This window comes from Balearica regulorum, chromosome 2, assembly GCF_011004875.1.
Source record: "Balearica regulorum gibbericeps isolate bBalReg1 chromosome 2, bBalReg1.pri, whole genome shotgun sequence".
Classification (NCBI taxonomy): Eukaryota; Metazoa; Chordata; class Aves; order Gruiformes; family Gruidae; genus Balearica; species Balearica regulorum.
The window spans coordinates 50517456-50589544 of NC_046185.1; the positions used below are offsets into that span (position 1 = coordinate 50517456).

General features: G+C 40.2%; 1 protein-coding gene across 3 annotated transcripts; it reads left to right on the top strand.

Moving 5' to 3' along the window:
* The first annotated feature begins 364 nt into the window (after positions 1-364).
* On the top strand, positions 365-46808 carry SS18 (SS18 subunit of BAF chromatin remodeling complex). 3 transcript variants are annotated; one of them, XM_075744210.1, is made up of 11 exons: positions 365-714; positions 3903-3979; positions 5265-5349; positions 19449-19602; positions 26126-26347; positions 36100-36267; positions 36988-37092; positions 39285-39377; positions 40094-40216; positions 42877-43010; positions 45108-46808. In XM_075744210.1, exons 1-11 carry the CDS (start codon positions 646-648, stop codon positions 45132-45134), a joined length of 1257 nt encoding a protein of 418 aa, XP_075600325.1. In that variant the 5' UTR covers positions 365-645; the 3' UTR covers positions 45135-46808. The 3 variants fall into 3 exon arrangements, with proteins under 3 accessions (XP_075600325.1, XP_075600326.1, XP_075600327.1); XM_075744211.1 differs by lacking the exon at positions 39285-39377; XM_075744212.1 differs by lacking the exons at positions 36988-37092; positions 39285-39377.
* Positions 46809-72089: the final 25281 nt, after the last annotated feature.

A 72089-nucleotide genomic window follows, 5' to 3' on the forward strand; every position in this document is an offset into this window, starting at 1 on the left:
CGGCCAGCTCCCCTCGCAGGCCGAAACCGCCGCGACCTGGCTACGGGAGAACAGCACCGGCCACCGCTGCCGCCGCCTCTCGGCGCTTCCCTGAGGTGGCTCCCCCCGCCCGGCGCGGCGCGGCCGCCAGAGCAGGCTGCCCGGGTGCAACCAACTGTCGCGGCGGATAGAGGGGGGAGGAGAGCGCGCCGCTCGGCACAGCCGGAGCGCGTCCCTTGTAACGTGCGCGCCACAGCGCTCCCATCCCCCCCGCCGGCCGTACCACTTCGCTGCCTGTCCGGCGCTGAGGCGCGTTGGGCAGGAACGTACCAACCACCGCGGAGGAAAAGGGGTAGCCAAGAAGGTCGCGTGACAAGGAGAGGTTACGTTCAAACGGCGCAGCGCCGACTCTCGGTCCCATTGTTTTGGCCGAGCGATGCCCGGCGGCCCCGGCCTCATCAGGGCTCCCTCTCGCAGCGGGAAGCGGGGAGGAGCAGCCGATCCTTCTTAACCCTTCCCCGGCGGGACGGGGATGGGCCGTCCCGCTGGGCAGCCGCCCCGCCCCCCGCGTTCTTCCCTGATCTCTGCCGCCTCCCGCCGCTGCTGGGTCCGCGGGGCGCGTGAGCGGGCGGGCGGCGGGGCGGACCCTCCTGGTAGCGGCCCGACATGTCGGTGGCGTTCGCGGCCCCGAGGCAGCGGGGGAAGGGTGAGATCACGCCGGCCGCCATCCAGAAGGTAAGGGCGAGAAGGGGCCGGGCCCGGCCCCGGCCCCGGGGGCTGCAGCTGCTTCCTGCCGCCTGGGCCGAGCAGGGAACGGGGTGGCGGCGCCTCGGAGCGCCAAGGCCCCGGCTGGGAGCGGGGGGGGGGCCGCGGCCGGGCCGCGCTTGCCGTGCTTGGGGTACGGCTCGGCGGGGGTGGTGGCAAGGCGCTGTCTCTCGCTCTTCGGCGCTTGTTCGAGGGTCCCGGGCGCCGAGCGGGCGGGCTGTGGCGGGGCGGGGCGCGGAGGCCGCGCGGGGGTGGGGGAGCGGCCGGAGCGAGTGCGGCTGATGGCCTTGGGGGTCCCCGGCTGCCTCGAGCGCTCCCGGGGCTCCCCCAGGGCCGTGGGCGTGAGCTGATCCGTAAGGACTCGGCCTGGCGCGGTGGGGAAACGGAGGAGTCGAGTAACTCCTTCCTGTGAGGGCTGCCCGTAGGTCGGAGTTCAGCCGGGTTGTTACTAAAGCCTGCCTAACTCTGCGCTCTGCCTCCGCGGGGTAAGCGGTGACTGCCGCTCCCAAACTTGATCCTCCGGGTTGTAAGGCTCCCCCTTGCCCCCCAAACTTTGAGTGTTATTAAGGAAGAACATTATGGTCGGAGCCAATGACAGCGACTCCGGACGACTCCATTTAAGCTTTTGTGGGAGGGAGCAAGTTAACTCGCTAAAGCAATCCGAGAAGCGTAACCAGGATTTGTGATAATCCACGATGCTTTGTATCAGCAGAACCAAAGGAGCGTGTTCAAGTTCAGTGGTAACTTGGTGGTATTTTGAAACTTAAGGCTCGCACTGTTATTGGTGTAAATAACCATGAATCAAGCTGATTTCGGAGTACTACAGGCTCCTTGTGTAGGAGCCTTTTGGGTAGATATAGATACCCTATGATTTAGTGAAGAATGAGAGTGTCAACAAGGTAGGTGTTGCAGGGATTGGGACCTCAAAGAAGACCCCAGACTTATAATGGACACCTCCAAGGTAGTGTAGCAGAAGTCAGTGCTTGAGAAGCGTCAGTGAAAAATACATACCCACTGGGTGGAAAGCTGCCTAAAGGTAGTCAGTAGAGACTTCAAGTCACTGGGGTGCATATAGAGAATGCAGGCAATTAATTTTTTCTTGTGCTGTAGTCAAACCATTAATTTGATGGTGGTGTGCTGGCAAAACTCTAGTATAGTTAAAGCTGAAGGATCTTTCTAATATACATAAGTTGTCAGAAGCCTTAGAGGTATCTTCATCCAGCTGGAAACTAAATTCTCTTTTGATGGTAGGTGTTTATAACTCTTTCAAAGAACTATTTCAATTTTGTATCAGCAACTGCTCAATCAAACTTGTATAAAACAGTGGCTGCAGCCCTGTCTAGGATACAGTTGTATTCCTTCTTGTTTGCGTTCCTTTTGGCCTTAGCATTTCTTTTTTTTTAACCCCCAAAGAGGTCCATCTTACATGGTGACAGTGAAGAATGCAACTAACTGGGAGTCTGAAGGCCTACCTGTCTGCTAAGCTTTAAGTGTCTGCTGCCTTCCTCTGGAAGGTGGGAGGCATTCTGAGGAAAGCCTTGATTCAAGGCTTCCTTTGCAAGTGCTCTCTTTGACTTTGGTATCAAAGTCAATTAGCTCCTTTTTCCGTATTTTTTTTTTTTCTGATGAAAATGGCCACTGTGTTTCTTACAAAACTTGATGTTGGTACATGTGAAATGTGTCTGTATAGCACTGTGTTTGTGATCTTCAGAGTGTGCAACTACAGTTCTGCTTAGTTTCTGAGGCTCAGACAATAACTCAAAATACTGCAGTTCTGTCTGTGTTTAGTGCCTAATGACAGTGTTTCCAGATCCAGCAGTTTCAGGCAAAATAATTGCTCAGGGATTGTTCTAGTCAGTTCTGGTGAATTATTGGTTTGATTTCAGGAGGACTTGGCTGATTGGCTCATTCTTACATGGATAGAAGTCCTGAGTGGACTGCATGAGGTTTCTGACTTCATACCTTTTTTTATATTAGAAATGGATTAGTCAGAAGAAAAAAAAGTCGGTACTTTTTTTTTTCTCCTCTCTATAGAATTTGTTTAGGTTGGATTTCTAGGGAGGTAAAGGTGATGAAATGACAGTGTTTGTGCTTTCCTTGTAGAAGCATGAACCTTTTGGCTAGTCTCAACTGTGTTTGGAAGAAGGCAAGAGGCTTGGAGATGGTTAAGATCCGGTTAGTTCTGTGAAACTCAGCAGCTGGGTACAGTAAAGAGCTCTAAACTAGCCTTCCACTGAGAGGAAGCAAAGGGATGAATCAATGCAAAATTTTCCATTTGGCAGTAAATTTTCCATTTAGTTGAGTTGACTTGGGTAACTTGGCTGGTAGCTCAGATTAGCCGTGGTTCTGCTGACTCTTGTCTGATCAGAGTGTAGGAGGGTGGTTAAAAAAATACGAGTGTGGGGATGTAGAGCTCTAGGAAACCAGGCTTTATTTTTTTTTTTTTTCTGTTTATGTAGCTTGGAACACCTTGAATTTGTGAGCTTTTTGTAAAAAGCCATGAGATCTGTAATTTCCCATAACTTTAGGACTACTTTTTTTTCTTTTTTCCCAGAAAAGTAATTGACATACATTCATATTTCTGGACACTTCTGAAGTATAATAGATCTATTGTGCCTGTTATACAGAAAACTTATAAAGTATGGTTTAGAGATTTTTAATGTAAATACGACCTAGCTTTCCAATGCATTTCCTTGAAACAAACCTGTCTGGTATGCTCAGTTTCTATCAATAACAATTTCAATGCCTTTTATTATTAAATTTTTGAACAGTGCCAGGCTTCAGAAGGAGAAAGGAAATTTGGGGCATAAATTTTTAAGTAAATCTCTTTGTAGAGATCACAATGAAGAAATACGAAACTTTGAAAACTTCATAAGAACTTGGTGTACAACAAGTATAGGTATTTGAATGGGAAGCTTCACAAATGTAGCTATAAAAGTGACTTGAAACCCTTAAACTGAAAGCTGTAAAACTAAATATGGGGGGGAAGATGGAAGCAAGAGAGTATTCTGTAAATAATTGATTTACGTAGAACCTTCTGGAATACTACTTTGTTTGTTTTTAAAAACTCTGAGAAGAGAAGCAAGACTCAAATTTATCTTTTTTTTTTTCCATAAAGAACATGAAACTTACTCCAAGCTTCTTTTTTATCGTTTCAGATGTTGGATGAGAATAACCATCTTATTCAGTGTATAATGGACTATCAGAACAAAGGAAAGACATCTGAATGCTCTCAGTAAGACATTAATACAAATCTACTGTGTACTGGGTGATTTTCCATCTAGATGGCTATTCTTGATTTGCTTAGCTCACCTTGTACGAGAACTGTGCTGTGAAGAATACGAAAGTATTGCTGCAGATACTACACTTAAAATTGATTTTTGTATTTGCTATATGACTATCACTTCTGTCACTGAAATGTTGCAACTTGACTACTATGAGTTGATACCATGATGATGACACTCGTAAAAATGAGGACTGTATAACCAAGATCTATTTCCTCTGCATCATAATTATACTTCGGGAAAGTAGTTTTCTTCTCAAACCTTTCAAAGTCACATAGGAATGGACCTTTCTTCCTGATGACATGTTTAAAAACTACCTGTTTACTGCTTGCCCAAGAACAAGCTTGTCTTAAAAGTTCAGCTTGCCAGAATATCCCATGTGGACTTGCTGTCTAGTGGGGTCTCTGGAGAGTGGTCTGAGAGAACTGTGGAAGGGGTGAATTATTGAGGATATATTTTCCCATTACTCTTTTCTGGCATAGGGTGATCATGGTACCCTTGTCATCAGGCAAATGCTCAGTTATGTGACAGATGGGGCATCACAGTATGGCTCTTGAGAACTGGTAATCTGGGGGGGGCAGGAGCGGGGGTCATAAATGGTAGGTATTTTTGCTTTAAGGGAATGCTTTTATTGTAGCACGGTTACTGTATCAAGCTATATGCAAGCCTGTAGTTATGTATTCATAATCTGTTCCTGCTTTCAAGGTTATTCTTGTGACTGTGGGCTGGTTGTTGAGACCTTGGAATATGATTCTGTAGCAGAAAAATTATTCCATAGCAAATTTCCGAAGCTCAGGGTCCTGATGAAATGGTTGTACTGCTCTTGGTCGTGATTCCCATAAATCTGTGATATCTTGCATCTGGGGACATAATAAAATGTGCTCTCTTTCCTTAGTGTTTGTGATGGAAGTGACCACAGTCATGCACATGTGTCTCCTGGTGACTTAGTTTGGGGCAGGAAGTGAAATAAGTGAGACGAGTGTCACCCAGCTTTAGGTTTTCATAGCAAGACAGAAGTTGTAGAGAAGATGCAGGCACAGATTTGATGGAGACATTGGGAAAGATTGGGTAATAGTTGAGAGAAAAGGCTTATGATTCCTAGTAATGGTACTCTTAGAAGTCTCTTGAATCTGTTTTTACATGGGTAACTTTCTTTACACGTGTAGAATTAAAGTAAATTCTCATGTTACTGCATTAATGACTTCAGGTCTGTTTTGCTTTTGTTTATTTTGATAGATACCAGCAGATGCTGCATACGAACTTGGTTTACCTAGCCACTATAGCTGACTCCAACCAGAACATGCAGTCTCTACTTCCAGCAGTAAGTACAAAATTGTGGAAAAGTAGGGAATAGATTTCATTTGTGTTTCTGGAGGAAAAAAAAACCAACCCAAACAGAAGTGTTTGAGACAGTGTCCAAACATTTAGCCTCTGATTTACTCTACAGTGAATACAAAATGCAGTGTTGCTTCATGCTATATCGGGAGTCTAGTAATCTCACTGCTTAGGTCTTGCTCAAAATTCAACTTGCTTAATTGAAGACTGATAACCTGTGCACTGCATATTTAGTTCAGAATATCTGGCCTGCCTGATAGTCTTAGGGGTTTTTTTCTCAACTAAGAACTCTAGTGGTGTGGCTTTTAGTCAGCTCCTACAACAGTACTCTGGTTTTCCCCTTACGCTAGGGAAAGGTGGGGGAGTGGGGTTTGTGGTTTCCCCCCCCCCACTGTAATATCATCCATTCTTTTGCCTCAGTGGAATGAGGTTGGGTAAATCTCTGTTTTTCTGTACTCTGTGTGAGTCTCTTAAATTCTTTATCTTTCTTGTATATCAGAAAGCAACCTTTTTTTTTTAAGGTGGATAACTATAATATGCAAGAAATAAGATTGCACAGGTTTAATTTGAAACACTGCATTGCTTTACAAATGAAGGATTTCTTGAATAATAAATAGTTACTATATTTTTTTAACCTGGAGTTTTCCCAATCTGTATTCTTGAACTCTTTATTTTATAAGATACCTCCAATTTTCCCCTCTTTCCATTGTTTATGGAGCAGTAAGAAAACATACAACAAACACTATCTGTTTGCTTTTTGTGTTAATCGGAAAGCTTGGGGAGTTCATTGTGAGTAACACAAGGAAGTTTTTTGGTTTTGGGTAATAAGACTTTTCTTGAATTAATATAGTCTTGATTCATTTCTGTAATATGAAGCTAAAAAGAATGTCTATAAAACAGCCATTCCTAGATACTAGTTTTCACCAACTGAAATTGAATTACTTTTTCTTTGGTCTCTGGAGAAGTGTTCTCCAATCATTGCTACTAGCAAAGCATCCTTTCAAGTTGGTACCTAGAGGACTATAGAAACAATGCTTCATTATGTCCAACCTGTTGTGCCTGTAGAGGCTTCTCTTTTTATAAATCCATGCTTGTAGCTGAGGGGGAGGGAAAGAAACATTTAAGAGGGCTGTGTGTATTACTCAACTAATATGTTTTTGGAGACTTAATTCATATCCTGGTTCTGATGACAACTGGAGATGAATTTGACCTTATCCTAGTCCCTGGTGAACAGCCCTGTGTTCTTCCAGTTGAATGTGGTGACATTCTCTTTTTAAAAGAAAATGAAGATAGGGCTGGCAAAGACTTGTGCAGATCAGGGCTGAAGTGCATTTGTGATCTGGAATATAAGGAATATTCCACAGTAGTGAGAAAATAGCATAGTGGGTTTTGTTTGGGGGTGGGGAGGAGTTCCTTTTGGACAACTGAGCAGGGGGAATAGAAAGGTAGCTGCTTAGTTTTTCTTTTAAGCTAAAATACAAGTGTTTGGTCTTACTTAAGTGTAGACGCTCTGACCTACCAAGTCAAATCTTTGAAGATTTGCCTGAAATGTGGTAACATAATTGGATAAAATGTTTTTTTCTTGGTATTTTTAGAAAAATATTCTTTAAATTCTTTCTATCATCTCATCAAATTTTAGCCAGAAGAATTTGGAAATGTGAGCTCTGCTTTTTTAAATGCAAGATAAACTGCTTCAGATTCTCTTCCTTTATTGGCTTTTCATTTAAGAACTGGTGGGGCTCAAGTTGACTTGGAAGTATTATGTTTCTGTTCACCATGCTTCTGTGTCAGCTGTTGAACAGTCTTACTAAGTTCAAGGGTTGTGGGTGGCAACAGTTAAATATGGAGCAAGATACTATGTGTGTAAACATCTATTTTTAATAGTAAAATACATCAACTTTATGATATTACCATTGCAGTAGTTTTCCACATAACTTGGGAGGGCTTGAGACTGAATAGCTTGTGAAGTTGGATTGTATCTGTTCTATTCATATCTGGAAGGCTGTTTCTCCTAGTTTACTATACTTCCTTTTTTGTTTAAATTTTATCTTTTTTTAATCAGATAAATATACTAAAGAAATTTCAGAACTCAACTAGTAGTTTTTATAAAATGTTTTGTGTGATAAAATGAAGTTGGAAAGAAAATACTGCTGTTAAGATGGCATTCCCACTGAACAAAAGAGCTAAATGATCGGGTTCATTGAGGTTTTTAATGTAAGTTAAAATGACTTGGACCTGATCATAACTTGATTGTATCCTCTGACAGTGGTCCTTAGACTTAATGCTTCATATTACTGGGAAAAATGCTTGTAATATGTTCTCCCTCACATTTTCTGTCAGGATGACTCAAGATAGTTACTGCCTCCTTCCTGTGTTTTGTATTGGACATAAATGTTGGATTTCATAGAATCATAGAATGGTTTGGTTTGGGAGGGACCTCAAAGATCATCTAGTTCCAACCCCCCTGCCGCGGGCAGGGACACCCTCCACTAGACCAGGTTGCCCAAAGCCCCATCCAACCTGGCCTTGAACACTTCCAGGGAGGGGCATCCACAACCTCTCTGGGCAACCTGTTCCAGTGCCTCACCACTCTAACAGTAAAGAATTTCTTTATGACATCTAAACTAAATCGACCCTCCTTCAGCTTAAACCCATTACCCCTTGTCCTGTCACTACACTCCCTGATAAGCAGTCCCTCTCCAGCTTTCCTGTAGGCCCCTTCAGGTACTGGAAAGCTGCAATTAGATCTCCCCGGAGCCGCCCCTTCTCCAGGCTGAACAACCCCAACTCTCTCAGCCTGTCCTCATAGGAGAGGTGTTCCATCCCTCCGATCAGCTTCATCTCGCTCCAACAGCTCCATGTCTCTCCTGTACTGGGGCCCCCAGAGCTGGACGCAGTACTCCAGGTGGGGTCTCACAAGAGCAGAGTAGAGGGGCAGAATCACCTCCCTCGACCTGCTGGTCACGCCTCTTGATGCAGCCCAGGATACAGTTGGCTTTCTGGGCTGCAAGCGCACACTGCCGGCTCATGTTGAGCTTCTCGTCAATCAGTACCCCCAAGTCCTTCTCCTCGGGGCTGCTTCAATCCATTCCTCACCCAGCCTGTAGTTGTGCTTGGGGTTGTGCCAACCCAGTATTTCTTAATATTAAAAAAAAGTCAGCTTCTGTGCCCCTGTCCACATCTTGTAGAATGCACTATTCTAATCAAATGACTGTACGTACTTTCTGAAAGTGTAGTGTTGCCTGTAGAGAACAAGGTAAATCTTACATTAAACAAAAGTATAGTGGACCAACTGTGTTGTGCAGACAAGTGCTTCTGTAAAGGGGAAGTGAGGAAAAGGTGAAACAGGTGAAGCAGGCTTTGCAGGGTGTGGGTGAAGGGAACTATAAAGACTTTGAAACTCCAGTGCCATAACAAAGCTCCTGTTGTCTTTGTATGTGTGGTAACTAGACTAAAATTATGACTTCTGGGGTAAGAGGCTTTTCTTCACTTCAGAAGATGAAAGAAGTGCCGGGTTAATCTTGAGTCAGTCAGTCTTTTCTCAGCCACGTGGACAGCAGCATTACTATGGACAGGGCTGTTTTGTCTTCCCAGCTGGATGAGAGTTGTTGCTAAGTCTGCGCATAAAGTTGATGCAGCTTTTTTCTGCCTCTTTCCAAGGTATGGTGGATAATCTCTTTCTTGGACAGCAGTGGAAAGTCTGTTTATCACCACCATATGGGATAGCCGCCTAGCTTCCCAAAAACGGCTTGTGTGGCGAGGAACAAAACACTCTTGCATTCTTTTGATTTCCACTGGTGCTACTTTTGAGGGAGGCAACAGAAAAGTATTAGTCTCCTTGAACTGTAGAGTGTAAAGATGCAATTAAAATTGGTTACTGGAGCTTCCAAGAGAACTCCCAAAAATAGTAATGAAGTATTATGTGTGTTTCTAAACACATTAAATCTCAAACTGCAGAATGGGTCTCTTACCCTCCCTGTATTTCATTTTTTGTTTTCTTGAGAGAGCGTGTCTTGGTGACATTAAAAAGTTATTGCAAACTATTGAATGAAAAGAGAATTTTTAACTTGGGCACTTCCCCCCGCCCTGGTATGTCTTCATTTTGCCAAATGTTTATAAGAAAACAACCCATGACCATCACTGTATTGAGAAAAATAAAGGAGAATTTTTGTCCTGCACTTGAGCCTTTTCGTTTTGGCATTAATTTTATAACAGGCAAATATTGAGGTCTGCAGGAATTATTTGATTGGGAACTTTTTTGGTCTTCTTTTTTTAAATGCAGAAAAAGTGATTATTCCAGAGTTTTTATTACATAATACAACTTGCCTTCTGTGAGCATGCAGAGCACTTGATTTTGGTGTATATTTCAAGAATGTGTTGAAAACAAATGGTCATGACTATTACTCACTTCTATGATGTACCAGTTTTCTTTTATACTAAAGTGCCAGTTTCTTCCAGTAGCAAGCTAAATTCTGTATGTGAAGTGACTGCTAAGAAAACTCACTGTGTCCGAGTTGTAGCAAAATGTGCACATCTCATTAAATTATTTTTCTTAATTTCATAATATTGGAAAGTTTATTAACAAACTTAAGTGTTTTTTTTCTTCTCAAAATAATGCTTTTTGTAGGACTTGTGAAATCCTTTAATTTATGCTGTTCCCGAACTTGTCATGCAGATTAGGATGGAGTCCATGCCGTTTTAGTTATAAAACACTTCTATATAAAATTGCTTTTTATAAACATCCAACATCAGTACACACTGAAATGCTGGTTACTTGGAGAGAAACTACTTCAAGAGGTAGAACCATTAAACATCATTACTATTGCCTGACTAAAACTTTTCTTCAGGTTCCTTATTGGCAAATTGTTTATTTGTGTTTTGGCTTTGGTTTTTTGTGTTGTTTTTTTTTTTTAGCTGCAGAGTTCAGTTGGCTAAATAGGAGTCTTCAATGTAAGAATGGTTTTACTCAATCTGTGGAAAGTCTCGTAAGATCTTAAATACCCTTTAGTACTTTTCAAAGGAGTGATGTTTAATATTTTAATGTACTTGTGATTAGTTTGTAGAAACAATTCAGAGTCTTAGGAACTGAACAGTGCACTCTGCTTTTTTTTTAGTAGCCTTTATTCTGAACATAAAACTTGTCTAAAATATTTATGTTAATTGAATTACCTTGATACTGCTTTTTTGGGAAGAAAAAAAAAAGGGCAAAAAAAAAAAAAGCAAGATGGCATCCAGAAAAAAACATTATGGCTTAGTTTTAATAGCTTAAATAAAACTTGCAAATAAAACTCCTCTTACTGAAGATGAGAGGAATCTTAAATTAATAAAATTCTTGTCCAGTTGTGTAACAAATGCTTGAGAAAGTCTTATATCTGTGGTAGTATAGCAGAATACCTGTTAGTGGTAGCTTCTTTCTTGCCAATCACACCTGGCATTGATCTTTAAACCTCTGGATTAATTCAGTGTATATTGAATGGTAGTATGTTGATTAAATTAGTTTTAAAGCAGATACACCATACTGCTTTGTGTATTATTCTGTATTAGCCTTTCAGAACACAAGTCCATGCCAAATTCAAATTCAACTACTTGTAAACTGAAGAAATAGAGAACAGAGTAAAATAAAGGTTGAATGTTTCCTGACAAGAGGCAAGTGAGCTATTAGTCAGAAAGTGGAGCTTGGATTTTGAAGAATAATTGCTCTGATTAAATGTTTGTTAAACAGTTTTCAAACCCCATAATTTTAAAGACTTTTTAAAAGAGAAATACTAGATAACAGATTTTTTGAGAAAGGGAGGAAAGATATTGCATTCATACCCACCATATTATGCAAGTACAGTCAAAGGAGGATTTCTAGACCATGTCAGTAACAGTGATTGTGTTCTGCAAAACAAGAAGTTTGAATGCTTCTGTTTGTGGAATTTCATGTTAGAGTAACTTAACCAAAAGAGCAGCTTTCCTGCTTTCTCTCCTCATTGAAAGAGAGACAAGTAGGTTTCCACTGTGGTTGGAAAGGGTAAACGAAGTTTGGCTTCACATTCCTGTGTTGTTATTAGAAACTATCAAGCTAGTGCAAATCCATAATTGATAAAAGCTAACCTATTTGTGTATGTATCCTTCCTGAAGAACAAAATTTCTTAAATTATTCCCTCCTCCAATGCTTCATACTATACCTTTTTGTTTGCTATATTGATTTTGCATAGCAAAAAATATTTGCTGTGTTTCATGAGCAGGTGGGGTGACCCTCTTTTGCTAATAGTCTTCAGCTCACAGTTAGGCTTTGTCACTGAAGAATGGGAAATGTAGGATACTTAGGTTCATGTTGTAGTACCGAATTACTCTAAGAATTCAGTGTTACTGCTGTGTTTGAGTGATCTCAGAGACTCAGCACTTAGAACAAAATGGTAAATAAGAGTTTTCCTGAAGTTGTACAGTATTACAGGTCTGTTAGAGATGAGATTTAATTTTTTATTGCTGTCAGTAGCCTAGTTCTAAGGTATGACTGCAATAACCAGTCATAAATGCAGTGCATTATGATCTAGCTGTATAAGTACTTAGAGAGGTCTAGTGTGTCTGTATCACTTAATTGTCTTTGCTCCAAGGCCAGCATGTGATCATCTATCTCTGTTTTCTTTCTTTGAGGCTGTGGATGCTGTTTGACTTGTGACCTCTCAGTGAACACTCTGCCTATGGGTTCGTTTTATGTAAAAATGTGGTTATCGGGTATTAACCAAAAGAGAATTAGTTTTACAAATAGCTACTCAGACTTTTTTTTGGTGGAGCATGAAAGAACACATTCCTTGCTTATACCAGGAAACTGAAAAACTACTCATTATGGGAAGGAAATCTTGGAAAATTATCAGTAGTAAAAGCTTTTTAGAAGACTTAAAGGCAAAACATTTGCTAAGATTTAAGTTTTGTGGGTTGTTTTTCCCCTAGCCTATTTGTTGAATCTCTGTAACACCAGCAGTCCTTGTGTTGATAGTGTTTTTTAATAGTGTCATCCTACTTTAGGAAAAGAGAATTGGGTATGCTGCATTTCTAAAAGAATTTTCAGATTGTGGATCCTCTGTTTATCCATGTATGCCATGGCCTTACAATAAAAATTGCTTTTGCAGGTTGTTCATTTTGCTCCAGAGAGGCTTTTAAATGTTGGAAAGAAGTCTGGCTGATGTTTCGATTTCCATTCGACAGTAATGGTTATGCTGGCATAACCAGAGCCGTACTCTGGTCAGCTGTGTTTCTGCTGTGTGATGTTTTAAAGTTGTTGTATGATGAACCAGTCTGGAGAATCAGTCTAGATTAATTAGGTGGAAAGGGGAATATTTTCATTCTGGATTAGTTCAGATTAACTGCAGGGCTGTGTAAATGGCTGCGTTGGCACAACTGAAAGGGGCTAGTATTGGGAACCAGAGAGCAGCTGGAAGGAGCTTCTTAAGCCAGCAATTCTATTTACCCAAAAAAAAAAAAAAAAAAAAAAGAATAAGGGAATTTTAGTTGTTAGCATGTTAGGAGCAAATTCATAGACCACTAATGTACTTCACTTTAAGAGGATCACTCTAACTTCTGTAAGCTACTCTGCATGTGTTGCTAATCAGGTGTGTCCACATGGGGAGCTAGTGCACTGTACACAAAAAACCTACTTATGTTGCCTACTAACTTCTGTGGCTGATTTAGAAATCAGTAAAAATAGCAGCCAGTTTGAATAGGTGTATGTTCTAGAGTGTAATTCTTTCATACCTGAAGGTGGGATTTGCCTTTCTGTAGTGCAGTATCTACAGAATAAATACTTATTTCAACCCTAGGCAGTTTGCTGAGAGCTGTACCAGGCAAGTCTGGTAACATAGATGCCAAGTCTTTTAGCCTGTATGGTTTTGCTCTTTCCCCAGTGAAATGCTCTGAGGGTTCTGCAGGATTCTTGCTGCTTTAATTGAGTTTACATAAGGTGTTCTAGGTGGAATAGAGGTGGATTTCTCTTAGGCTACCAAATGCAAACAAAATGTAAATATTGGACCAGACATTAAACCATCTTAAAAGCTGAAGAAGCAGGAGGTAAACAGCTGTGGAGCAGAAAGCTCCTGCTTTTGAGGACAGATATGAACTGCATTTTATGGGGGAATTATAGAGTACCTATGAAGTTGTCTAGTTTCTATAGCTCAGTGTTCCCCAAGTTAATGTCCACAGTTAACTTATTCCTAGTCACTTAAAACTGTCTGAATTCATACCAGATTGTTTAACTTTTGATTTAAATGATTTCTAGTTACATCAAGTAAAGAATTTTGAGCGATTATTTTTAAGAAGAGCTATTGCTATGTGGACATTAAGTATTTTAGGGTTAAATTTTCTGGTTGTTAAAATCATGCTAAAGAATATTTGTACAGTGAAATATTTTTATATAGTGAGATAGGCGATTTGAAACAACTAAAGATTCTAATATCCTGTTTAAGTATTACATTATGCACTATTTTAACATTTTGTTCAAATACTAAGATTTTCTCTGATTTTTGAAGATACTGATATAAATCAAGATTTAGAAACTGGTTGTAATTGTGAATTCAGAATTCATTACTGCTAGTGTCACAACTGGTATTCCGACAGTGAGAGTGCAAATTCCATTTGTAATTAACTTTACTACTTAGACATGATTGTAAATGCTTTTCAAGTAGAAATCCTACCTACCCGCAAATACTACACTTGCTGAGAAATTATATAGGTTCTTTATTTTTTTCATTTAAGATATTCTCAGTACCAGAATACCCTGCACCTTGTAGAAGGGTTGTAACCCAATTAAATAAATCTCGCCTCTTTCAGATCTCAAAACCGTATTCCTTTATGATCTTATTTCACAGCCTGACACCTCAGTAAGTACTCTGCAGGTGCCATCACCACCTATCAATGGAGTGCTGCTGTTGGAGACTGGGACAGGTGCTGCGATATTAGCAGGGCAGGGTACCTCCTGGGATGGGGTATTTTGCTTTGCACAAAATGGTATTTGAGAACCGAAAACAAAGATGATTGATTACATCCTGAGTTACAGCTTCCCTTAGATCAGAAGGCTTTTGTGTTTGTGTTCCATGTAGCTTTTAATTGTTATTCTGAGAGAATTTCAAGAAAATTGTATTTTTGATAGTGTACTTCAAAGATCTGTTGACATTTATATTGACTAGCAGTACTGTGTTTTAGCGTGCTTAGCAGTATTTCCTGTCTTTTACATTTTATTGATGACTGAGTTGGTATTCCACCCCAGTTTTTATAACAACAAAAGTTCCATAAACAAATCTTTCAATCTGCTCTTGATGGTAAGAAAAATCTGATGGGGCAGAAAAGAGATGACAGCTGAAAATTTCAGGTGCACAGTTCCATCATGGCAGCTTTTATTGTTTGCTGTCTTGCATTTGATCTAATTTATTATTTAAAAGTAAATCCTCTTAAAAAAAAAAAAGGGCAGTTTGGCTATTGTTTTAAGTGTATGCTTTCAAATAATTTTTGGGTTTAGTAGGATTTTGTTTACTGAGAGTTATCAGTTAAAATCTAACGTTTTTTTTCCCCAGTGTCTTTTTTTGGTTACAACTGCAGGTCACTTTCAGTCTTTCCAGTTCAGATTTCCAAAGTTGGACAAAATAGCTTATAATTTTTTTTCATGTTCATTTTCATTTTAAATGCTCATAGCAGCTATAAATTGTAATCTGTGTGTTTTGGGGAAATGAGCCAAAAATTAGCGTTTAGCAAGTGAAGCTATGTCTAACATCCTCTAATTCTTTAATTTACTTTTTTACTGATAGTAAAATATTTAACATTTCCTACTTCATAACTGGAATAAAATCAACTGTGATTTTAACTTCCATTCCATCACTCGTCCAGCAGAAAAAGGGAAGTAGCCTTTAGTTTTGTTAACCTAGCTACATTTGGATGTCACTTCTCCCTTCATATCTAGACTGAATGGGTCGGGTTCATGTCGGGTAACTTCGCTCTCACAGAGTGTGGGGAGTTTTCTTTTTCTTAGTATTTGGCTTTTGAACACTGTGTGGTCATTTTGTATTTTAAAAGGTCTTTATCATGCATAATGCATATTACTTGGGATAGTAAATTTCCTTAACTTCTGCAAAGAACAAAATGGTTAAATGACCCAGGTTTTGTGGGGGGTTTGTGGTGTGTGGTTTGTTTGGCTTTTTAAAAAAGATAATTTAAAAGAAGTTTATCGCCTGTAAAAGCCTGGATTAACTCTGATAAATAGGGAAATTGCCATTTTAAAACAATCTTTTCTTGTTTTCTTCTGGCTATGGCCAGTAGAAAAATACTCTGGAGAAATTTCACTGGGAATAATTATATCTGCAGAAGACATTTCTTTTTAATTAGTCTCAGGTAGTGATTGGTTTATGACCCTGACATGAAGGCTTATAACACACTTTAAAAATACCCTGTGTAGTATAACTGTTTCAACTGCACATATGTATAATTATCTCTGAATCTTATTTAAACTTTCTTCTAGTGTCTTGTGTTGATAAATTCCTCAGGTTTATGTGATTTATGTGGTGTCTTGTATGGTTAATGTTATTCCTCAATTTATTGACCGTTCTCCTGGGTTTTCTCTGTTGTTAAAGCATAAATTGGATAATCTACTTTTTTGTATGTATCATACATTAAATTGCATTTCTGTTATATCCTCTTATGTTAATTTCCTTTCGATGTTAAAAATAATTAAAACCCTGTCCTTTTTGACTTCTTTTAAGTGAAAGACATTCAGAGCCTTTAATCACTGGTCACTTGTCTTCAAAATCCTTCTACTTTTACGGTATCTCTTTGTGATTGCTTTCCTCAAATTGAACATATATCATGATCACAAATACTGTGGCAGGTTTTTTTTTCCTTGCATATTATACCTCACTTTTGATCTTTAAGGTACTGCAGATAATCAGATAGTGAACACAGGTATTTTGAATAGCTTTTAGGGATTATTTTTTTCCCATCAAACTGTTTGGGTAGTGGTCAATTTTTTTTTTTTTTTTTTTTTCTGGATTAGTTGCAATAGGAGTTTCCTCTTTCTGAAGAGAGAGTGGTTCAAAATTCAGTGTAATTGCTGTATATTTATCCATGTTGAACTTCACTGGGCACCATTCTGCATATTCTTTCTTCTACACCTTTCAGTAACTAATGTCACAACATTGTCAAATGTTGACATTTACTTAGAAATATTTTCATGTTCCTTTATTTCTTGAACTTCATGTAAGGTTATTGCTTATTTCTTCCCTTTGGGCAGTTTCTGATCAGTGAAAGTGTGTATCCCTGGACAACGTATTTTTCAAAATGGCTTTGTCAAAAAACTTGTATTTGGAAGTTTTTGTTAAATACGCAGCTAAGTGGTTTAGCTTACGTATTTGAAAATTTATAGTAGATTAGAAAGATACAACTTCTTTATATTGATACTTTACTAACTCATCTTTGTTTTTATTGTCCTTGGAGTTTTATAATACTCTAATTATTTTCATCAATTTACTTGTAGCTTGAGGAACGAGGCTCACAGATTTGATTCCTAGAATTGGTTCTAGAATTCTTTTTTTTTTTTTCTTTAAATTAAAAAAGAGGTACAGTGTTTGCCTACCTTCTAGTCATCTTATGGGGTAGTTTATTTTAATGAAAGATTGAATTTCTTAGTAGCTTGGACCTTTTTTGTGCATTCTTTTCAAGAATCTGAAATGGGTTCACACAGGTCTTTGGGCTGTTTCCATATCCAGAAGCTCCTCTTGCTAAATTATTTTTTGGTAGTACCTTTTTGTTTGTTTTTTAATTACTTCCTCAGTTCTCTCAATTCCCTGTAGTTTGTGAAGTCTCCTGCAGGTTTTTATATCTAGTGGGACTTTAAAAATCCTTAATACTTTTTCCTGTCCTTGAATGTTTGCACTTTCAATGCTGCTTTTTTAATCACTGCAGTGTTTGTCTTATGGTTAAACAATAGTTGTTTTGAAAACTTTCAGAATAAATTTCAGAGTTGTAATATATAGTTTTGTCTCAAATAACTTCTGGGGGATTTTTGTGCATCTTGCCATGCATAAGGGCATGCCTGTGTTTGTGCAATAACACCTGCAGGATAGCTAAAACCTAGGTATGATCTCATATTTTTTAGTACTTTATAGTAATTTTCATTATCAGCATGTTGTGTGAACACTGGATTTACTAATGATTTATGTGTGGAATCCAGGAAGTTCATTTGAATTCTGAAAACACTTCAGCTTGGATGGTTTTTAGCTTTTCTTTCTTTGCTGATGTGGAGCTCTTCTTAAGCTCTGAGCACTAGCTGCTTGTGTGGAAGTACCAAGGGTGGTGGTTTTGCTGGTATTCCAAATAATACTTCCTATATAAAAATTAAAAAATAGACTCGTTTGTTTGTTTTTTTTGTTTGTTCCTCTGTATATCAGTTTTAGATAACTTCTGTTAGATGCAAAAGCATGATGATAGTGAGCTTTTGAAGGTGAAGGAAAGGAGGACTTAGCTGAAGCAGCCTTGCTTTGGTTGCTTACTAATGGAGGAAGATCAAGCAGAACTCATGCTATTCAGAGAGAAGAGCTGCCTCTGTCTTACATTTCCACCTTCTGATACTTCTGCTATAGGATGAGGAGTAAACTTGCTTATAAAAGATTGTTCTTTTCATCGCAGAGGAATGAAGGGAATTTAGTGAGAGAAGTCATCTACTTGCTTGCATTTTCCTTCATCTCCTTTCTCCTGCTGAAAAAAAGCTTTTTGCTAATTTCTTGAGGATTTTTTTTTAAATATTGCAAGGAAAATAATACATGCTTGAGCTATTTAAAGACATGTCAAGGAAGTAAATTAGTACTGTTCCCCCTCTCCCTGGCAAGTGAACACACGTGTGTCTGCGTTACCCTGATGTTGCCTCTTCCAAGGCCAGAAAGGGGTTTCTACCTTCCACTCATTTGGAAAGAGTGAGTCTTTTTGACTGTATTACATCTTGTCTTTATGAACCTCCTGATGAGTAGGTATAGGTATAAGGGGGACTGCGCTAGGTGGGAATTTTGGGATCACCCCCTTGGTTGTTGCTATGAAGAGAATGTTGAAAAATACACACACAGTTGTCTCACGGGAAGGGTTTTGTGTGAATAGTTACATCCTCAAAAGCCAGAGACCCAGGCATTCTTGGCAGAATCTCTTGCAGAGATGATTTTTATTCCCCTGAAAGCATTTGGCTAAGGTATGTCAGGAGGATTGTACAGTCCCACAGGCATTTTTAATAGGAAAACGAAGCTGGCTACTAGCAGTTTCTGTCTCTCCTTACATTGCCGTGAGTAGAACCTAATAGTAAATTCCCACTTGCATTTACTGTTTTTCTTGCTCTCCCTCTTTGAACTCTCAAGGTTATTCCGTTATTTTCCTCACAATTTCATTAGGAAATTTGCCAAAAACATCCTTTCTAGGCAGCTGTCTCTGGACCTTTGGAGGCCAGCACTAATGTGCTTCCAGTCTGTAGGGGGTATTTGGCACAAAATTATGAACTAGGCCTTCAGCGCTTCGGGGGGGAGAGGGGAAAGGATCGCAAACGTTTTACCACACCCAGGTGCAAATTTGGGCTAGTCTATGAGCGTTCAGAGGGTTTCGTCTCTTGTTGTACCTGTTTTGTCCTCGTGCAAGGTCTGTTCACTGCAGCAAATTGTTGATGCGAGAGAATTGTAATGGAAGTGTGTTGTGGTTTTTTTTTTTTTTTTTTGTTCACCAAATGTTGCTTTGAAGGAGAGCTTTGGGCGGGGGGGGAGGGAGCGACTCCAGCCATCTTAAACTGTTCAGATGTAATTTTTTTAATGAGACATTGATTTGTATTTTTTAAAAATTTTAAAGTGGTGCTTGAAGGTGCTGTGGTGTTGTCTGCGTGTAATACTTCATGTAAAATTGATTGAAATATTAAACATTTTGCCAAAATTAATACTAGGAGGAGTTAAACCTGTCAGAAAGAGCACAGACTGCATTTCAGTGCTTGCTTTCATAGCCAGCTTAACAATATAGGCAACTGCTGTACCATATGTACATATAATATATTTGTCAGACTAACTGCTTCTCGTGTTTGACTAAACTGTCTCCTTTCAGCCACCCACACAGAATATGCCTATGGGTCCGGGAGGGATGAGTCAGAGTGGCCCTCCCCCACCTCCGCGCTCGCACAACATGTCTTCAGATGGTATGGTAGGTGGGGGCCCTCCTGCACCACACATGCAGAACCAGATGAACGGCCAGATGCCTGGTAAGTTTTTCTCCTCTAAGACATTAACACCAGCGTTGCCTGGCAACTGAAACGACATGGGGGCTCAAGGGATACTAGATTGTTGATGACAAAACTGCTTTGAATGCCCCCGAGTACAAGCTCTCTTAGAGTTTGTTAGCTACAGAGCTACGTGACCTGTATTCAGTGTTTATCAGGCTGCCCTTGGGCTTTGATGTAGCTGACACACAGCATTCCTCTGATGAACAGAACTGGCTAAATTTAGTCTGTTTGAAACCGTGCAGTACAGCTGGCTTTAGAAGGCTTATTGGGGAAAGGTATTGGCCTGTGGCTGAGCGAACACAAATCCTTCCATAAAAAGATAACGTGAAATCACTGTAGCTAAAGAATCAGATAAAATAAAATAGGTACATCTTAAGGAAGGCATTTTGAATGTGGGTGAATGTTTAAAAAACCAAAAAAACCCCCAAAAAACCAACAAAAAGCCCCACACTTTTGGACAGAAAGTCATCCAGCTTCCATTAATCCTCTGTGTTCTTCATTACTGAAGATATGTTGAATCGTAAGGGATTTGTAAAGAAATGGCCTCCAGATTATTGTCCTAGGTGTAAATTTAAAGTCAGTTTTTATGCCATCCTGTTTTGTAATAAAAAGAAAAGTGCTTGAAGTCAGAAACAAAGCAGTGAAACAAGATGATAAAATTCCATGTTGTACCTACTAGTACTGGCTTTGGGGTAACTATTCCCTTTAGCAGTCAGATCAGAATGGAGTAGGCCCTGGAAAAGCTTGCTTCTTTATATAGAGGCTGTTTTCTAGAATTTCCACTCATAAAGTCATACTGCCTAGTTCATGTGAATTGGCTTTCAGCTTAAAATTGCATTCCCAGGATTGCTTTTGTTCAGGACCCCTTTGGTTTTTTTGTATGGAGGAACTTTTCATACAGAAGCTCTTCAAGGTATTGATATTTCTAAGAAAGGAAACTGCTGTCGAAGGATATGTGAGCATTCATCTCAATGGTCACAAGGATAAGCTCCAGTAAATAACTGTGCAAAACTTAATATGAAGTAAAAAATACAATTGCTGTAGTCTCTAATTTCTGTGCAAATCTTGATAAAATGAACCTGATAGTGGCAGCATTTCTGAATGGAGTAGCTGAACAGCCTCCAGAGGCTATGTGTAAGAAAAGATCAAGAGAAGTTAGTTTCAGCATACATGTTGGTCATTGCTCTTTCCACTTCCAAATGCAGACAATACATGCTGCTGCTCCCTAAGTAGGGCAGAGGTATTCTGGTTGTGGAGTTCTCTATCATCTAAGATCCATCAGCTCCCATGGAGGATAGCATTGCCTCTCACAAATCAGTCTCTTTGACCCTGTAGTGTAATCATATTATTGTTATTATAATGATCCTTTTCCAAGGAGAAGGATTACTAAGTCACAATGTGAGCATAATGACTTCACTGCAGAGCCGTGGGGGAGAAAAGTCACTCCTTAAACATACATATTTTGTAATTAGATAGAATAAGAAAAGAGCTCTTATGAAAGTATGTGAAAGGTAAATAGGTTTGTTTTGGTATTCACCTAGACAGATACGTAAACACAATTTCCAACTAAGCTTTAATTTAGCCTTTCTTCCAATATACTCCCTTTTTTGAATGTCTGTTCCTTCCTTTCTCTGTTTAAGGTTGTCTCTGAGGATGCAAAAATAAGCAGCTTAGGATGAGGGCATCTTTAATATTGGAAAGACATGCTGAAATCATTTCATAGTTAGGTGTTGGAAAAGGAGAAGCAGAATCATCTTGTTAAGTAGATAGCTGAATGATTATTTTTTTTTAAGTGTTTGCTAGTTTGCCTGTGTGTGAGCCTTTCTGTATTTTGTTGCTATGTATTTGTAATAATTTCTGCAGTGTATGCATTTTCTTTCTGTTTATAGGGCACTTACAAAGTGTCTACATAACTTTAGAGTAGTAGAAGCCATATACAAAACCTTAAATAACCGAAGCGATGGATCTGTCCAAAAGGAATACAGTCACTAATGTGCAAACCAAGAGAATCCAGGGTTGACAACTGAGTTGACCAGCCTGGAAGAAATAGAATGTAGGCTCTTAAAAATACCAGCTAAGAATTTCATCATGCTTGACCAATCTGACAGCCTTCTATGATGGCATGACTGGCTGGGTAGGTAAGGGGAGAGCAATGGATGTTGTCTACCTTAACTTCAGCAAGGCTTTTGACACTGTCTCCTGTAACATCCTCATAGGTAAGCTTAGAAAGTGTGGATTAGATGAGCAGTGAGGTGGATTGAGAACTGGATGAATGGTAGGGCTCAGAGGGGTGTGATCAGCTGCACAGAGTCTAGTTGGAGGCCTGTAGCTAGCAGTGTGCCCCAGGGGTCAGTGCTGGGTCTGGTCTTGTTCAACATATTCATCAATAACCTTATTGAAGGGACAGCGTGTACCCTCAGCAAGTTTGCTCATGATACTAAGCTAGGAGGAGTGGCTGACGCACCAGAAGGCTGCGCTGACGTTCAGCAAGATCTTGACAGGCTAGAGAGCTGGGCAGAGAGGAACCTGATGAAGTTCAACAAAGGCAAGTGTTGGGTCCCGCACCTAGGGAAGAACAACCCCAGGCACCAGTACAGGTTAGGGGTTGACCTGCTGGGAAGCAGCACTGCAGAGAAGGACCTGGGAGTCCTGGTGGACAACAAGCTCTCCATGAGCCAGCAATGTGCCCTTGTGGCCAAGAAGGCCAATGGTGTCCTGGGCTGCATTCAAAAAGAGTGTGGCCAGCAGGTGGAGGGAGGTTACCCTCCCCCTCTACTCTGCCCTGGTGAGGCCACATCTGGAGGACTGTGTCCAGTTCTGGGCTCCCCAGTTCATGAAAGGCAGGGAGCTACTGGAGAGAGTCCAGCAGAGGGCTACGAGGATGATGAGGGGACTGGAGCATCTCTCGTATGAGGAAAGGCTGAGAGAGCTGGGTCTGTTTAGCCTGGAGAAGAGAAGACTGGGAGGGGATCTGATCAATACTTAGAAATATCTAAAGGGTGGATGTCTAGAGGATGGGGCCAGACTCTTCTCAGTGGTGCCCAGCAATAGGACAAGGGGCAACAGGTACAAACTGGAACACAGGAAGTTCCACCTGAATATGAGGAAAAACTTCTTCACTGTGAGGGTGACTGAGCACTGGCACAGGCTGCCCAGGGAGGTGGTGGAGTCTCCTTCTCTGGAGATCTTCAACACCCACCTGGACGTGATCCTGTGCAACCTGCTCTAGGTGATCCTGCTTTAGCAGGGGGGTTGGACTAGATGATCTCCAGAAATCCCTTCCAACCCCTGCCATTCTGTGATTTCTGGAAGGCCTGAGTAGGGGCTTCCATAGGTCTGAGTATGGGTAGAAGGGTTGATGGGAGGAATAAAATAACTGCATATTGATGGTCAGGCCATGAGTTGATTTTAAAGTTCTGCCTTAGACCTGTGCCATTACCTAAAAGGCAAAAGTTGATTTTTCTCATGCTTGTGTTCAGGTTAATAAAGGACCTGAAGTGCTGCCGAGACCCTTAATTGCATCTCCTGGGAAATGAGTGTCTGTGTCCTCTTACCAGGGAAGACAGCCATGATGAACCTTTTTCAGCCTATGATGGACTTGAGTGTTGTCTGTACCTGTGACAAATTATGGCTTTTACCTGAAAAAATGACTGGAGAGTTACATTGGCTGAGAGTTTGTGTGATGCGAAGTAAGGGTGGTCTGGATTTGGAAGGAGATGAACTGGGTTGTGCTGGTGGCAGGTTACCTTCCCTATTTCTTGAGGTTTTTTTATTGTAGGTAGAAAGTTGAAAGGTAAGACTAGCCATAGGGTTCTCTGACCTTTGTCCTGGCACTGGTAGGTGACTTTCCTGAATAACAAGTGCTTGTGTATTACTAAGAAGTTCTCTTAAAGTCGTCTTTCCTTCCTGCAAACGTTGTCTCAAATGCACTTAGGCTGGCTTACAGCTTCTCAGAGCTAAGATACTGTCCATGAGTGGTTAGGATAAAGGACTTGTGTTTATGGTCAAGATAGATACTTATTTCACTAACTTTATTATGCCACAGAATCTAATTAGTATAGCGTTTAAAGCAGTTATTTTAGTGGCAGATACGCACTTCATGTCTCATTCATATTTAATTTATATTCTGTTCTTCCTATTTCATTTGTTTGTTAAAAAAATAATAATCACCTGTTATGTCTCTGTGTGCAGAAGAACCCTGTGAAATATTTTGGCAAACTAAAAAAAAATTATTTAGAAAGTGTTCTTATTTTTCATTTACAAGGTTTTTTGATGCTACGGTCTTAGCTTCTCCTTTGTTCCTGTCTTCTAGCTTCTCACTAACAAACTACCTGATTTTGACCCTAGAACATATGCATGCCTGGCATTTGATGTGCCAGCTTTTTCTTAAGAGTGCTTTCTCCTATTTTGATGCTACCTGAGACATGAAGTATAAATCATTTTAGAGAAGGTGTTTTGTTTTTTTTTAACTTCTCTCGTGATAATTTTTTTGTTTTGCTTTGTACATTACCAGACATTAAAAACTTATTCCACGGTGTGCTTGGCTACCTCTCTGAAATCTATTATTAACAATTTCTTCCTTGAAATAAAAAGGAGCAAAAGCACTCCCAGGCTCTGACTTTCTGGCACTAGCCCTCTGTATTCCTTCCTTTTCTTAGGAAGGAAATGAAGAAAGTAGTCTTCTAGCAGTCCTGCAATAGTTGTTTGGCACTTTTTTTCACCTTAGTTTACTTTAAAACATTGATCTCATGGTTAGAGATTATCTCACTTTTTCAGAATTAAACTGTTCCCATGTTCTCACTATTACAGAGTTAGGTAGTGCTGAAGAGAGGCCAGTATAGACATCTATAGTTCTGTCATGGTCATAATCCTTTTCACTGGAGCTACTTTTTCTGTTACTTGTGGTGGATCCACCTCTGTACAATTCAGCAATCTCTGCTCACCTTGTTTTGCAGGAACAGCGAACTGCATGTATGATACCTTTTTCAGCTTTTTCACTTTCCTTGATAAAATAAGCTTACCTGTTCACTTCAGTAAGGTGTCTTGAAAAGGACAAGAGGATAAACATATTCTTAAACATATTCTCTGTTTCTTCATGTTGGCTTTTGGTAGCTGTGTTCCTTGATCATTGATATCTTTTTCTTCTGCGTCTTTTTGTTTGCAGGTTGCTTGGTATTGCCTCTGTGACCTTGTGTACAACTCTTTGTCCTTATTTTTGCTTTCATTCTGTCCTAGATTAATGCAGTTATTTCTTTAGCCAAGTCAGGACTTGGGAGCGGTTCACATCTGAAGGCAGAACTGGTCTTTTTTGGTTTGTTTTTTTAACAGGGAGATAGGTAACCAAATCACTATGTTCATACAACTCTACTGGCATAGTTTCTTTTAGGTTCTTCTAAGTTTTTTGTATTTCTTAGGGTTTTGTGGCTTAGCAAAAAACCTGTGGCATGTTTGGCAACAACGGCACCTTCTTGGTGAGCTCTGTATATACTGATGTTTGCCTTGTTTACAGTTGACCTACTCTGTCAGTTGCTGTGGTTGTGGATATCTTCATAAACTCTTCATGTGATGCCTGTCATACATGTAATCCTTGCATTTCATTTACTTTTTTTTCACTTGTCATATTTATATCCAGTCACACCTCTGACTAACTTTACTCCTAGTAGCTGCTCACTTATTCCAGTTAAAGTAATGAGTAAACTGATCAGTTGGTATTGTAATGTTTATATTTTTTAAAATACCTATTGAGAGTAGATTTAATTTGGAGAACAATCCAATTCCAACCTGTGTTGTCAGGAAGAGGGGAAATAAAGGGTGAAGAGACATACTTGGCCTCATGGATATATGAACAGGTTGCTCTTTCTTTGCATCTTTGCAGCTGTGAGAGGTGAGCTGATAATTTGGTGGCCGTCCTAGTCATCTTCCACCCTGGTACTCTGTAAATACAGTTGCAGAGTATTGACTATAGATTATACGTTCAAACAATGTTAAATATGCCTTCAGCCATCTTTATTCTACAGGTATTTGTACCATGTCAATGTTAATACTGCCTGACTATTGAAGAAAATAAAAAATAACTCTTACTTTCAGAAAAGTGTCTAATATGGTTTTTTTGAATAAGCAGAAACATTACAACCATTGTAACAATTATATAGCTGCGATAGAGCTACCAAGCTGGCTGTTAAACTGATCTTGTGCAATTCAGATTGAAATTCAGGGTATGTTGTCCAAATACTAAAAAGACTAGTTTTCCGTACAATATGGATTTAAGATGAGCTATATGATAATGTACACCTTTGTTATAGTAGCTTCGGCTGGTAGAGCTGAACTTTGGACAATTTTCTTTTTTTTTTAAATTTTAAGTCGCAAAATCATGATCAAACTCTGGTTTAGGTTTGTTTTAATGTAATTTAATGACTTTTATTTTTTGTGATTCAGTATGACTATATTTGCTTGTTTTATGATACTTAATATAGAACCTTTTCCCCTGTTTTCCTTTCTGAAGGACCTAACCATATGCCTATGCAAGGACCTGGACCTAACCAACTCAATATGACGAACAGTTCCATGAACATGCCTTCAAGTAGCCATGGGTCAATGGGCGGCTATAATCACTCAGTGCCATCCTCACAGAGTATGCCGGTGCAGAATCAGATGACAATGAGCCAGGGACAGCCAATGGGCAGCTATGGTCCCAGACCAAACATGAACATGCAACCAAACCAAGGTAAGTGAAGTGCTTGTTAGCTTCTGTTAAAAAGAAAGATCTCAGGTATAGAGTCTCTTTTAAAAGGTCTTTTCTTGTAGATTTCCTTCTCTAAAAACATTTGTACCCATGTTTGGGGGAATCTACATCTCCTTTCTCCCATGTGTCAGTGACGTCTTACTTATTTGCAGACACTGAACTGTTTTCAGGTATTGTGTGAGAATCTGGGAATGGATCTGCTTTCATCAGTTTAAGTTTGAACTAATGTTTATCTTTCTCAGACTTTGCACTTCTATCTAAGTGGTGTTATTGCTTAAGTTGATAAAATACATCTCTACTCTTCAATCTCTTGAGTAAATTGAAAAAATTAAAGTCAGGTAGCCCTCAGATTTTTGTAACTAATTAATCTTTGTTCTCTGCTGCATGCTGTTTAGTGTGCAATATCTGTTAATCTTAAAGAAATAAAATTTCAGGTCCAGGAACAAATCCACTACTCCCTGCTGTTTTCAGGAGATGTCCTTGTGTATATAGTAAAATTCAAAACTGATTTTGTATCTAGGATATTTGCATAACATAAATGGATGATGTATCCTGTTGACAGTATGGTCCTTATTGAAGTGCAAGGACACTGCAGAATTTAAATATTGCATTAGAGTCACAGCAGACCGAATTATTACATTTTATGTATACTGCATATTCTTATAAATGTGCTTTACAAGTCAGCAAGCAGTATTTTCAGTTTACCTGTTAAGTCTGTTACTGTATTGGAACTGGACATATCACCAGCTAGAAGACATACTGCAAAATTTGTTAAAAAAATGTTTCTGCCACATTTACAGCAAGTATGGTTTTTTCCCCAGTATATGTATATGAAATCTTTTATGGATATGTTAACTGGAGGATATGACTTGAGTCAAGGTTTTCGTTTCTTTTCTGATGCTGTAGGAGAATGTGGTTTTCTCCCTTCCTGGACATTGTAGAAAAAGTAATCCTCTGGTGGCATAGGTTCTTCTTACTGCAGTATACCCTTGTTGAGACTGAAGCTCCACTTTGTTAGGTAGATACCATTTGTTCCTGAGGTGTACGAACGGACCAAGTCATACTAATCAGTTGGATTATTAAATCACAGAAAGGCTCAAAACAGAGAAAAGACTAAGTTAATGAGGGACCAAAAATGAGTCAGGACGAAACGGCTTTTTCTGCAGTTTTCTTAACGGTAGTGAAAGTGGGAAGTCTGAGTCTTTCATTGTCCACATGATTAATGGCATTTTTCTTAAACAGCAGAGGAAACAAAAGATAAGACACATAGCAGAGGAAACCATCACAAGTGGGAATATTTTTGACTGTCTCTCTGAACTGGCAAGTTATCTGTGTGTTCTGGGAAATACACAATGGAATAATTTTGTAAATGTTGTAAGATGCCTTAGGAAAGTCCTGTGCATGCTCAGTTGAAATTTTAGTTGTAGAGAGTTGGCAATAAATACGCAGCAGTATCTGTGAGGGAGTCATCCACTAGTCACTCTACAGAAAACAACTTACTCTGTGTGACTGGCTTACAATTTAGGTCTAGTGATTATTCCATCTCAAAGTAGTGGTTTTTTACTCTTCCTCATTCCCCTGCTCTATTTTCAGTACTCTGTCAAACTTGAAAATTGCTCATTAGAAATTAGGCAGAAAGATACTTAAAAAGTTTCTGTTCTGAACAAATAATAGTATTGAAGTGGCTTTGGGGAATAAAGAATAAAGCAGTATCTAACTAAATTATACGTTCAAGAACAAGAGCAAAATCTCTAGTTAGAACAAGAGCTGATGCCATTGTCTGCACTTAAGGCCACAGTAAGCTTTCACATTGGGTAATTCTAATTTTGCCAAACTTTGACTCTTTAGGCTGAGACTCTTTCCATTCCAAATGTCTGCATCAAGGCTGATTTTCCACAGGCGTTTCACAGAAGTGGAGAGCCATTTCTGACAGTGGGGTGAAAATTACACTCTTTAAAATATTTCAGTGTCTTACAAAAACATTACTACATAGAGCATTTCATATGTAAATGTAGGAGTGCAGGTGCCTCTTGCTTTAGAGCAAGGCTTTGAAACTTGTCTGTTACACCAGCAAGGTGCTGTTTCCTGTTTCAATGAAAATATTGTCCCAAATTAGTCAAATTTTAAATAAGGGGGAAGAAGTCAAGTCTGAAGATGTGCTTGTTTGTTATGTATTGGTAGCTAAGGTTTTTGACGTAAGAATATTCCCAGTCAGGTCTACTTAATACATTTCCTCCATTTTCTACTCTTAGTTGTTGCATTTGTGTTAAGATTTGATGACAAATGAGTAGAAATATTTTTATATCTTCACTCTTGTGACTCCAAGACAGCAGGGGAGAGAATGGCAGAGAAATCTGTGAGACCATGAGAGATTTAGATAAGTAGCCAAGATCTGCTCTGGCTGGGCAGAGGGTCTTGGGCCAAGCACAGACACTGCAGGCTTCTCATCTAAGTAAGGAAACAAGAGTGAGCTGCTAGGAAATGCATTGAGATGCAGGTTAACAGAAAGGGAGTAAACAGACTGTGACTTGAGATTTCTTAATTGGTAGCGTGTGTTGCCATTCAGAAGCAGAAACAAATGAAAATTTTCTGACCCTCGGTATTGTTGTCAGGAGGCATTGTAGAACCTCTACGCATGCATTCTTACAAAGGGGTGATCCATATGGAGAATGAGAGATCCTATTGTATTTGTCAGTTAATAACAGCACTAGCTAAATATAATGCTAAATATTCTGCAAGATAAGTTCTTAGCATCTCAAGTTGGCTGTTAAAAATTAGAAGCTGTTTTTGACCTTAATCTTTCCCTGCATGAGTTCCCTGTCTGTAGAGGAACGAATCTGATGGTAACATTATAATACCATCTGATTTCACAGGAGTGTGAAAGTATATTCATTATGAAGATTTGAACATTTTAGTTGAGTGCCATAAGAAAACCTGTGAGTAAATTAATAATCCTGTCTTCAGTGTTTGACTAGGCATGGCATCTCACACAATTAGGAGGAAACAAAATATTGAAATAGCTTTTCAGTGAATAATATCTAACATGTACTGAAGGATACTAGTACTTTTAGAAAAAAAGTATACTGTCATATAGATAGACACCATAATGCACCACCAGAAAGGTTTGATACAACTTTTGGGTGGTTTTAGCATAACTTTTAATACGTGTTTCCTAACAGAACATCTTGGCGTATATACATGTTCTGAGGCAGATGTTAGTAAGAAAAAATGAAAAAGTGCTAATTAAGAAATGAAATGCATAGTAACAGAACCCATTGTTGGATTTACTTTGTACTCGTTGATTTGCACTAGTTTAGAAAATGCTAGCCAGAGGAATATCTTAAATGAGAAGCAACATTTTCATGGTATTGTTTTTGTATAGTCAGTCCAGTTAGAAAAATTTTAGTAACTTTGTACTTTGGAAGCAGAATGTTTGAAGTGGAAGATTCTGTAGATGACTCTTGATTTAAAGAGCTACTACAGCAGCTACTACAGTAGCAGCCTGGGCCATCTGCAAGGAATATTGACTATCTTTTTTGGAAAAGATAGGAAAAGCAGCAGGAGCTGAGCGAACGTGGAAGAAACGCCTTTCTCGTGGGTGCGTTTCTTCTTTTGTATGGGAAGCTACTTATGTTAAATGAAATATTTCAAGTCTTGCCAACTTTTGCCTTCTCAGAGGAGAGGTGTAGCACGATTTTCTGGAACCTGAAACTTCCATGGAAGTTCCTATTAACTATATTGAACAGATCTTTTGCAGTCAGAGAATAATAATAAACAGTAGAATTCAATACTTTAAAAGTAAAGACCAAGAAATTATAGCTTGGCTGTCTCAGAAACTTTGTTTCTCACATCCTTTTGCTGGGATTCTGTTCCCTTGCCAGAAGCACTTGAAGCAAACTTGCCCAACTCTCCAGTCTGTATTGAATAAGCATTTTATGTTGCTTGGGGTGAGGGAGGGGAACTTGTTTACTCTTAACAGGTGAACTTTACGTAAGAATATCATGTTGACATGATCATTTGCCAAAGATGAATTGTCAAATCTGGTGCTGAGATTTTTTTTTTAATGACAGTTTAATTTGTATAAAACTTACAAAAAATTCCATTAAAGTTTCAGAACTCCTATTACAAGCAAATACGAAGAGGTCATGGAGACAGCAGAGATGAAGCAGGTGCAAAATTACTATTCTTTTGTTGTCCACATAAAGAAAGGAACATAAAGATAGGAACATCCAATGTTATCTGAAATATAAACATATTGAGAGGATAACAGATCAGGATAAAATGATTTCTGAGTTTGAGGACCTTTTGTGGATATCTTACCATCTGTTTATTCCCATGTAAGCAAAGGCTGTTGGTTTCAATGCCTCAGGTGATTACAGTAGCCATGGTATCATAGACAAATGTATTGGGTTTGTGTGGCAAGGTTTTGGTAGCTGGGAGCTACAGGGGTGGCTTCTATGAGAAGCTGCTGGAAGCTTTCCCCCTGTCCAACAGAGCTGATACCAGCCAGCTCCAAGACGAACCTGCCGCTGGACAAGGCCAGGCCCATCAGAAATGATGGTAGTGCTCTGGGCTAACAGAGTTAAGAAAGGGGCAAAACTGCACAACAGCAATTGCAGCTGGAGAGAGGAGTGCGACTGTGTGAGAGGAACAATTCTGCAGACTCCAGGGTCAGTGAAGAAGGAGGGGGAGGAGGTGCTCCAGGTGTTGGGGCGGAGATTCCCCTGCAGCCTGTGGAGAAGACCATGGCAAAGCATGCTGTCCCCCTGCAGCCCGTGGAGGTCCACGGTGGAGCAGGTATCCCTGTGGAGGACCCCACGCCAGAGCAGATGGGTGTACCCAAAGGAGTCTGCAACCCCATGGGAAACCCATGCTGGAGCAGGCTCCTGGCAGGACATGTGGCCCTGTGGGGAATCCATGCTGGAGCAGTGTGGGCCTTCAGGAACAGAGCAGTTGAAGAACTACAGCCTGTGGGAAGGACTCATGTTGGAGAAGTTTGTGGAGGACTGTCTCCCATGGGAGGCACCCCATGCTGGAGCAGAGGAAGACCCTGAGGAGTCCTCCCCCTGAGGAGGAAGGAGCGGCAGAGATAACGTGTGATGAACTGACCACAACCCCCATTACCTATCGCCCTGTGCTGCCGGGAGGGAGGAGGTAGAGAATTTGGGAGTCAAGCCTGGAAAGAAGGGAGGGAAAGGTGTGTTAAGATTTAGTCTTTATTTCTTATTCTCATACTTTGATAATAAATTAATTTTCCCAAGTCTGTTTAAACTGTCATGGTACTTCGTGAGTGATCTCTCCCTGTCCTTATCTTGACCCTCAAGTTTTTCATTGTATTTTCTCTCCCCTGTCCAGTTGAGAAGGGGAATGATAGAGTGGTTTTGGTGGGCACCTGGCCTCCAGCCAGGGTCAATGCACCACAACAAAGAGGGCAGTCGCAATTTTTTGGATCTCTACCTATTAAAGAAAATCAAAATTCCCTCCACATTCTGAAGTGCCACATTCTTGTGCTATAGCTGGATTTGTAGGATGTCTAGCTGTAGAAGACATTGCAGTTCTCTTATCTTGGAAAAAAAAAAAACAAACCCAAAGATAGAAACAGATGCCACAGTGCTTTTTCTTTCATCTTTCTTCCTTAGTGTAAAACATGGAGAGAGACATTGTTAACTAAGGAATTTTTTGATTGACCTATTTTTATGGGTTTTTTAAATTGACACTTGAGATTATGGTTCAGTTTGAGGTGAGAGCTTTGTGGAATAAGCAAATGTAGAAAAGTTTCTACTACCTTTAATGTGCATCCTAAATCATACATTTGGAGTAGCAAAAATGTTTGTATCCTCAAAAGTCTTTTGAGATTGTTTTAACTGCCCCTCATGTTAAAACACCTTTAAGATTTTGGTTCATTTGACCAACTACATCTGAATTGTAACTTTTGTCAAGAATCTTGAGAAAATTGAAAGTTTAATTTACCCTGCAGTGGAATTCCTACGCTAGCTCTTGCCAGAGTTATCAACATTACTTATGTTTAAAAACAACTGCTTTTTGTTAACATGAAGAAAAACAACAAAAGGTTTTGCTGAGGGCTGCTGCATTGCCAGGTGTATATTTTATTTATGTAACAGTGGACACAATGATGAGATTTACCATGGTGTACTTTGCAGATACTCTAGATGTGGGTATCCAATTGCTTTATCAATATGACTGCATATTGTGAAATGCCTGAAGAATACATCTCTTAGCAACAAAACCAACATATTTTTGAAGACTAAAGAAACAATATATTGTACTGTTGCTTTTTTGTTATATCTAGCTGCTCCCGTAGCTCCTTAATCAGAACAGCAGAGCCATCAGTTCATTTGTGAGTGTAGTTCCTCACTTCTGTGCTTCTTCAGAAGTTTCAGCTATGTCAACAGTTACTCTCGTCCTCTCATAGCATTTGCCACCAGTATCTGCATTTCAGCAGAAGAGACAAAGCTAAGGAGATGTTCTTAAATGGAAAGTTTTTCTGCAACTCCTTCATTCTCAGTACGCTTCTGGTCTCATATTTGTTAGGTTTATCTGGGACCCACTTCTAGTTTGCATTTCTGTTTCTCTCTGTTCATCTTACACATCTGAAAACTATGTTACCAGTTTCCTTAATTCAAACTGCACTTAGAAGATCAGGTACCAGCTCATTTTTGCCTAAATCCACATATCTTTTCTTCCCTATATGTGAGTTCTCCTTATGACACACCGGCTGGAGCAGGGACAGGTTTGGGGTTTTTTGGGTTGTTCTTTTGGGGGTTGGTGGGTTTTTTCATTTAGTAGATGTAGATGACTTTGAGCGGTTCAGGATAATGGTGTGTATTCTTTATAATGTAGACTATTTCTAATTAAATTGAACAATGAGCAGTTCAGTTTTGATCTGCTGTCTGGCTTGCTTTATACATCTACTTGCTCCATAAGACTGATTTGGGTCTAGGCTGGGCATGTTTTAAAATGCCTGTTGAATCGCTACCAAAACTGCCTGCACTCCTCGCAGGACCTATGGTGTTACTTCCTAGCATCTTTTTCTTCAGACTTTTATCCTAGGAATGCTTCCAGTATATTGACATATGAAGGCTACCTTCTGAATATACAGAAACATTTACAAAGCTTTTGTTAAAAGTTAAAATAGTTTATTGGAAAGACGAGTCTGCTTGTGTACTTGCATATTTACAGGGATAGTCCTACGCAGTATCTTCTTGGACTTATTTTGGACTCTGTACAAATCAGATACTTTGTCTTCTCTGGAATAAATAGTTCTAGAAATTCACCAAAAAAGAGTTTCTAAGGAGAGTTTTCAAAAGCAGTGAGCATTCTCTTGCAGCACATGGTTTTGTGAACTTCTGTGTGTGAAGTCTTATCTTTGTCTGGAAGAGATCATGGCTTCCACTGAGTATAGTTTGTTATGACCTGATTGGGGATACAAGAGCTGTATTTTAAGTGAGCTGTAAAAATATGTGCTACAAATATTAGAAAGTCTTAGATCATGAATTAATGGTCTTAAGTTTTGTGAAGGGGTTTTCTGGGTTAGCTTTATATTAAGTATTATATGATAAATAAATGTAGCTTTATTGTAGGCTTGATTTTTCAAAAGAAAAAACAAATTCAAAGTTCCCTTACCCCTCAAAACTACCTTATAAAATGGTTCTGTTGCCTGAGATGATAAAGACCATGGTTCTTCTTTTAGGTATCCTCTTAATAAGAGAGACATGTGAACCAAACTGGAAGGAAGCCAGACACTCTGTTATTAACACAATACACAGTCTGATACAGGATAGTGAATTCTCATTGTGGCTCTACAAAGCGTTAATGAAGTTCTAATTTAAAAAGCAAACAGAAAACATCTACATTGCACCATGGGGACCCAACACATTTTATCACATTGTATTGTGACTAATATTAATATTGTTAATTAACAAGCTTTCTCGAGATCTAAGAATATTATGGCAACAAGTTTTTATTTTTTTTCAAGGCTGCCTAATGTTTCTCAGTACCTCCAAACAGAGGAGCAGTGAAATGGAATGATCTAAATTACCTACTCATTCAGAAGATCAAAAAATGAAATATATTTTTGCTAAGTGCAAAATAATTACAGTATCTCAATTTAAACCATTTTTTCTTACTTTAAAATTGGAACACAGATACTGCCATGCTGAAGGATTGAAGCATAACTGGATCATTTTAAAAGCGGCCAATATTTACCTTCAGAGAAAGGTGAAGCTTAACAGAACTAAGGCCACTTCTCACTGAGAGATTCCACACAGGGGTTTAATGGGATTTAACTAATGCACTTTGAATTCATACCATTAATTAATTTGGCTTAACTTTCTCTCATAACCCCACATAGACAGGATCTAAGTGACTATTTATTCCTTCTCTTATATAAATCCATTTTCAGTATCAACTGTATCTGGGTAATTTTCCAGCACTGCTGTTTCTATGTAGGACTTTCTGCTTGTGCTCCAGCACCTAGTTATTTAAAAAATAGTGAATGCAGTGGCAAATCTAGCATATAGAAAACTAGATGATACCTTCCTTTTTTTTCCTGGGATGGGTCTAAGGAGTAGCTGTGCTGATTTGATGTTTTGATTTGTTTTGGTTTTTATTGAGACTAGTTAATTGTCATCTTTTGTAGTTTACAAAATATTTTTTTTTTTTAAAAGGCATAACAAGCTTTGGGTTTTACCATTATAAAGTGTGCAATATGTGTTAGTGGTTTGAATTAATGTATTATAAAAATATGTTGTTTAAGAAGTTTAGATCCCTGTCATAACTTTTTCCTCTTCATATTTTTAATACTGGAATAACTCTTTTCTGAAGTGGTACTACAGAGGAAGTGAGGAAGCTGTTCTTTGTTAGGAGTTATATCAACCTAACCTGTAATCCCATATAATGGAATGGCGTAATCATAATTTTCATTGCTGTATGGTGTCAGTAGGGTGCTCTTTAGCTATCTCTTTTCATTACTGAAGTTTGCATTTCCCCAAGTCCAACCTTAATTAGATTTTCTCAGTTGATAAAACATGGACAGGACTTGATCTCTCCTGGTTTTTTCCTGTGGCTCATAGAAACTTAGTGCAGCTTGGTATGAAAGAAGACTTTTGTTACAGGCTGCTTGGGACTGTTCAGTGATGGGCAGAGCATGTATTCCCATGGGCCTTTCTGCATACTGCCTGTTGTGTGATAGCCTGACTCACTGGTATGAGTGGTTTGTCTTTATGGGCTAAATAAAATTGTTTATTTTGTGATAACAGCCAAGTGGCTCGTTGATGGACTATAACAACACTACACGTGTATTAAAACTATGCCCCGAGGAGCTCACAATGTTAAATAATTTTTCTATGACTTGTCAAGGTTTCATCATCAGGTTTTCTCCTAGACTTTCTTTGCAGGTGCTTTTGAAAACAAAGAATGGTAGAAGTGTTTCATTTATCTTTGTGTACGAGTAAACTAGCGTCTGTGTAGCCTGAAGAAAAATCATCTAGAAAGCATTATTATTTAGGCTGAGTTCTATTTTGTAATTTGGTTACTGAACTGATTGCTGGTGTTTGCATAGGTCCAGAAACAATGCATCCTTATGATAGCGCTAGAAATACAGAGCCTTTTTTGTTCCATTTTTGAAGGTTGAGTTTTCTGCGTTTATTCTTTTTGAAAGATTTAATCACAATCACGTGTTACAGAAGACACATCTGCTACTTTTCCTCGTGCAGGTCCAATGATGCACCAGCAGCCTCCCTCCCAGCAATACAACATGCCACAAGCAGGTGGCCAGCATTACCAGGGGCAGCAGCCGCCGATGGGAATGATGGGCCAAGTTAACCAAGGAAATCACATGATGGGGCAGAGACAGATTCCTCCGTACAGGCCGCCACAGCAAGGTAGGACTTCACTTCAGTGTTTTTACATTGATTTTATATAACCATCTTTAAAACTATTTTAAATCACTTGCTTGTACCAAATTTCAATCAAATCATTGGGTGTCACAGACTTTGTTTGCAGACTCTTTTTGTTACCCTTTTAAGGGTGGTTTCTTGCAGCAACAGATTACTGGTATCACCATGAAACGCGAAGACAAGCATTTCTTTTGTTTTGAGTTCTTTCTGACAAAAGTACCTAAAAATACGTATCTCAGATACGCTGATGCAGAATTCTGTTGCGATATTTAAATGATAGGTACAGAAAAGGAACAGAGTACCTGCTTGGTTCTGAATTCACTCAGTTATAAAAAATGAATGATGTTCCACAATCTTGCTTCTCTTTTTTTCTTTTTTTTTTCTTCCCAGTCCTTTTAGAAAAGGAGTAACTGTATTTTTAACACCTTAGTCTGTTATGGACATGCTCCTCAAATGAGCTCAAAACTGAAGTTTGATATATATGTGCTCAATCTAGTACAGCCAAACAACTCTGTGTCTGTGTGTATACATATAGATACATTTATTTTTTTTTTAAGTAAACCAGATTACATATGTTGTCTGAAATGCAACGATATGGGTGGGGAGTACATTTGAGAAATATTTCTCATACTAAAATCGGAACTTAGCAGGCTTTATAACAGAGAAAACAAGTTATTTACGTATTGACTGGTTGTGGTTTTTCAGGCCCACCACAGCAGTACTCAGGCCAGGAAGACTATTATGGGGACCAATACAGTCATGGTGGACAAGGTCCTCCAGAAGGCATGAACCAGCAATATTACCCTGATGGTAATCTCTCATAAATGTTAACTTTCCCATTTTCTGTACCTGCCCGATACTAATGTAGTCATATGCCCAAAATTAAGGAACAAGGCAAGAATAGTAATTGGATATCCTACCTCACATCTACAAACCCTTCTAAATTCTGAATTGTTACTACAGTTTAAGTTACTGTGACTAGTTAATTTTGCAACTTATTCAAAGCATGTAATTTGTAACACTCCTATTTGAAACTGTTACCAACAGTTTTAGTATTTCAAAATGAAGTTCTGTCATTGGTTTAAAAGTATGGAGGGTTCCTAAGGGTATCTAGTAAAATTGAGGTGAATTAAAACAGTCATAACTTTATTATAAATAAAAAAGGGGGTGATATCCTTTTATTAAAGATTTTATTGAAGTGGAAAAACTTGCTAAAAAGATCTGGGTTTTCTGTAAATATTCTATTTTTTAATTTAGTGTTTAGTTTTCATATAAGTCACACAAATGTGCATTACTGCTATGGTATGGGCCTCTAGTTTAATTTTTACAAAGGAATGAAATGGTCCCTGCCCTGAGGAGACTGTAATTGCAAATCCTCTTTAGAAGTCCCCCCAGTGCTTTCAAGACAAGACCAGAACTTTGAATTTCATAAATCTGTCGTCCTTTCTCTTGGAATTTAGAGTGCTGAAGGCTATTGGATTGTGTTATAAGTTAGAAAAGTTGCAATTCACCTGTTTTTAGGCTAAGCAGAGAGTGGGAGAGCAAAGATGCTGACTCATGACTACTGTGATAACCATGTGTGCAACTTAATGGTATCTTACGAAGTTCAAGGAATGTGGTAGACATTTAAAAACGTATACAAAGCAAAGCTGTGTAATTGCCAAAGCAACTACTCATTGCAAATAAAAGGATATGAGTTTGTTGTTTGAATTTTAATTTCTATAAGATACATCAAGCCACATCTATATAAGCCTACGTGTTATTTTTTGAGATATACATGCAGAGTTATTTTACAAGTTGAGTTAACTTGTGATTATTAAGCTTACGTTTTGGACATTTTATGTTATATACATGAACTTTAAATGCTTAGAGGCAATTTACTGTAGTAAGGGCAGTTCAGTGTTGCCATCAACAGCAATTCAGTGTTACCATCAACAGCTCTGTGGCAGCACAGATTGCTTCTCTAAGACCTATTCCTTATAAAGATTCATTCTTTAGTATTATCTCATTATTCTCTTTACATTCTATATGAGAGTAATATATTACAAGACTTGTTTTAATGGTTATGTATTTATATTAGATTCAGTCAATGACACATGGTACAGTCGCAGAACTAACCACAAACACCACTTAGTTGTAGAGCTGTTTTCTCCTTTCCTTATTTTTATACCAAAATTTTATTTCAAATTTATACAATTTCTATAATTTAATTTCAAATTTAAACAAAATTTTGGCTTGTTTTCTTGGCCAGGTTAGCAATAAGATATATTTTGGTCATCCATAAAACCAAATACATTTGTTCTGAAAACAACAGGTGGGGTGCTTACTGCATATATTGGTTTCTTAATCAGAGATGCCTGTAGTCTCTGAAAAGGAAGGTTTGTTTGTAGTGATCATACTCAGGACTGGAATGTAAGAGGAAAAGTTTTCTTAAGACTGGTAGGAATTCTGTTTGTAGGGAAAACTTTGAGAATGTTATTTTTCCGTCACTTAAAAGCAAAATTTAATGTAGAATGTGGTTCATAACTTCATTGAGCTTTATTTGTTATATTTCACACTGCTTTTAGCATATGCTTTTGAATTGGAGATCAGCAGAACAGGTGTTAGACAAAGTATGATAATTGCTTTCTTTGTTCATTCTAATTTAATTCAGGTTATTTACATGTGAAAGGCCTAAATGCTTTCATTTTTTTTGAGTGAAAGATAAAGTACTTTTTTTTTCCTCCCCCCCCACCCCCAACAAGGATTATCAGAAGGTTAAGACCATCCCTTGCTGTGATGTTGCTAAAACTACTGCATTAAGCCCTTTTTTTTTTTCCTGTCATGTTAATTCAATATGAAAGGAAATCATATTAATAAGTCTTTGGCTAATACAATTGAAAATTCTTTTTCATGTATATCCAGTTGAAATTTTTTTCATTTTTCTGAGAAATGAAATATTTTTAGGGTTTTCACTCAGAGGCCATTAACGTTTCTTCCTGTCTCTTGTCGAATTGATGTAGGTCATAATGATTACGGTTATCAGCAACCGTCGTATCCTGAACAAGGCTACGATAGGCCTTATGAGGATTCCTCACAACATTACTACGAAGGAGGTATCTATATACCTTCACACACATACGCACATACATTCCCTTTCCTCCCCCACCCGCAACGGGAACAAAAATTCTTGCACAACACGACTTATACCCATGCAAAGCTCTTGTAGAATACTAGTTGCTGGCTGTCTTGAAAATTGCAGGGAACTTGAAGCATTCAGAATAATTTCTTGCAAACACCTAAAATATATAACCAAAATTTGCCATTTCTAACAACAGTAAAATGACTAAAACACTCTAGAGACTTTTTTTTACCTCAATGAAAATTTTTATTTAAACATAAATTTGTTGGTTCAGTTGTATATCTCTTTGTGTGTGTATATATTTTGTATAATTATAGTGCCATTAGGAAACAGCTTGCTGATCTTGTGTAGCTAGTCTGTGCTCTTGTAGCTGTCCTTAATTTTGTCTTTTTTTTATTTTATTTAGCATAGTCATGATCTTATGACTGTGATGTTCCAGTAAATGTAATGCTCGTTTGGCAGAGATGCTGAAAATGCTGCAGTTCAACTTTGCAAAATTGGCTTTAACTGCAGTTTGTCTGGCCGAATTCCTTCTGTTTGGTTTGAGTTTTCTTTGTTTCGTTCAGTTTTTTGAAATCAATATTGCATTTTCATTTTGTTCTTGTGTTGTTGGCTGTGCATCTTAGAACGAAAAAAACCCATAAAGTAGGTAACTTTATAAGTTTTTGCTTTCTTGCAATCGTCTTACAGGAAACTCGCAATATGGTCAGCAGCAAGATGCATATCAAGGACCACCCCAACAGCAGGGTTATCCACCACAACAGCAGCAATATCCAGGCCAGCAAGGCTATCCAGGACAACAGCAGGGTTATGGTAAGAACCTGAAGACACAGACAGCAATCACAGAAGAGATCAAGGGAGATCCTCATATGTTATTCCATCTCTGTTTTGCTGGGTTGAAAGGCCAGGCTTGTGCAAAAAAGCTGTATGCCCTCAATTTTGCTGTGCCAAAACAATAAGGCATAGAAGACAGCATCTTTTGGGAGGTAGATCTGTTGGCAGTCTAGGACGGTGTGGTAGCACAGAAAAGGAAGGTGGCTAGAAAACATTATAACAGGTGGCTGTAACTTAGACTCAGAAAGACCCTGCTCTTTTCTGTCCTCTGTAGGTGAAAACAGAGTCAGGAGGGCAGAGAGCCATTTATACCCTTTCATCCCTGGATTTGCCATTTAGAGCGAGATCTTTTAAAAGTTTAAAATTTCATCCAACATACGTCAATCACACTTTTAAAATTCTTGTACTGATCAGTAAGGAAATTCGTAGAAGTGTTGCCAATGCGGCTTTCAACAGTTTGTCTTACAAATTTGCACTAGTAGTGCAAGCTGTCTGATGTATGGCAGGAATGAGAAATCCTCTGCCACAGTCCTTGGATTCAAGGAAAACCTCCCGAAAAAGAAACTTAAAGTAGTACTATGTAGTTTTTGTGTATTACTTCTGAAAACTTGAGGTCAGCAGAGCATACTGAAAATACTGCTCTCTTAAATTTTGCTTGCTTGCATATTATAAAGCTGTACAGATTTATCTCAGAAGAAGGAATCTCTGAAATCTAATTCTATATGTTTTAAGTTTTAGATCTGTTGCAGGTTTAAATGCTAAAACTTTTGGTGTTGTGGGTATGTGAGGAGGTGCGTTTGCCATGTAGATAAATGGCAGATTCTCATTAAATCCAGTTATGTTGAAGCAGAGTTAAGTTTTAAGATGATCCACTAAGATTTAGCAAGTTTTCTCCTTTTGGAGTTTATAGATGAGTTGATAGTTCTAAAATAATATTCATGTACTTATAGTCTGCTAAACATGGCACAGGAACAGAATGAAGATCAGAGTGAAAGTCCATCTAGCTCACTATTCTAAATGTTGCAAGTAAAGAAATAAAACTCGACTTATTCTGAAAATTTAGGTTAAGAAATACTAGAGGAAAGGGTTGAAGAAATCTGTTGCAGTGACTTAGCCACTGTAATTTGTAAACCCAAATAGCATACTTCTCAATTTCTATTCTTTAGCAGAACTAGATATTGAAGTTTCATTTTTATTTTATAAAATCTATCACTGAATATTTAGAATTGAACTATAAAGAACTACCATTAATAAATAAAACCAAGTTTCAATTTGTCAGATGAACACAGCACTTTTTAGGATGTAGTATCCTTGCTCCATTTAATATTTAATTGCTTTCTAATTTGTAAAAATAAATCAGCATCCCAGTCATTATTATCAATCTTTAAGGTTTTTGTTCCACTGTAGAAGGCTGAAACTGCATAGTTCAAGGGGATTCGAGGCCTGAGGAGAATGGCAATTAAGCCTATAGAGCTTTTTCTCTTCAAGTCATCTTTTTGACTGTCTCATAGTTCCAGAATTACTGAAAAGAGTTAACAGCTGATGTCATTGTAATGTCCAGTGCCCGTAGGTAAAACTAGACCTCTTTAGCACTGAATCACACTATTGCTAAAACACCTAAGTTTCTTCTGAGGGGAGGGAAAAAGGGTTGGCTTGTTTAAAAGAAAGTACTTCTAAAGAGTTGCAGCTCTTCCTGACTGACCATTTTTAAGGGGTGGTGGTAGAAAAAAGCTAACTTAGATCCACTACAAAAGATCCATATGGAGTGTCACTGAAATACACAGCACACCATCTCTCCCAAGGTAGGAAGAGATGAGGTTGATCTTGTTTGGAACATGGCTGCACTGCTTGATGGTAGTAACATGCAGCTTCCAATGGTAGACAGGCAGAGTCCCTGTGAATAGTAACCGAAAGAATTTGTATTGACAAAAGAACTGCTTCCTTTTACAGCCAAAAAAGGCTGGAGCCAAAATTGATTGTTTGGATTTTTTTTTCTATCCTTTTCCTGGAAAGCTAAGATGACCAGAGGAGTATGGAGTAGAGGGTGCTTTTTTTCCATCTCACAATAGCATTTACTGGTTGTCACATCTCACATTTTATGCATGTAACTTGCTTGCCTGACATCCCATTTATGATTGCCTGCTGTGGTGTGAGAACTGACTTTCTGGCAGCGCAGCACTGCTCGTCTCTTCAAAAGGTCCAAACACTGAATGCAGCTGATCATCTGGCTGCTCCTGGCACTGTAAAGTTCTGGAACTGGAGCAGCATACATCAGGAGGAGAGTGTGCCTCCCTAAATCCTGGAAAGTGTTCATGTTTATGATTTGTCATTTTTTGCCTTGTTCTTCCCTGTCCTATGACCTCGTGTATGGAACTACATGCATTGGTAATAAATAATGAATATATAAATAAAGGTAAATGTTTCTGTGGTTGGAGCACAGGCCCTGTCAGCTAAGGTGCTTGCCAGGGTGAGAGGAGGACTGCTGATCCCTAGTATGTTTTTAGGTAGGAAAAGACCTAATTGCACAGTAGTGATACTTCTTAGCCCTGCTCAGTTGTAAAATTCAATGCTTTTACTGTTCTCTTCTTCCTAACACCTTAAGCAATCTTTTTTCTTCATTTACATTTAATGATCTCCAGGTCCTTCCCAGAGTGGTCCGGGACCTCAGTATCCCAATTATCCACAAGGACAAGGCCAGCAGTATGGGGGATACAGACCCACACAGCCTGGGCCACCACAGCCACCACAGCAGAGGCCTTACGGATATGACCAGGTATTCTTTCATTTGATGAGAAAGTCGTGATTCCTACACACTCATTTGATAATCTTAATTTCTTGCAGACATTTAAACTAATGAATTTGAGAACGTGGTCTCTCGGGTGTGTAAATACAATTCTCGTGTATTTTATTTCCAGATGAGTTACCCAGAATCATTTGTCTGGAGGTGTGGTTAGTCATTCTCTTCTGAGTTTGCAAAGTTTCACTGCGATTTGGCAGTAAGGCACTCCAGACAATATTTTTGGACATTAAAAATAAAGGTGATCTGTTTCATAGCCTCATGGTGAATGAATAATATGAAAGATGAGGTTCCTAAATCTCTTGGTGGATCATTCTTCATTACTGCTTTGCAATAAAAAATGTTGAATTGATTTTCCACAAACACAAATGCAGTAATCCTCACCACCTCAGTTATGCAACTGAAGTCCCTCTACTGTAGAGCTGTGTAGGGAGACATGAAGCCTATTTTTTGCACAGATTTTCTGTGAGCAGTATAAAGGAACACTGAACATAGGAAAGAAGTGACCTGAAAAATCAACTGCTTCTTTCCTATCACTACTAAGGTAAGTTTAAAACAAACGAGAACCACCAAAACTCTAGACTGGAGTTGTAGTGGAAGATTCCTGTTAAAAAAACCTGTTTTAATTAAAGGATAAAGCAGAGATTTTATTCCTGTAGAAGTACTAAACTATAAAAATCTAATCTTTGCAATATGTATCATTCATAAATGTCATTAAAATGTACACTGTTACTTGGCATAAATAAAATGGAGAGTAACTAAATATACCTTGTGATCAAGGTGAGGTTCTAGTGTTGAAATAAAATCCTGATATATCAATAGGAGATCAGTTGAACTTTCAAGGAGAATTTTCCCTTGGAAGTGAGAATAGCCACAATTGCTCGCACTTTTTAAAGAACAGTTGGCTTCTTTTCTACATAAATTAGAAAAGGCAAGGAAGAAGGAATAAACTCTTTCAGTGTGGTAGTTTAGAGATGCAATTCCTTCTAATTATTCAACAGATAAACAAAATGCTCATGCAATGAACTAATAGCTTCCTCCAGCAAATAATAAGTTACAGGAAAATGCTTTGCTTGTGGCAAATGTAGGGTCAAGGAAACTGATTCTCAATTTGCTGAGTTTCTTCCTGCTTTCTTCGCAGTAGAAGTGGATAACCCTCTCTGTAGATAGGCTCTACTCTTCCAGCTGGTGCAATCTAAGTTCCACTGGGAAACTCAATTATAGAAGACCTCTCCACTCTTTCATACTAGCCATTCCCATAGGAGTTACTGTGCTTAAATTCTCATCTGGCAGCTGTTCTGAAACTCTTCTTCCTGACTGATTGTCATTACAATGGAAAAAACTGACATTGCAACATAAAACTGGAGTTTAAAATACTGCCGTACCATGATGGTACTTAACATGAAATGGTGGTGGGACCACAGTTTGGAGACTGTTCATTACTTGTTTCTGCAAGCCTTGAACCCTGTGGTGGAGGATCATGGTAAGCATGTAGCACTGATGCTTTCAACTCTGCCCTCCTCTGCAGTACATGACATTCTGTCAAATAGAGAACATCAGTAAGGGTAATAATTCTATGTATCAGATCTATGGAATAATTGATTCCCATAGGATATGTTGACTAGTTCTTTATGTTCACTGGGATGTGCCTTGATTCGAGATATATGTATCAGTCCATTCTTTGATGCTTGATACATGAATATTTTTAGGTATTTCTGAAAGCAGGTTAGTTTCTTAAATTACTTTGAATTTAGGTGACCTTGTCTTTTTGAAATTATTTTCAAAGTTTAGGTGGGAAGTAATTCCTGTCTTTCATTTTTGATGGTGTTCTGCAAATTTCATAGCAATATACTGAATTTAAAGGTAGACTCTTCTGATCATATTAGGTTCCTGGCTTTAAATCCATTTTTAGTAAGATGATACTCTGTACTACTTACTCATATGGGTTGATCATTTATTGTAATTGTTTTCCATCTTTTAACATCGTAGACTATTTGGATGGTCTTCTGATTCCAGCTTTTAATACAGGAAAATGTGCCTTGTCTAATTCTGTATTTTGAATTTATTTTTTAGGGTCAGTATGGAAATTACCAACAGTGAAGAAGTACTCACATTCCGGTAGGCAATATCTATTAGCAGCCATATTGTCTTCTCAGCACTGTGGACATCTTCCTGAGATGAGAACCTCCCATTCCATCTAGCTTTTGGAAAAATCTTGTGGCTGTTTTATGGTATACAGTCTTCATGGGTTACTTGTTAAAGACTGTAGATTCTCAGAAACTGATTTCACATCTCTACTCTAGATGGCAATATTGGACAGAAAATATGTGACATAACAATTTGCAGTGAGTTGAGAACTGTACGTCAAATAGACTGTTACAGACTGAAAGGTGCGAACAGCTTTGTATGTTTATGAAGGTTATGGGAATTTAATATTTTTTCCACAGATTTTTTTTGTAGGGGGAAAGGGGAAATGCACACTTTTTACAGCAGCAATATTTTGTATATTATGTTTTTCATGTGGTGAATATGCAAGACAGTACACTACTCGCTGGGCCGGATAAGAAATCTACTGTTAAAAATGGGTTGGGGCATGATAAGTGCTTGATTGTATAAGTCTCGAAATGGTGTACAATAAAGATAACGGTGAAAAAAGGTGGAGAGCATCATACATCACTGATAGGTTCATGTACAAAGAATAAGAATCCCAGGTATCTAAATGGGAACATAATTAAGGACAGTATAATATAGTCTTGTGCAAAGATTAATTTTTTAAGCTTTCCAATTTTTCTGAGTGAAGCATTTTTGTAAAAATTGTTTCTAACATAGTTTGACAATTTTCTGCAACATTTTTTGGGTAACAAGATAAACGTTTGAGTTTTATTTCTCAAGTGTTTTGTCACAGCTTTGCATAAGCAAGCTGTAATCCCTCTTAATAATTGCAATAACAAAGAAAATGACAAGTGTTAATTTTACTTGGCTTGAATATGCAAAGAACTTGAAAAAGAATATGGAGGACAGGACTGTATTGTATAAGTGTATTTTAACCTTTAGTTGAATAATTTGTATGTATCAAAATAGCCTAGAAGACTTTGTAAAGCCTATCTAAACTTTCCTAACAGGGACTTAATATCTTTAGAAAGGAGGCATTTTTTGTGTGTGTCCATTTTTCTTATTGGTTAACATGAGACCAAGGGATGTTTTATAACATCAAATGTAAAACCTGTTGGTGAGGTAAATGCCAAATTTTGTTTTGAACTGCATTAATGCTTATAGTGTTGCATGTGAGATAGAGGCAGCACCTTGATCAATAGCATAGTACACAAAAAATTGGGTTTGAGACTGTCCCGCAACTGTACATCAGATAAGTAAATGGATACTCTGTTGTGCAGGAATATATGCGCTCAAGAATTCCTGGTAACTTTTATAAAGGACAAAACTTAAAATTAGCCCAGGAGTAAAATAATATTTTTTTTCAGTTGGCGATCATGGTTAGGGGAAAAAAAAGAAAAATAACTGGTGTTCATAATATGTATGGCATTATACATGGAAGACAAGATTTTCAATTTATTCATCAGTTTTAAAGGGAAAGCAATTTTCTTAAAGTCGATAGAAAATACACATCAAGGTTTGAACAGTTATGGCATGAGGAACGTTATTATGAATGAAATGCTTGTAGGTTCTGTGCCAATTTTCCACCACTGTGTACTTCATTGCTATTTAAAACTGTACTCCATCAATTCTAACGGAAGAATAAATTATTTGTGATTTTAATTTTCTCATTTGTTTCTTTAAATTAGATCCCTATCACTCTGATGTCTCATCTGGAGACTGTGCTGTGGGTTTTTATTTTACAGAAGTTTGGCCAGAATAACCAAACTGTATTTGCATTCTAGGACTTTATCAAAATTCTCTTGCCATAGCCAAGTTAATTAGAATTAACTGTTCAGTAATCAGCATGTTGTGTAGGTTGTTTGTTACGAAATTCTTCCTCTGAAAATGAAGGTCCATGAGGCTATAATCAAGATGACTGAATTAGATAAATGAGTTGAGGAGGCAAAAGTGTGTTGAACCCAACCTGGTGTAGATATGTTATCTCATTTGAAATAAGCTCAACTGACATTAAGAAATAATTTGTCTTGCCAGCCCATCTTCTGTTGTCTTATTCTCCTTTTTAATGGAAACTAAAATTGCAATTTTAATAAGCAGAATTTCCTCCAGGGTTTCCCTCCTAGAGACTACTGCATTTGCAAGGTTTAATTGTTTTATAACGGTCCTGTTTCATAAAACTTTTTAATTGGTGGTGACAAAAATTACCTTATTCCTCTGATACTATGCCAGAAGAACAACTCGAGAGGAGATAGCTCCATGTGAAAGTATTTCTACTAAAATTATATATTAAAAAAGAACCAGTTTTCCCTAAACAAAAAAGAACCAGGAATGCACGACAGGACCAGGATGAAATAGCAAGATACAAGGTTCATTTTAGTAAGTATTCTTTCTTAAATAAAATCCAAACAATGGGAAACTAGTAAAAAAGGTGCTACATTTGGCATTTTACATGTAGAATGTAGAAAATAAGACCTAAGAGAGGGACTGACACAGCAAATCAAATCTGTGAACAGAAATGTTACAAATCTTCAAAGAGTGAAGAGGAGGAGTTAATGAATTAAGTGACTTTTAGTTATCATAGCGCTGTGATTTTTGCTGTCTTTTGGTCTGTCTTTTCAGAGTTTTATTTCCTTTTCTGCTCTGAATGACTCATGGAAGGAAGAAACTGGTTCACTGTTTCAAGTGATTGACTTCACGGTGTTGAAACATAAGTAAGCAAACATGCCACCTTATAGAGCAGGATAAATGCAAATAGTCCTGCTTTCATTTTCATATCTAAAATTACTTGTAAAAGTTTAAAGTAATTGAATTTTTTTTTTTTGAGAAAATACTCCTGATTAAAGAGGGGCAAGGACTTCACTGCAAAAATACCATTGTACTTCTACAGTTCTCACCACAGAGGATGCTGAAGATGCTTTAAAATGATTGAAAAAACCCAACCAGATTTTAGATTCCAAAAAAGGAGAGAATACTTAAATTTACAAAATGAAGAGAAATTCTTACATCAGCAAGTCCAGATGGAATTCAGACAGAAGCCCTGAAAATGTTTCAAAAGAAAGTAGCTACTTTTCCTAGATGAGCAACAGTTGCTCTATCATAAAGTAGAAGCAAGGGTGAGATTCGATGAAATGAACCCAAACAAACATTCTGAAGTGAATAGATAGCTGGATAAAGTAATATTTTAAATAGTATACCAAATGATCACTTCATTTAAAAAAAGACCAGAACGTGACCCTTAATCTACTAGAATTACTCTAAAAAATCATAGCAGAATCTAATGGAATTGATATTGATCTTTACTTGTGTGTTCACAAAGCCTAAATTCTCTGAGAAGCTGCTACTGTAAAGATAAAGCATGCAGTAAGGTGGACTGTGAAGCACTGGAAATTAGCTAAGATGGGGGGAGAATAGGAATTCTAAATATAAAAAAAGATGGAAATTGATAATAAATTATGCCAGACAGAGCTCTTTAGGGACCACTGATTAACACCAAATAAATTGGAGAAAAGAACACATGTTACAGTAGCAAAATGAGGTGGAAATGGTGCTACCTAGATTAGGCAGGACTTAAAACTTTGTTGAAATGCAGTGGACCATAGCAGAATTTAATAAATGGTTGACGTTTACAAATACAACAAAGGAGGTACTGAGTGGGATAATATCAATTTACTCATATGCAGTTAATCAACTGTCAGGAGAAATTCTGCAGCTAGCGCAGTAAAACTTCTGTTCAGTGGGTACAAGAAGTCACAGTGCCACTGAAATGTTCAAAAAGCGGTGGTATGGAACGCTTAACAAAATACCTTCACACCGATCGCAGTTTTATCAACACTCTGAATTACTGTCTTCCTCCTCGTATCTCCTGTGTCAAAAAAAGATACCTCAGGTAAAAGATAAGCAGGTAATGAGTGGTCAAGAGCAAATGAAGTATGTTCGTGACTATTTCAGAAGGAGGTATAGTATGTATAAACCAGTGGTGCATAACAGTGTAATTTCTGCAAGGATACAACGAGGTGGAAATTAAAGGCAACACCTTTAAAATTGATAACAGGAAATGCTTTTTACGGCATGCACAACTACAAACTCAGTCCTCAAGGTATTACTGAAGCCAGGGACTTTGTAGGATTAAAAAAAAACCAACAACCTGAATTGGATATATATGAGAACATGCATAGTTATTTTACATCAGATGAGTTTATTTTGAAAGAATGTAAAACCTCATGCTTCACAGCTTTATGCAACAAGCAGCACACTAGAGTTTGGAAGGTATTTCTGTTGGTGCCTTGACAGTAAGTATTGGGAGTATATGTAGATTTTTTTTACCATAACTTTTAGAAGCTCACTGTGCAAAACCTGGAAGTAGGCATTAGCAGCAGACTATTGGTGAAGGTTGCAAATTAAATGTAGATCTGAACTGAGGTGGCAATATTCTGTTCAGAAAATTATTTTTTCCACTATACTGAAATATATCACCAAAATAATACAAATAGCGATATACTTATATTTCAAACTTGGAAGATGCTGGGTGCTTTCACGCAATTCTGATAAACTTCTGTTGACCCGGTTTTTCAAGAAAAATTCTTGACTAATCTAGCAGAACATACGATTTCCTGTACCTGAGACCTGATGATTTTACAAGAGGAGTTTTTTTCAGTTTTCTGTAGGTAATGTTTTCTAATTTTCCCTTACCATTTTTTCCCTTGATCTTAAGAAATGAAGGTAGTTCAGTATGTCAGTGGCTTCACATAGGTACACCCCGGGTTTCTGGTGGGGAAGAGCTGAGGGGCTGGGAAGGAAGCTGCTGGAGTAGCCAGAGCTGTTGGTTTGTGAACTCTTCAGAGCACCACGTTACATTCACTTGCCTTCACACTTTTTAAACAAACGGCGCAGGTGAATTGCCATATAAATGCTTTTGCATTTTGGTTCATAATTTTCATTTAATCTAAAAGTTAATTTTACACAGCATAAATTCTAATCACCTGCTGCAGTCGGTGTTGCCAGAAGTGTTCTGGCATCTTGTCGCAGGTCCATTACAGATAACTTTTGTAGAAAAATGTCATTTGCTAGGGCAGGTTTGGTAGAAATACACGTTATGAAATTAAGTTACATCAATTGTACCGCCTGACTTTTTTAGCAACCTTCAAGTGAAGAATTTTTAGTCTCCAGTATTAAGTTGCCTTCTTCACATTTTCCCAGTAATAGCTTTGTCATCCTGAAGCCTTTACACTTCCTGTCCACAGGGCTACAATATAAATAACTGCCCCAGCTCTTGGAGTTTCTATCTAAATACTGATTATGGCCTTACTTGTTACGATAGTTTCTTGCCAGGTTGATATGGTCTCAGTCTCAAAGGTTAATGATCTGTGTATCTCTTCCCGCCCCCCCCCCCCCCCCCCCCCCGCAACAATACAGATCATTTCAGAGCTAGCTCTTTGTATTTGAGCACGTAGATAACTACATCTATCCGTTTGCTCCCAAGCCTGTTTCCAGTTTGGGTAAAATGTTTCTCCTCTCTCATGAAATACCTTATTTAGAAACTTACTTTTGGGGAAAAAGGGTTCTGCCTATAAACAGCAGAGTTTTTAATTTCTTAAGCCCAGAGAGCCTGCCCATCTGAGCGTGACAAAGAATTTGCTAGCTTGACACTGGTTTCAGATTTATCACCTGCTTCGGTATCCGTGCAGGCTCAGGAAAGGTAAGAGCATAGCAAAACTGAGGCAGGCGTGAAGGTTTCTGTTGTATCCCCCCAAAGTTTTTTGGCTGATGGCAAGTGGTTGATTTTAGGACCGTAAATAGATGCTTGGTGGGTACTAGAATATCTGTGACCGCTGTAAGTATCTTGTGTGCATGCTAACAGGCCTAATGGTGCCTGGTGTTCATTGGTGTTTGTTACGAGACTTGCTGTGCTCTTGCTATAAAGACAGCGTTGATACTTGATTACCTCAGAAGCTTAGTTCTATATGGCCTGTATTATTTGCCCTTCAATTTCATGTTGCCTCGTGTTTTCCTGCTCTCTGGCAGCAAACAAGGAAAGCAGAAAACCAGGAATCTTGCATGAGACCCACCCTGCTGAGAAAGGAGCAAGGAACGTGGAGATAAATTGACTTACTTAGTAGTTCTTTTGCCTGTTTAGAAATTTGGAGCTTAAAATGTGGTAGACCTGAGGTCTGTGGGCCAAGCATGATAGCGGTGACCTGCTGGCTAAGTTTTCTTGATGCTCTGCCTTATTGTTGTTACTTAAGTGACCACTGACAGCTGGTCACCATTTGAATGAGCACTGAGCAGTACATTTGCACAATTTTTATCAGGTTTTGAAGTGAACTAGTGGGCCAAACAAAGTACCTTTTGTTGAGCTGCTTACATTTCCACTGAGAGTTGTTGCAGAAGGATGCTGCAGGGTGTCATGCTGCCTGGTGTGTATTTGTGTCTGTAACACATTGGTCCAATGACTCAGTAATTTGTAGGCTACCCCATGTCATGCCATCAGCAGTGCAGACAGTTTGTATATAGATGAATGTTGAGAAGCTCTCTCCCTTGTTGGTGTTTTGCACTCTCATCATGTGACCATGTTGATAATATGTTCTGGTTTTGTAAGCCATAACAGCTCACCTTTTGACCATGCCTGTCTTCTAGAAAGGTGGCAGGCAAGACTCACTGTGAAGCCTGGCAAAGGTGCAAAGATGCTATGAGGAGGCTCTGAGCCCAAGAGATAGCTATGAATTAGGGGATTTACATCATACATGTCATTTGGAAGCAGGGCTTTTGGGTGATGATCTCTAGGTAACTGCTCCCTAAGTTTCTAAAAGAGCACACCACCTTCCAAGCACCAGTGCGTGCGAGAGAGAGGGTGCCCGACAGGCTTGCTTCTATTGCTTTGTGGTCAATGACTTTGAAGTGGGAAAGTCTACTACAAAAAAGATGGACAACAAAATCTGCTTTCTGGTAAAGTCCATAACGTCATGTGGAACTTCACCCAGCACTGAGTGGGCACCTGTGACTACATCAACAAAAAGTGCTTACTGCTCCTTTTATAGGAGGCTTCATGGATTTCCACACATGTACTGAGTGACATCACTGGCCCAGGCCGGGACACCCCTGTACCCCACCATCTTCTGCACATGTAGATCTTGAGAACTGGAGACACTAGTACTCCCTTTTCTCCAAATAAATGAACATCCAAGGAGAGTAGATCCCTAAGTGCACCCTGAACAGTGGTGCTAACAGCCTGTGGCATAGGGTCACGAGAGCTGATGCAGACAAGCACGTGTGGTGTAAAGGGCCCATTTATCCACCATGCTGTTCACTGATCAATCTGAGAGCTATGTAGCCTCTGAAAGCAAAAAATTCATGTCTGAGTAAAAGGAGGGTGTAGAAAGCTAGGACAAGGAAGACATAGGGAGACTTGGAAACATCCACAAACATAAAGGCTTCCTTAATGTAACCCAGGAAACTTGCAAGGATAAGGGAGAGTCTGTAGCACCAGTGCCAACGCAGGGGGGAGAGGGGAGAACTTGGTGCTTTACAATGACTGTGATGGCTGATGGTATTCTCAGAAGGCAAAAACATTATAAAGTAATATGCATTGGAAGGGACCTAAGGAGGTGTCTAGTCCAACCTCCTGCTCAAAGCTGGGTCAATTATGAAATCAGATCAGGTTGCTTAGGTCTTCATCCATTCAGGTCTTGAAAACCTCCAAGGATGGAGACTGCACAAACTCTCTGGGCACCACGTTCCCCAGCCTGGCTTTCACAGAATCACAGAATGGTGACCCTACCACCAGGGGGTGGAAGGGACCTGTGGAGATCATCTAGTCCAATCCCCCCCTGTTAAAGCAGCATCACCTAGAGCAGGTTGCACAGGATCACGTCCAGGTGGGTGTTGAAGATCTCCAGAGAAGGAGACTCCACCACCTCCCTGGGCAGCCTGTGCCAGTGCTCAGTCACCCTCACAGTGAAGAAGTTTTTCCTCATGTTTAGATGGAACTTCCTGTGTTCCAGTTTGGGCCTGTTGCCTCTTGTCCTATTGCTGGGCACCACTGAGAAGAGTCTGGCCCCATCCTCTAGACATCCACCCTTTAGATATTTCTAAGTATTGATCAGATCCCCTCCCAGTCTTCTCTTCTCCAGGCTAAACAGACCCAGCTCTCTCAGCCTTTCTTCATATGAGAGATGCTCCAGTCCCCTCATCATCCTCGTAGCCCTCTGCTGGACTCTCTCCAGTAGCTCCCTGCCTTTCATGAACTGGGGAGCCCAGAACTGGACACAGTCCTCCAAATGTGGCCTCACCAGGGCAGAGCAAAGGGGGAGGGTAACCTCCCTCCACCTGCTGGCCACACTCTTTTTGAATGCACCCCAGGATATCATTGGCCTTCTTGGCCACAAGGGCACACTGCTGGCTCATGGAGAGCTTGTTGTCCACCAGGACTCCCAGGTCCTTCTCTGCAGAGCTGCTTCCCAGCAGGTCAACCCCTAACCTGTACTGGTGCCTGGGGTTGTTCTTCCCTAGGTGCGGGACCCAACACTTGCCTTTGTTGAACTTCATCAGGTTCCTCTCTGCCCAGCTCTCTAGCCTGTCAAGATCTTGCTGAACATCAGCGCAGCCTTCTGGTGCGTCAGCCACTCCTCCTAGCTTAGTATCATCAGCAAACTTGCTGAGGGTACATGCTGTCCCTTCATTCAGGTTATTGATGAATATGTTGAACAAGACCAGACCCAGCACTGACCCCTGGGGCACACTGCTAGCTACAGGCCTCCAACTAGACTCTGTGCAGCTTATCACGCCCCTCTGAGCCCTACCATTCAGCCAGTTCTCCGTTAACCTTACTGTCCACTCCATGTGAAAAAATTTCTTTTAGCAAGTCTGAACCTCTTTTCTTCAGCTCGTGCCTGTTGTCTCTTGTCCTCCAGCCATGCACTGCCATGAAGTACTTGGTTTGATCTCCTTGCTAACCTCCCTTTAGGTGCATGGAGGCTGCTGTTAGGCCACCTCCAAAACCATCTCATCTCAGCTGAACAAGCCCTGTTCCTACAACCTCTTCTCAAAGGCCAAGTGCTTTGTCCTGGTGGCCCTCCACTGAATTTGCTCCACTTCATCAATTTCTGTTCTGGGGATGGGACAAGGCTGTACACAGTACCGCAGGTCCATGCAGCTCCCAATGCACAGTCATTCCCTAGCTGTCAAAGATGTCAGTGCCCATAAACAGAAAGTGTCAGGAACCAAAGACTACATGGGAAGAGGTGTTAATTTATAAGATCAGGGGAGGAACAAGAATGAGGATAGTGAAACAACATGCTTAAAAGTCCAGATGTCTGTATATAAATGCAGTAAGTACAGGAACATACAGAAAGATTCTTAAGTGTATGATTAAAATTATGATTGCATTGACATAACAGAAACACAGTTCTATTTATTTATGTACAGGGCTTGAGCATTAACATATACGGAACTTTTCTCAGGAAGGACAACACATTGAAGAGAGAAGATACTTTATCAGTGAATAAGGCAGTATGTCCTCTCTGAGGTATGGAAGATTGACCAATTGAGAATCCGTGGCAATAATAAATGGAAAGAGAGTAAATACTGTCATTGTGGTGCAAGTTTACTATAGACTTTAAATTAGATCTGCCTGAATTACAACTGTGCAAATACCTCTTGGGAAGGGGATGCAGCAGAATACGGGCAGTTTCCTAGGAACGTTTTGATACAGAAGGCATGGAGAAAGCAGCCAAGTGGAAAAGGTCTTCTGTGTTCATTCTCACCACTGAAGAGGAATCACCTCTCATTGCAGGGCTTAAAGGCAGCTCAGGTAAGAGTTCATGAGGTGCTAAGAGTTTACTCTTAGAATTCTAAAAGGAAAGGAAGAGAGGAGCAAATAATGTTTTGAACAGCAGAACCAATGTTGCCCATTTTTGCATAGTAGCATCAAGAATAAGTTTATGGTTGGACTCTCTGATGCCTAGCGACTTGAGCTCTAACAAGACCCTTTGCTGAACGGAGGTATTTATCAGATTTCTTTTCTTTCCTTCATGAGTTATTTTGTGACCCTTGTAGGAATGTATGTCTCGAAACATCTCTCTCTGAGTTGAATGAAATTTGTCAAATTTGGTTGAAATTTGTCAAGGAGTTAACTTTTCCTCAAGAAGCCTAATGAACAGCAAACTTCCACAAAGAAGATGTCTGTAATCTCAGAGAATGAAGAGGAAACATGTCATGGGGAAAAAAAGTCTAAAGAAAAAGGAGCTCAGGAGAGCTGGCAAGCCCTTAAAGAAATCATACTATGGGTAGAAGTACAAATTATCCCAATGTGGAGGATCAAGAGCTCATCAGTGCCTTCAAACAAAAGAGGATGTGCACAGTAAGCTCTCATTGTTAGGATTAAGTTTAAAAGAATAGTAGAACACATTGAAATAAAATCAAAGCAAGCTATAAAATGAAATATAACTATTCAGAGATACTGACAGAAAAGGAAGAGGTGGTCCATTACTTCACAGAGAACAAAAGCTGTAGACAGTGTTGCTGAGTAGTATTCAAGCTTAAGACATTGCTCCTAGACTTAGGTAGGAATAAGCAGTTACACATACCTGATGAGGAACAGCTCATTAGGTACATCTAACTTTACTATAGTTACAGCAAATTATTAGATTGCTAACCCTATTTTAGGATCAAGGAACTAGTAAAATAGCAGCAATAATAACAATACAGTCTAGATTTGTTATCTCAGCGCCTGTATCAGACCAATTTATGGCAGGAGAAAAGACAGTGGGCACATTAGAGGTAGGCTCTTGGTGGGGATAATTATCCCCAAATGACTACTGGCAAGAGGTGAGTATGGAGAGATGATGGTGGATGGATCTCAGAGGGGAATAACATGTATTGATCATATTTATCAAACACAATGAGCTGACCACAAGATCCGTAGTAGTATATTGACTCATTATAGTACAAAACATATATTAGGTCTAACATAGATTACACCTTTATTTTTAATCCCCACCACCACTGAGGGAGCCATGAACTTCCAGCAAAGGATCTGATGGGGAGGGAGTAAGCAAATGGTCTTGCAGAGAACCAGCTGCTACATCCCATGGAAACGGATGCTGGGAAACCAGTAGGTGAAACTCTCATTTTGAACATCAGTTGCTGCTGCTATTCGGTTGTACTGTTACTCCTTTTTAACTTAAGAAAACATCTGTTAATTTTAAACTTTGCCTACACAAATTCATGATGTTATGATTCAGAGGGTCCTATGCTCCCGCGTGATTTTCAACCTTATGAAGCATCAGTACAAGTTTCCCAGTGGGTGCTGGGAAACTGGGGCTTTCGGGAAGGTGAGAATCCAAGTTCTCTATTAAATAGGCTGTTCTTCAACAGATAGAAGAAAATATTTTTGATAGTGAGAACCTAATGATGCTCGGAATATCCTTCCATCATCTTCAGCTGAGCTGGAGATGTCCTGGCTGGAGCTGCAGACAGTGCCTGTGCTAGGGAAGGAGGCTGTATCACCATCACAAAAGGAGTTTCCATTCCCCAAACACCTTTGCTTGACCAGGGAGGAAGAGGAGATGTTCCTCCTCTTTCTCTGAAGGAAGAAGCAGCTCAGCTGAGCAGCTGGGTGCCAAGTGCAGGGGGAACTGCACTTCCTAGGGTGGGGAGCACTGGGGTGGCACAGCAGAGTCCCTGCAGGACCCAGAGCTCAGCAGGAACTGGTTTTCAGAGCTATTTAATTGACCCACACCTACTGCTTTAGACCGTGCTAGCCGGTGCGTACACAAAAGCAAATACTTCTGAGGTGTGCTGAAATAATATCTTTGCACCACCTGTGGATATTTCCTAGGTAGTGAGCACAGAAACTAGAGAGCGATGTGGGGGAGGGGGATATACTGGGGGACGACGACCATACTGTGCATATTTTGGCACTTCCTGGAACATCTGACGCCACAGGAGCAAAACAAGCATTTCTGTTATCTGCAATCCCCTCACGTTTTTAGGAAAAACACTCTCCTCAAAGGTTTATGAATGGAATCCTAAAGCCTGCAGCTCTCTTCAGCAGCCGCAACTCTACTAAGCCATCAAGACCTAGTACTTTGGTTTCAACATCCCACTGTCTAGCAAGTTGTTGAAGCTCCATAGCAAAGTTGAGTACTTCAAATCCTGCCAGTTAGAGCTCAGTCCTCATTCCCACATAAACACAACCATTTTGCAAACATGATCTGATATTAATTACCCCCCTGGCACCAAAAGTCAGGATTTCCTGATGCAGCCTGCTAATGTAAAATGCATTAGTGAAAATGCTGGCTCCAAGGGGTTAGGTTCTCTAAATAAACATAGCAAAGTTCTTCTTTATTCGTAACTCCCAGGCTATTCTGAAAGACTGATTTCTCCAACAAGAAAATAAGAAGACTAAAATCATCCTTGGGTTTTTAATAGGTTATAAATGCCTTTTTTCTATTCAGTTGCAGGAACCAAATGTCAAGTTGTAGATCAACGAAATCTAACTCTTTCTTGCCTTAGAATGAAGTTTGTCCGAGCTCCTTTCTGCTGTTGGATGCTTTGTATTGTCTCTCTGATGGCAGATGGCTGAGGATCAACAGGACAGGATTGCACTTCTGACTTTTGGGCAAAGGTGGCAACACTAAAAGGAAAAGTTCGTAACGGCTAGGAAAGCTTATTATGTAAAAAAAAAAAAATCTTAATTTCTAAGGCATTGACTTAGAATTATTTTTCTTCCACTAAAAATGGAGAGGAGGACTCAAACAAAGCCAGCTTGCAATGAATGAGAAACGTTCAGCTCTGTTAACAAAATATGGCTGTGAGGCCAGTGATTTCCATCTGAGAAATTGCCCGTGTCCTCATTGGCAATACCAGCTCAAGGCATTGCCACCTTCTGCCAGTACCGCAGTGTATTGCCTTCACATTTGCGCCAAGACTTGGACACGATCTGGAATTTGATCTGGCTTGAGCAGAAAAATAAAGAAACGTTTTTTTAAAAAACCCAAGGTAAATTCCCTGAGCCATTCCCAGCACAGTCCCAGGCTGCGTTGTCCTGGGACACCTGACAGGCACAGTGAACGGCGAGAATAGGAGAGCAGCAGCAGGAGCTAACCCAGCCACAACTGCCCAGAGGTACCTACTGCCGAAATGCTGCTGCGCCCCGCGTGCCAGCAGCAAACAGCTGGGGCTCTAACCCCGTGGTTTGCACCCGCAGCGTCTGCAGGGCGAGAGCTGCCTGCCCTGTCTGCGCAGGGCCCGGCGCCATGGGCTGGCGTGGGGAGAAAGCACGGAGTGGAGCAAGATCAGAGCATTGGGGAGGGGTGAGCTCTGCTTCCAGATGTTCTCCCATCTCTCGCTGGCCACGCCACCAGATTCATGAGCTCCTCCAAAGTCCCATGCTGTAAGATTTCCACCCGGACTAATAAAAGGCAGCCTTAAAATGCCTGGGTCAGATGCCACGGAAGTCATAGACCAACAAGTCATACGCCAGCTTGGACTCCCCTGCCTCACTGACGGCTCCCCATCCTATTTATCCCCAGGGTTTCAGAGGCGGCTTTGGCAGCGAGGCCCAAGATATCCATCCCTGTTCTGCCTCTTCCATTGTTGCATTTCCCTAGCTTTCCCACCATAGGGATCAGGGGAAGGGAGTGAGTTAAAGCCCTAGCCTAGTGCTTTTATACGGTATAATGACGCTGAAACGGTAGTGAGGATTTCAATCCATAAATGGCAAGTGCTATATAACTAGATTGTCAAAATAATGGGTACTCAGTCCTCTTCCCATCTCAGAGCAGCTAAAAAATATATACACTGGTATGATAAGTTCAGGTACAAGCATCTCATCCCCACCTGATTTGAAACACAAATGCCTGTTAATATTACTCCATTACAAGTAAACAAACTTGAATCTGAAATGCTGTCCAGCACATATAACAAAATCTCTTCAGCTTATGGTCCCATCGCATTTATAAGAAGGCTGCAACCTCCAATAGATTGAAAGAAAATTAAATTACAATTTCAACAGAATACTTGTCCAGATCAAATTTTATTTGAATCATCTAATGAGGCACATTTAATTGCTGGAAAACTGCAGCATTTTTTAGAGCAGTTTTCAAATGTTAATTGCATCTTTTTTATTTCAACAGTTTGTGAATGCCATGTTTGGTTATGAATTTAACTTTCTTGATTCCAGCTAATATGAAAAGCCTTTCTGCCTTGCATATTTTGTTCTTTAGTTGAATTACATCCTAGAAAGTGTTTTACTTTTGTCTCTTCCATGCTTGTGGAGGGAAGAGTGAAATGACAGCTTCAGACTACTCCAAAATTTTTTCTTAATCCAAAAAAAAAAAAGTTTGCTGTACAAGTTTTCTACCAGGGTCAAGATCTAGGGGAGGGGGTAGAGGATTCTAAAATTTTGAAACTAAATACCTCTTTTCTACCCAGAGTTTTCAGAATTCATTCTTTGTCGCGCAGGTCTGAAAGGTTAAAAATAACTGTACCTCCTGAGACTTCTCCCTGGACTATGCTCTTCCATGGGATTCTGTGAGCTTTTTCCACCCAAACTGGGTCAGCCTCCGTGCCTAATTTTAAAATCTCTGGGATCCAACGCTTTATAAAAATCAATGAGAACTTTCCCATTATATAATCCCAGCAGTCACATATGATATGCTCTGACCTGATTCTGCTGAAGCTTGATTTTATATATTGAAATGGTGATTATTAGTTTTAAAGAGCTGTGAGCTCCTTGCGGAAAATTATGGGGAAAATTCTTCATATGTGGAGCCTTTTCTCTGTCACTTTATGCAGACTCCTTCCTTTTCAGGCAGGAAAACTACAGTTAAAATGAGAATGTTTCCTGATTGAACTTAGGAAATTGTCTTTTAAGCTAAAGGTTGAGAAAGTACATGTGCTTATGTTTGCTCTGATTGTGTTTGTGATCTCTTCTACTCTCTGAAAATGTAATTACAAGAGATAGTAACGGAGATCACAAATACTTTTCTTCTAGACTTTTTGATACCAGAGTTGTTCATGCAGCTAGCCTGAGAGGTCAGGGAAGAACTCAAGCAATATTAAACGATATAGGGGACCATTACTATCAGATTTATGAATAGACTAAAATGATTTAGGTATTTATGTAAAATACCTCATTGTTTTTCCAGTCTCTGCTTGCAGAGACTTTTCTTTGCTATGATGCCTACAAAATATTTGACAGCTGTTTGACTGCTCGCATGCTAAACCAGTGCCCATCATACTCAACTTTTTCTGTGCTCTGACTTTTCTGGTGATATCCAGCTGTTTCTAGACTTACACTGCGTATTGGAATAAGATTTTTGTTCATCTGTGTTTACGTAGCACCTAGCACAGTGTCATCCTGATGCATGGCAGGGAATAGGAGATGCTCCTGCAAAGCAAATTAACAGTGTCTTTGGGATTTGGAAATGACATGAAGAATTATTCAAGATTCAGCTCCAGAAAGTAAATCACTAAGTCAAATTGTTAACGATAGTTGTGACAGGCCGCTTGGTAGCAATGTATGGTTTGGAATATTATTGTAAACAATTTGACAAATACTTTAGATAATGAACAAAGTAATAAAAAATCAATGTCTGTTCCCAGATAATTTGTGAAAAGGAAAAAGGAGTATATTTATCAAATATATTGTTTCTGCAAATAGTTCACCTCATGATTTCAGAGGGGAAATAGGTAGGAAGAGAAAATGAGCTCAACAAAACAAACATCAGTTTGTATGTCAATATCCTTGTAAATGGCAACGACAGAAGGGAAATACAGCTAATACGATAATGGGAACAAAATCGTTTCTAAACCAAATATTTTGTTGTGACTCTCCCGAACCTCGCCAGCTCCTCAACGGTGACAATTCCGAGGGGTCACACGCTGCCGCCTGGCGCGCTCCGACGCTGGAGCCGTAGGAGAGCCCTGGCTGTGCCGTTCCGGCAGCGTTTCCCAGCTCTCCCACTCTTTCACTCGCCGTCCCGCACCATATATTTCCTTTTGCTCTCTGTTTGTCTGCGGCAAATGGCTGTTTGGGAAACAAACAGGCACGTTTCTGAATTCCAGGGGAACAGCAACCTGGCTCACAGCAGATTTCCTTATGGCTTTTTAAGGACAACATTAATATCATTTATAGTCATCTTAATCATTCCTTTTGACAGAAACAACCACAGAAGAGGGAAGCTTCTTCCAAGAGACTGACTCTGCCTTGCTTGTGGCTTCCCCCTTAATTAGGAAGCCAGAGGCATATGTCTGAAACCTACCTAGGATGGAGCTGGGCAGGTTTAGAAGCCCCAGGACATATATCATTTCAAAATTCAGCTGCCCCAGACCCTAGCCGAGGTGCAGAGACGTCTGTGTGACCTGCTGTCACATCCTTTCCTCGGTGGCATAGAGTTTCACGGCAGCTCCCCTTCCCACCTCCCAAGGTTTTCATTTCAGGCTGGTGGATCACACGTCTCCTGTCACTGGGGTTCCCAGGCAGGGGGGGAACAGCTGCTCCAGGGAGGTATAACAATTTATTTTGTTTCTGATTGGAGTCATCGTGATTTTTTAATGGGTTATTTTTGGTCTGATCAGACGTAGGAGAGGTAACACCATAGCTGAGATCAGGATGGAAAGCAAAGCCGGAGGAGTATGGACAACCAGCCTGTGCTCAGAGCCGCCTTGCTGTAGGAACGCCTGCAGAAACACCAGCTTGTGACCTGGGAAAGCAAGGCAGTCATATATGTGTGTGTGTGTGTGTGTGCGCGTGCTGGCGGGGTGTGGGTGTGTGTGTGCTGGGGGATGTGTGTGTGTATGCAGGTGGGTGGTGGGATGGCGCGGTCCTGCCAGTGCCCATTTGCTCTCCCCTTGGTGCAGCTGCTCCTCCTTGCTCCTCCGGGAAAAAGAAGAACATGAAGTTTGAGGTTTGCATTTTCAGCTCCCATCTCCTCCCCTAAGGAGGGCGGCTGGCGTTGCTCTCGCGGTGATGGAGCCACCAAGCACAGCGTGCCAACGGCAGCAGCGCTCTGCACCCGGAGAAGTTCTGCCACACAGCCCACTCCTGAAGAGCAAAGGTAGAATGAGAAATAAAACCAAATCTTAAAAACACCTCCCCCCACCCCTCCCATCTTCCCGGGCTCAACTTCACTCCCGGCTTCAACCTCCGCCCCCCCCAGCGGCACAGGGGGACGGGGAGTGGGGGTTACGGTCAGTTCATCACACGGTGTTTCTGCCGCTTCTTCATCCTCAGGGGGAGGACTCATCGTTCCCCCGCTCCAGCGTGGGGTCCCTCTCACGGGAGACAGTCCTTCACGGCCTTCTCCAACGTGAGTCTCCTCCATGGGGTGCAGACCTTCAGGAGCAAACTGCTTCAGCGTGGGTCCCCCACGGGGTCACAAGTCCTGCCAGCAAACCTGCTCTGGTGTGGGCTCCTCTCTCCACGGATCCACAGGTCCTGCCAGGGGCTTGCTCCAGCGCGGGCTTCCCACGGGGTCACAGCCTCCTTCAGGTGTCTCCACCTGCTCCGGCGTGGGGTCCTCCACGGGCTGCAGGTGGAATCTCTACACCCCCTCATCCTCCCTCCATGGGCTGCAGGGGGACAGCCTGCCTCACCATGGTCTTCACCACGGGCTGCAGGGGGATCTCTGCTCTGGCGCCTGGAGCACCTCCTGCCCCTCCTTCTGCACTGACCTTGCTGTCTGCAGAGTTTCTGACATCTTCTCACTCCTCTCTCTGGCTGCAAAAGCTCTCTCTAACTGTTTTTCTCTTTCTTAAATATGTTATCACAGAGGCGCTGATTGGCTTGGCCTTGGCCAGCGGCGGGTCCGTCTTGGAGCTGGCTGGCATTGGCTCTATCAGACACAGGGGAAGCTTCTAGCAGCTTCTCACAGAAGCCACCCCTGTAGCTCCCCCACTACCAAAACCTTGCCATGCAAAACCAACACAGTTGTTCATCTGTGGGCTTCAGCGCTGCTTGCTGCTCCCCTGGGTGGCTGAGGAGCAATCTCAGAGCTGGTCTCTTGAAATCTGTGGCCAGTCCTCAGACTTCTGTGGTTTATTCCCAAAAAACAGAATCTTATTAGATTGGGAGGGAGAGACTCTCTCTGGAAAAAGGATTTTCTCTGCCAAATGCCAGGACCCTAAATAAGAAGGAGACTGAAACTGGAGAATATCATGAATCCCACAGGAGGTCTCTTCTTTCCCATTAAAGCCCAAAAACCAGGCAACATATACCTGGGAGTTTTATCTTCCCCCTTTCCACAGTATTATCTCCCATCAGTAGTAGTAAGCTTGTAGGGATGTGTTTTCATTTTGTGAGTATCCTACTATGCAAAGAGACAAGGTGTCCATGTAAGAGCCTGTTTGCAATGATGGGAAAATGACAGCTGGAGAACGTAGGTGGCATTGAGCTCCAGCCTCAGGTCTACATTTGCTCACACCTCAGCAAGTATCTTTTTTTTTCTAGGATCTTGCCAGGGTGTGTGTGCATAGCTTAGTAATAAACACCCACAGTATTTAACTTATTTTGGGGTATCAGATGTTCTTCTGCCTTTATGCCCATGCAAAGTCAAGACACCCTGCAGCACGGAGCTGAGTAACAGTGCTTGGCAGCAGACAGTAGGCACTGAATGCTGCTACAATCAATGAAGGTCTATGCAATAAATGTCTTGTAGTAGTATTTAAAACTCAGATATCTGTGAAAAACATCAACTTAAAGAATTTTCTGTTCTCATTACTTCAGAGTGTGTTCATTCAAATTGAACACAGATCATGGAGGCTCTAAAGTTCATTTAAAGGTGTGCAAAGTTACAACCTCAAATTCACATTTAAAGCACCAAAGGAAAGGAAATCTGACTTTGAAAAAGTGGCTGTAAGTTGTAGTTTTAAAGGTAGTAATGAAGTGCCCATGGAGGGGAACTGTGTATCATATCCTCTTTCATTGGTTTCAGACATACTCCTTGACTTGGAGAAAAAGAAAAGCAGAGTTGGGAAAGCCATTACAGGAGGGATTGATTTCAGTTTGTTGAGGTTACACAAGTCTCGCCCTGACTGCTCTTGTTCTCCAGGAGGCTAAGTGGTTATCTTAAATGTGAGGGAGTCTCTCCAGGTACAGCAGCCAGTCAGGCAATAGCAGGGATCCAGTAAGGATCTTAAAACCAAAACAAAAAAACAAAGAAACCCAGTCCTGGTCTGCCCAGAAATAAGGTTTTTCTTTTACTTACCTGACCTGATTTGTGGAAACATTATTTGCAATACTGGCATTTTTCCTTCAGAGGAGAATGAATTTCCTTCTACAGACTCTAGCTCACCATCTGCACTTTGCTTTGCTTTGCACAGTCTGAGTTTACTTTTCCTGAGGACCGATGAGCATCCTAGTTGAACAAAAACCAAATAGCACAGTGTAGGGGAAATCTGGCAAGCTTTGTCCTCCTGATGGGTGAAGTATTATGTCTCACTGTACCTGATGGCAAAGTCTATGTTTTGATAGCTTTCGATGTTAAGTGCCGGTTTAAAAGGCGGCACAGAGATTCAGGCACCTATAACCTACTGGAAATCAGTGAGTGCCTAAGTCTCTTCGTGCTAAATCTCAGGATCCTAGCCAGAGAGGTTTGGCCTTTCCGTACAATTTCCATGTGTGTTATTCTTCAGGCATCTTAAAAATGATTTTTTAATGATTGTTTTTTAAGTCTTCTTTTTGTCATTAGCTGATGTGGAAGCCCAGCCTAAAGCTATTTAAGTCCATAGCAGTCCTTTAGCTGAGCTTCACAGCTTTCCAGAAGGTCCATAATGTCTGGTGCCTGGATGGTATGGTGGTTTGATGCAGTCCGTCACGCAGTCTGGGTGACTTTCCCTTCTCTGAGTGCCTGGACCACTCCTCAGGCTGATTCCCCGGGTGTGAGTGACACACAGCACCCACTCTTCGTGGGGTCCTTGCTGCACATCCTGGCGTCGGCTCCGCAAAGGGACTTTGCAGCTAAACTGCTGTAGATCCCTTGGGGCTGGTGTTGACACCCCCCCAACACGAGCTGACCCTTCCCGGAGCACCACGTCCTCCACATCCCAGTGCTGCAGCTTTCCACCTTGGGTGCGCTGGGGCTTGAATGCAGAGGTAAACTTGGCAAACAGTCTGAAAACCAGACTTTTCTTGCAATGACAGGTACAGAGCATATGCAGAACCAAACGAAACTCACCTCTTTGCAGGAAGACTTTTGCCATTTTCTTGGACCTGCCATTAAATTGGACCCCATCTTGCTAAAGGATGCCTCCCTGCCTCTAGGGCTGTAAACCTCAAGCGATCAAAGATCACAAGCTAGATTCTCTCAGGAGAATCAAAATGAAAAGTCTGCCCCTCCAGTCATTAAATTATAAAAAAAAAAATCTAAATAGTGGGTTATTTTTAAAAAAAAAATCTATGCCTTTATTTTTTTAAACTCTTCTCTCCTTCCTTTGCACTGTTTGTGCATCAACTTTATTTGAAAAACCAACATTTAACATACCCAGAAATTAACACCTTGCCTTGCCTGCTCAAGTAGGGATTCTGCACATGCTGAAGACAAGGGAAATCCCTGTTATGCAGCAGTTTGGACTTTCTTCTCTACCACAGCCTCATCTCTCCTCTCTACTTGCTCATGTATAAGGGTTCTAAAATGAAGATGGAAGTATATTCTTTATGCACCCACTGTGAAATTATTTTTCAATACATATTTATGTGAACTGCAAACACTTAAATGTAAAGTTGTCATTATAGTGTCAACCATCTTGCTAACTGCTGGAAAACCCCTAACCTAAGCAGTGCTTTTTATAACTCAGCACATTAATTATATTTAGAATCCTTAATTATCTCTTTTCCACAGTCAACTCTAATAAATTCCAAACATTTAAAAATAATTTTAAATAATGCTGCTTTCTTTGCATATTTTCAATCAACTGCACAAATATCTAAATTAGCTGGTGATTATACGACGTTTGGTTTACTTTAAAAATTGGTAATTAGTTGTCCAATGCAACACTTTCTTTTTCAGCCTCTGTTGTCCCTCCCCCTCACTGCCCTGGGACCTGCTCCCAGGCGCTGGGATGGGGTCCCAGCTTTCCTTTGCCTCCCTTTCCCTGCTCTGGCTGCCCGGGCATCCCCCCACCGAGGGGCCACCACCTCCACCATCCCTCTGGGTGGCTCCACAAATCACAAAGTTATCATTTTAGGAGCAACTCATCATTTTAGAAGTAACCACAACTGGTAGTAGCTACAAGCTGTCTGGCAGTGGTAGGTTCTGGGTCTCAGCACGTGAGCTACTCTGACCAGGTGTCATCTTCTTGGGAACATCTGACTGCATTAAATCCTTGCACATTCCAAGCAGCTGCAGATAAAAGAGGACAAACAAACTACAAATGGCAATATATATGGTGAGCAGCAATATGTTTAAGACTCAGCCGTATACATATACTAACCCTTTCACTTACACAGACTGTCGTCAGTCATGCTAATTGACTAATTGACCAGAAAGATGTCTTTTTAATTAATGTTTTTCACTACGAATGTCTTTTGAAATTTTACAAACATCTGCTGTAAAATTGCCTTTAAGCAAATTTTAATCTACCATAGTTTCTGTTTGGAAAGTAAATTTTAAAAAGGAAGACCTTAGGGTTTGGTTCCGGTTATTTTTTGGTTTTTGTTTTCTTTTTTTTTTTTTAAAGATACCACACACACATATTTTACCTTAAAAATAAGTTACCCCAACAGATCTATATATGTTTTATGAACGGTTCTTGTGATGCTCAAAAATTTTCAGTGCAGTAAAATTCTATCCAGTAGAAAACTTTTGGGAAGAAGAATCACATCCCACTTTAATTACAAAAATAAGTAATTTTATATGTCTGATCTTTTTGGTACTCAATACTATTCATTTGCTTTTAAGCTGTTTTTTATTATGGTTTTTTTGGTGGGAGGGAAACAGAAGACTGAGGAAGGCAGGTGAACAAAGGAGGAGTGTGCAGACAACATTTTCAAAGAGAAAGGGAGAGAACATCAAACAAGAAATGATAACACTCAACATTTTCATTGCTAATTTATCCTTTTGCTGTACTCATGCACATAGCATAGCTGCATAATGTACCCACAAACAAAGACTCCCCACACAGAAAACAGGTGATGCCGCTGAGATGTCTTCAGAGAAACAGGATGATGGCAAGAAGGGGGGAAAAAAAATCAGTGTAATGTCTTTCTAAAACTCAGAATTAACTGCTCACTCTGGACAGTTTCACATTTGTTAGAGAGAACTTCTTCCTGAAGAATCATTGGATTTTTTTCTAGGGGACTTTCGGAAGCGGTCAGACCAGGGAGGGTCCACCTTCCTACCTAGTTCTCCTATTTGTGCTTGCTTAATGTACAGATTTAATAGCATTTCCCGGTGGGGCAGAAATGAGTAGTCACAGGTTGAGCATGAGCGTTGCTACATCCAGTTGTGTGGCCTCAGGCAGGTCATTTAACCTCGCTGGGCAGGTGGGACCCTCATTGCCTGCTCACCTTTGTAAGGCACTTTGTCAACTTTGGATGAAAAAGCAATGCTTTTATTTGGAGACTGCTCTACGCTGGCTCTGTTGCAAAAAAAAGGTGATAATAAAACAGGGACCGAGTTTGCCCTTGGGGTAGTCAAAAAGAAGATGAACGTTTAAAGATAGTTGAAGAAATATTTTCCGGCAGATCATCTGATGTGAAAGAAGAAAAGTGGAAGCAAAGGGGAAATACACCTAACAGGAACAGAAGAGAGATTTGTGTCTTGAGGCTTCCTTTTCTGTGCCAGGACTTCTGTGATGCAGGTCTCCACCCTCTTACAATCTTTTAAATTGCTCTGTACTGGGGATTTCTTACTGTTATTGGAGTGAAGTGAAGACTCTCCCAAGGATATGTTTGAGCAAACTCTCTCAAAACCTGACAGGCCAGAAAGCCTCTATGGCTCCTGTGAGTGGTGAGCCTGGAGCAACGCTGAAGAGAGCCAAGAGCCAGAGAATGGAGGAAATTGAGCCACGCATGCAGGCGGATGAGGAGAAAGCAAAGCCTCTCAAATATTGCCTCGGCGTCTGTCTCCTGTGACATCAAAGAGGCAACATACAGCTAGGAAAAATCATGACACACTGGAAAATTCAGGATAGATCCTTTAATGGAAGAAAATTAGGAAAGCTGGTGGTCAGAAAGAAAACACCCATCCTGACATCATGATAACGCAAAGATACTTTTCTACTGCCAGGACTGAGAATAGAAGTAAGAGTCCTTAGGCTTCTTCATTACTGACTATGAGAAAAATAATAGCACCATTTTACAGATGGGTAAACTACTTGCCAAGGGAATGAAGTTTCTTGCTGTCATCACACAATACATCTAACTCATGCCTAGGCATGGATCCCCTACACATCAGGTTATTTACCTGTCATTTTGCCTGTCAGCTATTACGAAAATACTTTGCTTATAAAGAAGGACTATACAATTGACTCAGCAGAAGATGATTACAAGGCAGCCATGCCATCCTCCTCTAGCCAGTCCATGGCACCACTAGTCTGTCCAGGTGAGGAGTTCCCAAAGGCTGGCACATAAAATCTTCATCCACAGCCTGCAAAAGAGATTTCTAAAATTCTGATTGTATCCCAGAGTTACCTTGTTATGTAGCCTGCCCCCATGAAAAAACTGTGGGTACCTGGTTTGGTTTTGTTTTTCACATCGTGTAGCTACTAATGTTTGCACAAAGTGGGCGATGGTGTAAATATTGCTTTCTGGGTCTCTTGTTGTTTTCCTTGTGTTTTGAACTCGTTCTGCACTGTGTTAATAGTAAGATACAAGGCAGCAGAGACTTAGACCAACTGACTACCTGTTCACGTAAGTGCATTTCTGCATGTTGTTTTTTCTGCCTCTGATTCCTATAAAGTGTTTTTCCCTGTGGGATTATATTTAAGTTGTGTTATAAAGCTGATGCACATTTCCCCTATCCCAGGGTTATTTGCGCTGGATTGCAGCTATAGAGAAAAACTCAAAGGACAGATGTGCAACTAAACAACGCAGATGAGATACAGACCGCTATGAAATACATTATTAAGTAAAATGACATTTGATTTGTAGCTGTGAGACCAACCCCTTTTGACATTCAAGGGAGCACAGCTATGGGCTGCCTTGAAAGCCTCCAGACATCGATAGTTTTTCTGTTGCTAGGAGGAAAGGTTTTGAAGTGGGAGGAGAAGCAGAGACCCTCTAGTCAACAGAAGGATCCTCATGTAAGGGTCAAGAGGGAGCAGAACTCAGAGAGAGAAAAAAAATTCAGCTGACCATACTGTGCTATTCTCTATTCACTTTAATACCTACACTTAATGATACGCTTTAAAGCTAAACCTTGGGAATGTCAGGAGTTTTTTTCTCATGGTGACATCCCATGTAGGAGGAATCTCCTGAGTTCTCCCTTTAAAACAGAAAGATGAAAAAAACTTGCCTTGGAGAAATCTCCTCTGGATTTGAGCTTGTTGGTGTGTTGTTTACTCAAATGATTTATGGACTGGAGATTAGTGAAGTCATAGCAACAAAGAAATTGCCAAGTGAAAATAAAACCAGCCCTGTGTACTCTTATTGAACATAATCAAGGAAGCAGCTGACAAACAGGATTTTTTTCCCCCGTTATGCAGAGACTTTGTATGAGACAAAGACGATTCTTGCCTTTCAAAACTCTTTCAGCAGTGTCTGGCGCTCCTATAACTGGCGTGATTAATTTCACTTCGCCAAATAATGTGGTATTTTGTATCCTGTCATACCCTATATATAACCCACAAAGACTAATTTCCTTCTGGAGGAATGAATGTGTCCGTCTAGGAGACGAGGGCTGGGACAAGACTCATTCCCAGTGCTGCCACAGACCTGCTGTCCGGTCGCAGAGGGTGAGGCTTGTCTTTCTGTAAAGCTAGTGAAAAGCCACGGGTTTGAGCTGAGCTCATCCTCTGGCACTTCCAAAGACCACGGAGAGGTCTGTGCACCTCTGCACAGGGGCAGCATATTTTAGGGTAAGACAAATGGCATCTGGATGAATGCATAGGGACCCCATAGGTCTGCCTTTCGGAGACAGGTTCAAGTCCTCACCTTCCCCCTCCGAAGCCTTGCCTTACTTTTCTAACCCCAAAAGTGGCATAAGTGGGACGACTGAGTGCATTGTTATGCCAGTGCCACTCCCACTGAGCAAATACAGGAAAGGATAAACTTTAACCAGGTACTCTAAATGTTTGTTGGTTCAACCACCGTATAAAACTTCTTTGCCATATCTCTTAGTCTGTTTTATCTACTTAGATAGCCAAGCCCTGCAGAAGAGGCTCTTATTTTACCTTTTTGCACAGCACTGTACACAATAGGATGATGTTCGTGGTGGGTGGAAGTTGCTGCTGCTTCAATGCAGTTAACAGCTCACTCCAGAAAGACCAAGCTTGAAATCTGACCTCCAGAGGTGGCACTTTGTTGGCTTCCTTTGGCACATTCATTTGACCTTGTGAGAGCACAGCAAGGCTTTGGGATCACTTAGATTATGGTGGACTTATTTATTTGTTTGTATGCAAACAGAGAGCTTCCCTTTATGTAAATCTTGCTCAGTCAAGGTAGGTAAGTAGAGAGGAATGAAAGAGTGTCTGTGGGCCTGGAAACCAGAGGAAGAATAGATAACCGCATCTATGAAAGCTGCCAAACTCCAGCCTAGCGCAAGATCGGGGGAGACGTGTGTCAAGTCCAGTGACCACAGCAATTTGTTGGAGTGGCAATTTAGGGCCAGAAAGATCAGTCCAAGATCTAAATTGAAAACGTACATCAACATCTTGCTGGTGTTTCTATATGTAGCTGAGTAAAAGCACATCACCTGAAAAGGGGAGCGGAAGGACAACACTTTTTGACAAGTGTGGGGTCTACGAAGACTTCTTGGAGTCAGGCAAACGCTGTGGTTCATTGAGGGATTGTCACAGCTTCAAAGTCAAGGATCCACTCAAGAAATTGTCTGGAGGCTGTCAAAGACAAAACAAAAGTCCCTGTGGGGATGCAGGTAGCAGATAACCACGAAGATGGTCATCTAGCAGAGATACAGATCTGCTGGTACAAAGCAGAGGCTAGTGCCAAAACCAAGCTGTATTAAGATGGTCCACCTTGTGTGTCTGAAAATTGGCATTGAAGAAAGCAATCAGAAACTCTTTCCTCTGCTTTGTAAATCTCCATGTGAGCTACCAGGTCCTCTGATGTGAGGCTCCTGTGATAGTGGATTATCCAAGCTCTAATCCTTCAGTGTTGTCTGGGAGACAGTCATCTCCTCGGTTAGATACAACACTCCTGACCCCGTTGGGCCATTTGCCGCGGAAGCAGATGTGTATGAGCAGTGCTAGTATCCCTGTCCCAGACAGGTTACTGGGAGTTCATATCCTACCACGTAGCATTTCCACGTCTCACGCTGTGGTTGTTTTGGTCTAACTGCCTCTCTGTAGATGGAGCTCTGCCAGGGCGGCTCAGAAAAGTGTCATTACCTTTACCCAGTTCTTATTGTAACAAGAAGGAATAACATCTTTCTTTACTCAGCGCTGACACAGTGGAATACTGCCAAACCCCTGGAAAGCCTCCAAATCGGCACATTTCTCCTGCCCATTAAAAACTAATACAGTACTACCAAAACAGAAAGCACTGTTGACAAAAACATATTTTTCCCACAATTTAAGATCCCAATTTACATGTAAAATAAACATTGAATACAGATTTAATTCGCTTTTTACATCTTCTGATAGTGTATAATAGGAATAACACCTCTTTTAAAGTAAACTAGAAAAAGGCAGACTTTCACGCACTAAATAAAGATCTCAGCTCACAATTTTGGCTTCCTCGGCACACAGCACTAGTTTAGTTCCTAATTTCCTCTCGAGTGACTTAATGGTACTGTATTGCTTAATTATAGCAGTTGCAAACTCCATCCT

Excerpts from the sequence above, each read along its gene's own strand:
- SS18 (XM_075744210.1), top strand. The coding sequence starts at position 646 with ATGTCGGTGGCGTTCGCGGCCCCGAGGCAGCGGGGGAAGGGTGAGATC. Across the intron at positions 715-3,902 it reads CGCCGGCCGCCATCCAGAAG|ATGTTGGATGAGAATAACCA; the intron begins GTAAGGGCGAGA and ends TTATCGTTTCAG. Across the intron at positions 36,268-36,987 it reads GTACAGGCCGCCACAGCAAG|GCCCACCACAGCAGTACTCA; the intron begins GTAGGACTTCAC and ends GTGGTTTTTCAG.